The sequence below is a fragment of the Rhinichthys klamathensis genome, unplaced genomic scaffold (genome assembly GCF_029890125.1).
Source record: "Rhinichthys klamathensis goyatoka isolate OS25496 unplaced genomic scaffold, OSU_Roscu_1.1 h1tg000068l_1, whole genome shotgun sequence".
Taxonomy (NCBI): Eukaryota; Metazoa; Chordata; class Actinopteri; order Cypriniformes; family Leuciscidae; genus Rhinichthys; species Rhinichthys klamathensis.
In genome coordinates this window covers 1724539-1796627 of record NW_026606611.1, presented here as the reverse complement: position 1 = coordinate 1796627, position 72089 = coordinate 1724539, and the positions used below count along the sequence as shown (strand labels likewise).

The window sequence follows — 72089 nt, the reverse complement described above, 5'->3', positions numbered from 1 at the left end:
ACAAGCTGATTGGTTCCTGTCGCATCTGAAGCCAATGAGCTTGCTGCTCAACCTTTAAATAGTTGCTTAGTGTTTGCTGTGGCAGTTTGCAGCGTGCTTTCAGAGTTTGTCTGAAACCCTCCACCTTCCCCAGCTCCACCTGTATAGATCTGCTACGGGTAATTTCATATATGCTATTTGTGCAGCGCGTCTGTGTATCTATTAGCAGTAGTGCAACAGCAGTATGTCTTACATATTCACAGCAGTGTATCGGCGTATGTATTGCCAGTTGCAAGTTCCTGTACTTGCTGTGAAGCAGCAATAATATACAACAACAGCAATAATCAGCTGAGGTGGCTCGGGCATCTGTTCCGGATGCCTCCTGGACGCCTTCCCGGGGAGGTGTTCCGGGCACGTCCCACTGGGAGGAGACCCCGGGGAAGACCTAGGACACGCTGGAGAGACTATGTCTCCTGGCTGGCCTGGGAATGCCTCGGTGTCCCCCCGGAAGAGCTGGAGGAAGTGTCCAGGGAGAGGGAAGTCTGGGCATCTCTGCTCAGACTGCTGCCCCCGCGACCCGGCCCCGGATAAGCGGAAGAAGATGGATGGATGGAACAGCAATAATCAACAGCAGCAGCAATTCAGCGGCAGCAGCAGCGAAGCAGATCTGTTCCGCCAAGACCAAATACATTAACATTGTCAACATTACCATGCTAAAAATCTTCAGAGAGTTGTCATGATAGAAATGTAGTTGTTTCAGGTGTAATTGTTTAGTTGATTTGTTTATTATTATTCATACTTAGGGGTGTACTTTTACCCACATGGTACAGTTAAGATGTGGTGTGGGAATTACTGTGTTATGGTTGCAAAACTTTCGGGAATGATTCAAATTGTGTGCAAAACAATCCCACATCCCTTTCAGGCCTTGTTATATACAGTAGTACACACAAACAGTGTCACTGGAAAACAGGGACGTTTGAACTATTGCCTGCATAGCCAACAATCTTTCGCATGCATCATCCTATTTTCAGTGGACCCTCTTGTGTGGCTGATTTGGAATACTCTGCATTAATAAATATTAAGTAAGCCATTAGCACATGTTGCTAAGCTAATATGATACTCTAATAAGAACAGATAAACGATAGAAATTTCCCTTCCTGCTCAAGTGGTCTGCAATCATTCACTCCAGCTCCATTCCAGGTTTTTTTCCCGCTCTCCTTTGAGAGAAACACACTCTTAGCAACCGTGATGCAATAAAACACACACGCTACACTCGGATCGGCATACTAGCATACTATTTCTGCAATAGAAAATATGGTAATCGTAGTACAAATAGTATGTGATCCAAATTCAGCGTGTTTTTTCTCGTATCCTCGTCGCTAAGAGTGGGTTTCTCTTACAAGTGAGTGGGCAGTGGAAAATATACAAAAACCTGGAATGGCGTTCAGTGGAATGATTACAGAACACTTGAGCAGGATGGGAAATTTCTATCGCTCCACTTACATATTCTCTTCCAGACCAGCTATCAGTCTGCACGTTGCAACTATTTGAAACTATTTTTGTTGATGGAGAAAAATATACACACAAACTGGCCAAAATTGATCTGAAACCCGAGTTACTCAAAAAGGAAAAGAGCTGCGGTCTCACAGTTTCAACCACTCTCCAGAAGATCTGTCACTCCTAAGTAATTATCTTTGATCATTTTATATGTATTCTGCTATAGACTGTATATCGCCTGGTTCTGACGTGTACACCGAGGGCAGTCCACATACAAACTGAGCCACGTAAAGTGCTAATGTAATACATCTCATGTGCTTTTAACATGTTATTGTCCATTACAGTGACACTCATGGGTATTCACAACCCTAACCTGTAGCTATTCCAGGTTAAACACAAAATCACTAGAGGAAAAAAAAAGGAAAAAGAAAAACACACTCACTTTCCCTAAAAACCCTGCCGCTCCAACACCCATCCTCATTACAGCGTTAAGCCGTGATTGGATTGCAGACCCGGCCTGTCAAGCAGCCGCAGCGCTATAAATACACAATAACCCCCTCTAACCTCCCCTACTTCTAACCTGCACTATTCTCCGGCTCTAATGTACGTGAAGCCTCAGATAATTGCGTCGGATTACAAAAGAGTACCTCGCAGGTATTTTTTCCCCTCTCCCCCCGCTGGAAATACGGGCTCTGTTAAGTGTTATTCACACCAGCCGGCTGCGGCTCAGCCATGGACCCTGATGCGCCCTAATAGAACTCCATTGTGAATAATGACCCTCCGATCCGTGCTGTTATTCCATCTGGTTCAACAGGGTAAAAGCTCGCATAAGAATGGAAATGAGCGCTAAGCTTTTACCCGTCGGCTTCACTTCGCCAGCCATTCTCCGCTGCTTGATATTGGCCTTTAAAGCAGATGTAACTTATTGCTCGTTCATAACGTCCTCGGGAATTCGTTGAAAGGCCTGATTTGAAAAGAGTCTCAGTGATGTGTCACAGAGTCCAATGCAGTGACAAAATGTATGCAGCTGAGAGGCGTTTGGTTTATAGAAGGTTAGATGTTTGCATGGCACTGAGAAAGAATCTACGCAAGTGTGAAAGATGCTGAATTACAGCGCACACTATTTAAATATCAGATATCAGATCTGAAGCTTGAAATGTGGTTTATATTGTCAGAAGGCAGTTTTCTATGATCAGGCATGGCACTCCTGCACATGAAAATAAAAATTCTGTTTACTTTAATGGGGAAGTGGAGAACTTTCCTCTCAAGCTCTCATCAAAAGCTTACTGACATTAATGGATGTCAGAAAGCAATTATCAGCGTATGTTGAGGTTGAAGAGGTAAGTGATAAATGCATTTTTTAGACACACACACACACACACACACACACACACACACACACACACACACATTTTCACACAGTTTTTTCATTGGACTGTGTAATTTCTGTGCCATTAGCTGCACCAAATGTAATTGCAAGAATAATGACAGTCATTGGTTGGACAAACAGTTAGTCCCAGCTCACTTTACACCATTGGTTGAGCCAATGTCACTATGTCAAGCTCAAGGGTCATAGTGGTTGTTTACACAACACCGTTTTCAACTAAAAACGGAAAACTTTGTATGTGTTTTGGCTGTTAATTTAGACGACAACCGAGTTTGAAGGGCCTGAAAACGCAAACTTTTGAAAACTGGTTTCAAAGTGCAAGTTTTTGAAAACGATACTGTTATCATCTCCATGTAATGTGAATTTGTGAAAAGGTGCCATTATACAAATGCGTATCACGTGTTCAGTGTATAAGCGCGTCCGTTTCTTTACAAAGTGACATCGCTAACTACTGGCCTGGCATGAACAATACAGCGTTTTTAATCGGTTAGGTGGATCCGTGTGAACGGGGATCATAGTGACAATGTTGTCGTCTGTACGTGAAAAATGCAAAGGAAGAACGTGTCCATTTTTAGTACATCATTGTCGTGTAAACGTACCTTTAGTATAGATAACCATGATAAAATAACATTTTTGAAAATATTAATAATATTCAAACCACATTTATACTGCTAACATATTGCTTGCTTATAGTGTAGCAGATGTCTTACCAGTTTCTGACACTAAAAGTGTGAAATTATCTGAAATCAACCTAGATGTTGCTGCATATTGAACTGGAATAAGAGGAAATATTTTAAAACAACAGCTTTGTCAGCTGTACTTTTCTTACTCACTGACATCTGCCAGGTCCAAAAGCACATCTACTAGTGTCTTGTTCTATAGCTGAACTGCCTCTGCACTTCCACCGGGGAAATCTTATGACAAAATGAATGCAGGGAACACACATTCCTCCAGCCAGAGGAACGCTAGCAATGCCACACATGAATCCCACACTGTAAAGGCTCTTGCCATGACCCTGACAATCTCGCTGAGTGAAGTAACCTCCTATGGGATGCCCATTATTTACTGTCTGACACTGAGCCAAGCCATGTTTGTGTGTGCATGTGCTGGAGTTCATCAAGGCACGAGTCAGGAAGCCACACGTGCATGGTGGATGGATAAAATTATTTTAAAAATACCATGAGAAAAAGACATTTCAACTTTAGGGGTCGTTACACGTTTCAAAGTGCAAGTTTTTGACAATTATACCATTATCATCTCCATGTATTGTGTTGTATTGCCAGCAACCACCTAGAAACGCCTAGCAATCACAAACACTCTAACAACAAGCACTCTAGAAACACTCTAGTACAGGGGAGGCCAACTTTGGTCCTGGGGTGCCGCTGTCCTGCAGAGTTTTGCTCCAAACCTAATCAAACACACAAGCTAATCAAGGTCTTCATGGTTACTAGAAAGCATACAGGCAGAGTTTGATCAAGGTTGGAGAAAAACTCTGCAGGACAGTGGCCCTCCAGGACCAAAGTTGTCCATCCTTGCTCTTGTAGCAATCAAGAACACCCTGACAACCTCATAGCAACTAGCTGAAACAACTCGGAACCCTTTAGTAACATTATTGTCAACATTACAGTAACCAACTTAGAAACCATTAAATGCACCAAAACACTTTCATAGCAATGTGCTTGATTGCTGAGTGTTTACCACTCAAAACATCTTAGAAATGACATAGCAACACCCTAGCAAACTGTAAAAACAACCTGACAACTACTCAGAAATGTGTTAACACCAGAGCACCTTAGAAACATAGCAACACCCTAGAAACCATAAAAACACCCTGACAACTACACAGAAATGTGTTAACATATTAGAAACATAGCAACACCCTAGCAACCATAAAAAACACCCGGACAACTACATAGAAATGTTAGCACCCAGAATACCTTAGAAGCATAGCAACACCCTAGCAACCAATTTTTAAAACCACTAACCACTAAGAGCAGCCTACAAATCACATATAGGAGCATAATAAAAAGAACTCAGAACATCCCAGAAATTATACAGGTCCTTCTCAAAAAATTAGCATATTGTGATAAAGTTCATTATTTTCCATAATGTAATGATAAAAATTAAACTTTCATATATTTTAGATTCATTGCACACCAACTGAAATATTTCAGGTCTTTTATTGTTTTAATACTGATGATTTTGGCATACAGCTCATGAAAACCCAAAATCTCAAAGTCTCAAAAAATTAGCATATTTCATCCGACCAATAAAAGAAGTGTTTTTAATACAAAAAAAAAAAGTCAACCTTCAAATAATTATGTTCAGTTATGCACTCAATAGTCAATACTTGGTCGGGAATCCTTTTGCAGAAATGACTGCTTCAATGCGGCGTGGCATGGAGGCAATCAGCCTGTGGCACCGCTGAGGTGTTATGGAGGCCCAGGATGCTTCGATAGCGGCCTTAAGCTCATCCAGAGTGTTGGGTCTTGCGTCTCTCAACTTTCTCTTCACAATATCCCACAGATTCTCTATGGGGTTCAGGTCAGGAGAGCTGGCAGGCCAATTGAGCACAGTAATACCATGGTCAGTAAACCATTTACCAGTGGTTTTGGCACTGTGAGCAGGTGCCAGGTCGTGCTGAAAAATGAAATCTTCATCTCCATAAAGCTTTTCAGCAGATGGAAGCATGAAGTGCTCCAAAATCTCCTGATAGCTAGCTGCATTGACCCTGCCCTTGATAAAACACAGTGCACCAACACCAGCAGCTGACATGGCACCCCAGACCATCACTGACTGTGGGTACTTGACACTGGACTTCAGGCATTTTGGCATTTCCTTCTCCCCAGTCTTCCTCCAGACTCTGGCACCTTGATTTCCGAATGACATGCAAAACTGAGCAACAGTCCAGTGCTGCTTCTCTGTAGCCCAGGTCAGGCGCTTCTGCCGCTGTTTCTGGTTCAAAAGTGGCTTGACCTGGGGAATGCGGCACCTGTAGCCCATTTCCTGCACACGCCTGTGCACGGTGGCTCTGGATGTTTCTACTCCAGACTCAGTCCACTGCTTCCGCAGGTCCCCCAAGGTCTGGAATCGGTCCTTCTCCACAATCTTCCTCAGGGTCCGGTCACCTCTTCTCGTTGTGCAGCGTTTTTTGCCACACTTTTTCCTTCCCACTGAGGTGCCTTGATACAGCACTCTGGGAACAGCCTATTTGTTCAGAAATTTCTTTCTGTCTTACCCTCTTGCTTGAGGGTGTCAATGATGGCCTTCTGGACAGCAGTCAGGTCGGCAGTCTTACCCATGATTGCGGTTTTGAGTAATGAAACAGGCTGGGAGTTTTTAAAAGCCTCAGGAATCTTTTGCAGGTGTTTAGAGTTAATTAGTTGATTCAGATGATTAGGTTAATAGCTCGTTTAGATACCCTTTTCATGATATGCAAATTTTTTGAGACAGGAATTTTGGGTTTTCATGAGCTGTATGTCAAAATCATCAGTATTAAAACAATAAAAGACCTGAAATATTTCAGTTGGTGTGCAATGAATCTAAAATATATGAAAGTTTAATTTTTATCATTACATTATGGAAAATAATGAACTTTATCACAATATGCAATTTTTTTTAGAAGGACCTGTATAGCAACACCCTAGCAACAATCAATCATGCTAAAAACCACTTAAAACATCGTATAGTCCACATAGTAAGACCCTAGTAATCACCAAGCAACAATGTTATAATGTGGAGATGACTTTTGCTCTGCAAGCACATTTTCTTCAGAAAATGTCAAAATTGTGTTGTGCTTACTTTAGATTTTCAATACATTTTCATTTTAGGCAGCTAACAGATTTCCAATAAGATCAAACTGCAAGTGCAAAAATGTCTAATGGGTCAAGACGAACAGTCTCAAAATAATGACAGCACAGGCCACAGCTGAGAGACAGATGGACTCATCACAGATAGCTGTGAAAATACAGCCTCAAAAATTGCAACAGCATTGAATCAGCACGTCAGAGACCAAAACTGTGCATTCCGAACCCTAGAAAGCTGGAATTAATGGGACAAGTGCCACTCAGAAACTGCTTGTTTTAAAGAACAACATACAAATATATATAATCAAATGTGTGATAAATACCAGAACCCAGATAAAGGTAATATGGTCTCATGAAATATCATTCACCTTATTTGATATGGTGAGGTGGCCATCATTTTGCCAAGTTGGAAATGTTCCTTATCCTTATTGGTGTCACATGTGAAGCTTACTCTGCTTTGTTTAGTTTCTGTGTTCCCATTTGCCTTAGTTCCCTAGTTAGTCTCCTTGGTTCTTAATTAGTGAACACCTGTTCCATTTTTTCCTTGATTACTCTCCCTGTGTATTTAAGCCCTTAGTGTCCTCAGTTCTTCGTTTGGTCTCGTTAACGCTTTGTTGAAAGTGGTTGTGTTTTTCCATGCGTGGTCATTATTAAATTGTTAAATAAAGACTTTCTTTTTATTCTCCAACGTCGCAGCCACCTCAACTATCCTCATTGCAGCCACCTCAACTGTGACAATTGGTTGATAGGAATAGGGTTATTATATACAGTATATATGAAGGTTCTTTACTGGGTTCTATAGTCTATATATATGTGTGTCCTTTAACATCCATGGAATCTTTCCATTGCACAAAAGGTTCTTTTTTAGATTATTAACATGTTCTTAAAGGCCCACTGAAGTGCCTTGGAACACGCAGCTTTGAATGATGCGTTGACTTAATTTCCACTGAAACTAAGCTAAGGAAACTAAGGCGGGACATATTGAATGGCTCCTCCCCCTTTTCAAATAGCCAACAGCGTTTAGTTTTCTCCATGACGTGTCAACGGTCACTTTGGCCAGGTGGTATTTATAGCATAGGGGGCGGATCTTTAATTTCTAGAGAGCATTTGATTGGACAGAAGATGTGATGAGAGGCTGAAGTCCGCGGTGATGGCATAAAAATCCGTGATTCATTTTAGTGGAAGTGAGAGACTGTAAGTTTTGAATGCTTATATATCCACACACACCAGCTTATTCATAACCTGAAGGCTAACATATTCATACTAAAAGCTAAAAAAAAAGAAATTTTGATTAACACAACGAAAATTTGCTCTTTTAAGAACTGTGCACTGAAAGGTTCTTTGGGGAATCAAAATAGTTCTCATATGGCATTGCTGCGAAAAACTAGAAGATGAATATTTTTTCTTACAGAGTGGTGCAATATGCAATGATGCACTTTCAGGTCTGGCAGCATTCCTGGAGGGACTGAAGGTGAAAGGTGGCCCTGCTGCTCTCGGGTGCCATTAATGTTCTGTGTTTACATTATACCTGTGTTTTTATGAGTACTGTTCTGTGAATTCACACAATGCGGGTGTGTGAACGAATCTAATGAATTTACAGAATAGGGATGTCTGATTCATTACCCTCATGTCTACAGCCCAGCCCACTCCTACAAACACACACATCCATCCATCCATCATCTTCTCTTTCTATACGCAACTAGATCAGGTGTATGGACTTATACGTGTCACATGCAGGAAAGATTTATGAATAATTCTTTCTTTCTCTGGGTCTGTATTAAAAAGCCCAGTATGCATCTGAGCCTCTGTAAGTGTTAAAAAGCAATATTTCTTTTATCATTCAGAAAACATGCACCTGCAATGTTTACCTACATATTTTATGTAAATTTTCCCAGGAATTATAGTTGCTAAACTTTCTTTGAAATTAAACAACGGCTGTTTTAATATCCACACCAGATTTATATGCTTTTACAAACACACTAACATGAATTTCCTACAAACGTTTATTTTCTCAATCAATGACGATTTGATATGCACCCAGATAAGCAGGTTACAATGAATCCTGATGATAATTGAATGAGTGTGAATCGATTCCCGCTCATCAACATGTCAATCATCTCGTAGGACTCGCCATTGATACATCGACATGGCTTAAATACTCAGATCTCAGTGATTCTGTTTCTTGTCTTCTCTCCCTCTTTTTCAAACTCTCTTTCAAGCGTTCACCGCCACAAAGGCTATAAAATCGACTACTATGTTCTCGGTGCAGTTTAAAAGGTCAGATGCTGCCCTGCACATGAGCTGATAAGGTAAAACAGCCTCGAGTAGAAATCCTGAAAGAGAACCAACAGCCTGCACAGTCTGAGCTTTCAGAGGGCTTGCTCCAAAGCGTTTTATAGCTTAGAAATTTCTTAATATTTATTTTTTAAATACATTTTAAAAAATTGTTATTCATAAAGTATAGGCTATTTTGTCGCTGTGGGGCAGAAACCCAATTTCGTCATTTTTTATTTTTTTTTATAAATCATTACTTAGTCACCCTTAATACGTCTGTCTGTGGGTTTCTCAAATATTTAACCAATGGAAAGTATTAAAAGAAACTTGTAACTTGTAACTACATTGGATCCTCAAACTGTCAATCAAACCTCATAACTCCACCCGGCCTCTATCTTGAATAATGTTTGGACCGTTTCTGCTGGTTTGCAATGCAATGGTAAATAAAGAACTGGTTCTCTGAATAAGTACAGCATTTCTTTACTGGTGCAGATTTTTTTCTTTTTCTTTTTCTTTTTCTTTTAACAAATAAATAGCCAGATTGTGTTTAAATTGTAAAGTGCTCAATTAACTGTCCACTGTGTGTTGATTCATTTGATGTCAGAATTCGGATTGTGTGCTTTTTATTTTATGTCAACTCTGTTGCGGTCCACAATTTGCATTAAAACGCGATCTGTCCTTAATCATGAAAGTAAACTGTTATCTATGGCGTGTAGTTTGTTTGGATCTTGTTACAGTATTATAGTAACACGCATTTCTCATAGCTTCTCGTCTCTGAATAAATGAGAAATTTAAGTAGCTTTTTATAAACTTGCCTTAGAAACAAACATTGCTGGTGTGCATCTTGAGACAAAACAATGACACTGATAATATTCTAAGAAATGTCAGTACAAGTTAAAACAGCTCAAACATGCATTTTAGTCTGGGACTATACAGGTTTAAGCCTTGTCTGTGAAACCAGCGTAGATTTGCTTTAGTATGTTAGTCAACATTTCAAAATAAGCGTTCAAATTAAACGTTTTTTTCTCGAAAGTACAAACTTAAAAGTATAATCTCTTAAGTACACTTAAGTGGCTTTTCATTAACTGCAAGTGCAGTTTTTAAAACTATACTTAAGATAAGAGGTTTTTTTTTTTTTTTTTGAAATGCTGGCCAAAATGCACCTCAGGCATGTCTAGCTTGCAGTTCTCTATGACTGTGGGCTATGCTCTTTATTTTGTTGAACTTTCCTCATTTAATGAAACAAGTTCGAACAGTTTTGTTGTGTCTTTTATGACATAAAGAAGACGACAAGGAATGTTTGGGTTACGCTCTAAGCCTGAGTGGTTGTTTGAGGGTTTTTTTAAGCATACATAACCACAGTCTGAGCTGTGCGGATTAGCTTAGCGCAGTCACCGCGAGCTGCATAACAGAGAGACAGGGCTGGAGTGTAGGAGAGCAGGGAGTGGCTTCAGTGTTGAACACACACATAAACACATGCTGTGGCCCGGGCCCTGAAATCTCTCCTCTCCCGCTGCGTGTCATGTGATCCGGGCTCAGGGAACCAACCAGCTAAAGAAATGTGGTCTCTCGCGGCCAGCCAGGAAACTTTTGTGACCATACAAGGCACTTCCTTCCCCAACTCTCGTCTTCCTGTTGGCTATGTATGGAGTTTCCTGCCCTTTCACTCCCTCCCTTTCACTCTCTTTTTCTCTTTCTCAGTATTGGCTGTCTGCCCTGGTAAACTGGCTGGGTGAAATCTTTTTTTTTTTTTCTCTACGGCAGTTGCCTTTTTTCTGTGTGTGGAAAGCAGGCCAGAGGTTTCTGATTACTGATTGCTGCTGTGTGAAGGAATGGCGGCCGTGTGTGTGTGTGTGTGTGTGTGTGTGTGTGTGTGTGTGTGTGTGTGTGTGTGTGTGTGTGTGTGTGTGTGTGTGTGTGTGTGTTGTATACATGCATGTTATCTTAATGCCTTGTGAGAACAGGGTGTGTGGGTTTAGGCTATCAGTATGTTGATGTACTTTATATGTTAAGAACTGAACCCAGAACAGTCTTAAAAGTTTAAGAAAATGTAAGAGTTGGAAAAATCCAACATACAAAAAAGACTCCCCTCAGATTGTCCTTACCGTAATGCAAAAAAAATAAAAAATATATATATATATATCATTCTCATTACATTAATAAGACAAATATATATTTTATATTTAATTTTTCAATAAGTATTTATAAACCATCCCAGAATTTGTTGTGCTGCTTTTAGCACTGTAAAGCCTGAAATATGAAATAAGCTTTGATAGTTTTTAAATGGAACAGTTTATTGAACCCTTTGACAAAATATTTAAAAAAAAAAAATTGTTTTGATATATTGTGTTTGATGCATATTTGGTACATCTGGATTTTATTGCTCATACAGTATATGATATAGTGAGAGTATGGAGCTCATAATCGAGGAGGGAAAAAAATACTTTAGTTTATTCTTATGCCCAAACAGAGCAAAAATATGCAATTTGGTGCTGATGCCATTTATATGGCCAAAAAGATGAAATTCTATAGCTTGTAATGTAAATCAATGACATATTTATAACATAGCAGACTATTTACATAAAATTCATATAAATATCGATTCTCACTCTATATCTTTCAATAATATGTCGATATTTGAATGCTTAGTTTTATGATCAAAAGTCTAGTTTTTTTGTTTTTTTTGTGGGGGCAAAACATATAATGCAATGCAATACACTGATGATTGAGAGATGAACAAATTAACATTCCTCAAAAGCCCTATGGATCATATTTGATACTCACATTTTAACGTAATTTAAAAAAAGAAGAAGAAGAAGATGTATGGATAATCAAGTAAACCTAAGTCGCTTCTGTCCAGAGTGTTCATCTTGAAACATTACTAACAATATAAAAGTTATATGTTTACTTTATAAAAATCAGTAAAGATTTCACAGCAAAAAGACACCTAAACCACGACCTGAATGGGGGCCGTTTTTACCATTAGGCCTACAATAAAAGGCCTTTTACTTGCCAAAAAAAACAACAACAAAAACGTGTAAACAATAAATCAGATGACAGAAGGCATGTAGTAGAGGTTGTGTGCAACAGGTTTTTCAGCTAAGTTGATAATTAGGAGGCCTTGGAAATGTATCAAATATCATGCATTTTATAGGGCTAAGCTGATTACAGTGTTGTATATGGATTGCATTACAGTCTTTTTAGATTTGTATTTAACTCTGCATAAATGCAGTACAATCAATACTAGTATGATTTATAAACACTTTCAAATAATGCCACGTCACAATTTCCCTCCGACCACAAACCAAATAGGACTATCCTCACATATGGCCTATAAGACACACAATTACATCACATGTCCTAACCTGCACTTTCCTGCACCAATGGCTGTACTAATCCATTACTACCACAACCCCCATCTGAGCTACTGACATCATGGCCTGCTGAGCTCTGGACCAATGGCGTTAGGAGATTTAACACTGACATCACAGACAGGATGAAACTGAATCCTTTGGCCTTGTGTGAAAAGCTTAAGTGCAACAAAATACAATTCTTTAGTCATTTATCCATTTCTTATCATTATTATAATTATTAGATTCATTTAAGTATAATCTTTGTCTCCTATATATTTCCCCCTATAAAGTGCCTAAAAATAACAATAAAATGCAATTGCTGACACAGTAAAAGTGTGGAGCTACTGTTATATTACAAAACTCTCCATATAATCGCATTGCTGTCTAGGAAAAACAACAGAGAAGTTAAAGAGATCCCATTGTGATTTTTTTCTTTCCTATGGGAATACTTTCAACTGCTATGTGACCAATATAAATGCATTTACTGAAACATAATACACATGATATTTAAACTGCAATGACTCCAGATCATGTCCTGAAAAAATAGAAAACTAAAAATGTATTGTTCTATGACACACTATTATCAAAATAAAGACTATTTTTTGCATTATTGAACTTTTTTATGGTTACATGCCGTATGCCTTCCCTTAAAATTCTCTGCTGCGCTCGAAATGTGACAGACGCAGTACGGCTGCATACCTGGCATAACTGCAAATGTGGAGTTTGCCTCAAGGTTGTTGTTTTTGTTTATTCGACTCATATCAAAGCATTATCTGCAGAGTAGCTAAACACATCGAGGCTCTGAAGGAAATCAGCTACCAACTCTAGTTTCTGTGGTTATATTTTCAGATTTCAAATGATAAAAACAAGTTTAAAATTGCTAATAATTCACATTTAAAATACACATTAGGAATAAATAATCATTTTCACACCGTCAGTCCAAATCCTATTATTTGTGTATCCCACTGGAATCTGATCTACACTGAACAAAATTATAAACGCAACACTTTTGTTTTTGCCCCCATTTTCACAAACGCATCCGGATGGATGTACTGCCAAATTCTCTGAAACGCCTTTGGAGACGGCTTATGGTAGAGAAATGAACATTCAATTCACGGGCAACAGCTCTGGAGGACATTCCTGCAGTCAGCATGCCAATTGCACGTTCCCTCAAAATTTGCGACATCTGTGGCATTGTGCTGTGTGATGAAACTGCACATTTTAGAGTGGCCTTTTATTGTGGCCAGCCTAAGGCACACCTGTGCAATAATCATGCTGTCTAATCAGCATCTTGATATGCCACACCTGTGAGGTGGATGGATTATCTCGGCAAAGCATAAGTGCTCACTAACACAGATTTAGACGGATTTGTGAACAATATTTGAGAGAAATAGGCCTTTTGTGTACATAGAAAAAGTCTTAGATCTTTGAGTTCAGCTCCTGAAAAATGGGGTCAAAAACAAAAGTGTTGCGTTTATAATTTTGTTCAGTGTAAATTATTGACTGACTGTCCACGTTGTGTATCGCAACTGTTCAGATCCGATTCGTTGTCCGGAATATCTGCTTTGGTTTCTATTGCAATGGCATTGCATTGGTAGGTATAGGCCTACACGAAAAACAACAACAGCTGCAACATGGAGTGCTTTGCAATACAGATGTTGTTTTTATTTACAACATGACGTCGTCTCCGCTGGTCTCAAAACATGTCTCCTATTGTTATTTTCTTCTCGACCGACTCTTACAACAACACAGCCTTCTTTCAGCAGCTTCTTTCAGCAGCTTCTTTCAGCATGTTTCCTATAACAATGTCTGACGTTGACGTTTTACATGGCGTGAGAAAGTTACATGAACCACGCGAAATCCGATCAGGGCTGCGTTTCCCAAAAGCATCGTAGGCCTAAGAAGTAGATCGTAGAACCATTGCCACCTTTGGTCTCTACAATCAACTTATCTCACAGTGGTTTTGAGAAACGCAGCCCAGAGCAGTCAGACTGAAACGGATTTCCAGAAATGTGATTTGAATAGGATTTCAATCAACATATGAATGTAGCTCAAAATGGATTTTTAAAATAAAATTTATTTCATGTGATTTTATATATTTTTTTCATTCACACATGCTAAATCTGATCGAATTTCAATTGGTATAGGCACAAAATTGATTCGGACTGACATGTAGCCTTAGAGTGATCACAAACCAACTTGTTAAATAACTGTTAACAAGCTCCCACTAGAGGTTAGGAAGTAAAACAGCAACTGAGGGCAGAGGTCAAAGTTAAAGGGATAGTTCACCCAAAAATGAACATTTTGTCATTTATTCAACCTCGTGTTGTTCCAAACCTGTATGAGTTTCTTTCTTCTGTTGAACACAAAAGAAGATATTTTGAAGAATGTTGGTAAGCAGAGAGTTGGTGGTAGCCACTGACTTCCATAGTATTTTTTTTTTTACTATGGAACTCAATGGATATACCGTCTACTGTCTGGTTACCAAATATATCTCACACATCGTTGATCTGCATTCAGAGGTTTTTTTTTTGTTTTTTTTAAACAGGACATTTTCTATGCTATAATGTATTTCTATAATATAAAATAACACATGATGTATCGTACCTTTCAAGCAAAGTGGAAGCAAAATGACTAAACATAAAAAATTAAAACAATAAAAAACGTATACAGCCATGTTATCTTTACACGCACAGACTGTTATTTAATATAATTAGCCTAAAAACAATCAATTCGGTTCTTATTTACAGTGATTAAAGATTATTAAACGATTATTGAAACATGATTGCACAACCACCAAACAGGTGGTGATATGATATGTAAATCGTCATTGAACAAAAGAAGAAGAAAGTAGGGTAACACTTCCTTTTACAGTCCTGTTACCCATGTACTTACTATGTACTTATTATAGTAATTATAATTACTGGGTAATAACTAGGTACTAACCCTGAACCTACCCCTTACCCATTACCTTATATTAGCCAGTACTTTCTAGGTAAGTACACTGTAAGTACACGTAAGTACTGTACTGTAAAAGGAAGCGTTACCGAAAGTAGTATAGAGCGCTTTTCTTAGCGTCTGTTTCCATAGTGACTCGTCGTCTGTCGAGAATGTCTTGTGTGTTAACCGTTCACATACTCTGAGTTGGATGAACTTACTCCCGGACGCAGTTTTTGAACCAGCACACCTCGAGTAAGCAAGGTTTAGTTCAATCAACCGGGAGTTCAGGGTATGTTTGACGGTAAGATAACCTTGCTTTCTGGAATAAAGCTGAACTCTGGCAGGAAGGTAATATATCTCCAAGAACAGGACTGGGCGCCATATACTAAAAAATAAAGATAAGCATTGACACTCACCTTTATTGATCTTGTTTAAAATATGTTTATGTTAAACTAGGTGAACTCTGACTGAGTGTAGTCTTGACTCTATATGAGATTTTTCAGTGTCTGTTTTTGATGGGATGTGCTCGCGGCTCCTGCTGATATGCAGTGTGACCTTCAGGTAAACACCGCGGCTGTCCATGCCAGCACTTCCATAGGAATCTGGCACTCATCCACACCGCTCCTCTGCCTTTCCTCCCCCCCCTCTCTCTCTCTCTCTCTAAAACACACATGCAGATCTACATTCAAGCAAAGAGCAGATGTGGCCATATAAATTATATATTCAGTGTGCAATTTGTCGTGTGAACCTTTCCAGATCTGCTTAAATGCACATCCAGAACATAGTTGTTACACCCAGACCAAAGAGAAGATCCGGATAATTTTTTTAATGCACAACATCAGTTAACCCAACATTATAACGCATTACAAATAATGTAAGATACATAGTCAGATTACTTTTTCAAGTAACTAGTGAAGTAGTGCATTACTTTTAGATTTACGACCAAATATCGGAGTTACTTTTTCAAATAAGTAACGCAAGTTGTTTTCCCATTTATTGACTGACAGCTCTCTTGTCCCCATGTTGAGGGAAATCGTGAGTAAGCACAGAGGTGTTGTGTGTAAACGTGATGATTAGTTCTGGATTTAATGTGAACATGCATTTACTCATCTCACTTGCACTAAAACAGATTCAGTATTCCTCAAGATGAATGTAGGAATGTGAACATATTACGCAAACCTCCAATAATGAAATATGTAAAAGAATAAAAATATACTATCCCCCGGTTTCACAGACAAGGCTTAAGTCTAGTCCAGTCTGTTTTAACTGAAACAAACTTGCACTGAAATATCTTGTCACTGCCATTGTTTTGTTGAACTTTAATCGAACTAAGGCCTAATCCTGGCTTAATCCCCTGTCTGTGAAACCAGGCCTTTATGCATTTAATCTCACTTTATTATCCAGTGTCTTTGCTGCTGACTTTCGATTATTCAGTTCAGCCATATTAATAAGCAAAAATTGTTTTAGATAAACTTCACATTTGTGTTTCAGTTTTTGTTTTTATTGCTGAAATAAGTGTTGAACTTTCTTCTTCTGTGTCCTATTCTTCTGTGAACCAGAACTGCAGCACAGCTGATAGCTTTGTTTGAGCGGCGCCCTCTACTGTACAGATGTCATTTTGCTATTCCTTCTGCCTGAGGCTTATTCATTTCACTTTTGGTGTGTAAAAGCCTTTACATTTGCCAAAAATAGAAACAAACAAGCAAGCTCCGCCCAGGTATGAAAAAAAGTAACTCGAAAGTAACTTAACATTACTTTCCATAAAAAGGAACTAAGTAACACAATTACTTTTTTAGGGAGTAATTCAATATTGTAATGAGTTTCTTTTAAAAGTAACTTTCCGAAAAAATAGTTTTAAATGACAGTATAATATAATATAATGCAGTGTATTGATACATAGATATATATTTTTGAGTAAATTATATCATATATTTTTATTTATTGATAAATTATTCCTTTAAAGACATGAACAGTGTTTTCTTTTGCGATTACTGTCCCGACCAGTGGCGTAGCGTCTGGGCATGCAGGGTATGCACGTCCAAATGGGCCCTGGCCGATGGGGGGCCCGCCCATGGGGAACTTTTAATTAAAACGAGTTAATTCATTTTTAAAGTGTAGCCACAATAAATATATTTTTTGTATGCATGTCATGTGTAATAATTTCTAGTTTCTCCATAATGTCTAATTTCTCCGTCATTTCTTGTGTGCATTTATTATGCGTTTATTATTTTTTGCACCTCGCGGCTGCAGTAGAACTGTACCGTCATTTTTTACGGCATCGCCGCGTCAAATTAAAAAAAGAAAACACAGTGTGAGAGAGGACTAGACGCTAGCTAATTGAACATTAAAGGACGGAAAAATACAAACATAAAAGTGGGGCCTTAAAGAGAAAAAAGAAGGTGGAGAAGTTAGTTGCGACACAAAAACTACTTAAAATAGACCGGTTTAGTTCTCTTTCTTACCATCCCTACTGTTGCTTCAGAGGAGCCCTCATTTTCAAAACTGAAGCTAAACAGACTATCGGCACTGGCAATTATTTCCATCGAGAATGCACAAAGCCATGAATTAAACACTAATGACATCGTGCTCGTGGATGAATTTGCCGAAAGAAAGGCCCGGAGAATGCAACTAAATGAGTAAGTAGTTTTATGTTTTTTACATTTCGGGCCGCGGTGCCAAGATCAGTAGTTTATTATTGACATTGGCTGAGCCTTGGTTGGTTTTAGACTTGTTTTCGTTCCGGTCTGGTTGTGAAAAGTTGTTGGGTAGAGTGTTTTTTATGGTATTGTTTGGTATGGTATTTTCTTATTACACTACAGTGAACGTCTAACATGACATCATGACTTTGCGTAAACATACACGCCACTTTCAAGTCAAGTGGCGTGTTATCTATACGCATTTTGAGCTATCCGTGTGTATGCCCACGCCGAAACTAACGTTAACCGTCATCTTTTGCGTGTATGTCTACGCCGTTAAACGTCCGAGTGATTCCGCATGTATGTACACGCCGTTAAATGTCCGAGCGAAACGAAGCAAAATGTATATTTACATCTGTGGAGCAATATTTTTTCCCTAGGATGGTAGGGGAAGACTCATAAATAGTATTAACCTCAGTGACGGGTAGGTTTAGGGACGGGGTTGGGGTAGGTCATATATTTATATATACAGTAATGTAACGTTAAGTCAAGGCGTTGATAAACACGCTGAAAAGCGATTATGCGTGTTGATAGCACGCCAAAAATGGAAATACGAATTGGCGTGTCATACATACGCCGTACTTCGGGGGCAGGGTTAGGGGGGCCCGTACAATTTTTTTTTGCATATGGGCCCGGGACTGACTTGCTACGCCACTGGTCCCGACCAATTGCTCCAGTGCACACATCATCAGAGAAGAGATGTTATTGTGTAGAGGAGTTCATTTATAACAGATTATTCATTTATAATTAACACTGCAATATTCCATAAAAAAATATGAATAGTCCATTTTGATTTCATAGTGACTTTAATCCTGATCAATATCATCAACTAAGTTGATGAAACTTAAAAACTTAAAACACACGTTGAATGTAAAAGAGATTAATTTTATGTAACCAAAATTAAGCTTTAGTTCAGCCATTTATTATGAAACTATTTACAAATTGCGCATCAAACAAAAGCTCAAACGGCTTCCAATCCCTTTGATTTGATATTTTCTTACACAGATATTGTGAAGTATTACTCCATTAATTCAAGAAAGTGTACACACACACACACACACACATACGCTCGCTCTCTCAGAGAAAGCAGTGAGTTCTCTCATACGGCTGCCTGTCTCACAGCAATTACATGATGTGCGGTAATTGCCGGTCTTTCATGCATCCTCTTCAGACATACTTCAAAGAGATCTGAACACATCCAGAGCCGCAATTAGCGAGCGCAGCGCAAGCCCCAGAGAAGCAGCTCGGTCGCCGCAACCATTGTTCTCCATCTCCCCTCTCAATACACACTCACGGTCTGCAGGGGGACACCTGCGCTCCTGCAGTGCCGGTCACAAGCATCCTGGTCAGGCGAAGCTCAGATCATCTCAACTTAATCTTCTCTCAACTAGCATACGGGGGGGGGGGCATACGTTATGTGTTACACAAATTGTAACATATTTTAGAACATGTAATTCATGTGTGATTGAAATACCCCGTACCTGACTTAAGCTAAATGAGGCGTCTCCACTTCGGACATCTTGCCCCTTATGAACACTATCGATTGGGAATAATGTCTCTAGTGCTCCACTAACCTGCTGCGCAGCCGACAGACAGACTCCAGACAATGCCTTTCAATATGCTTTAATCACGGCCGGGAGGATCTTGGATGCAAAAATATTTTGCATCCAAAAGTGGAAGCACTTCAAATTTCTTCCCCCATTTACAACAGCACCATAAAGAGTGTTACAGCCAGTGTCAGCAGTATTGACAGACATTTTTATTCAGAGACAGAGCCATTGATTGTTAATTAAGCTACTTTTTTAGTCAAGTCAAGTCAAGTCAAATATATTTATATAGCGCTTTTCACAATACAGATTGTATCAAAGCTGCTTCACAGTATCAATCAAAACAACTTAACAGTGTTTGTTTATTACTGGAAAAGACATCCAAGTTTGGTAGAGCTGATCAGTGGTATGATGGGTCATTTAATTTGAATATCCCCAACTGAGCAAGCCAAAGGCAACAGTGGCAAGGAACCGAAAAACTCCATCAAGTGACCCGATGGTGTCCTAAAACTCCATCAGATGACCCAATGGAGAAAAAAAAACCTTGGGAGAACCCAGGCTCAGTCGGGGCCAGTTCTCCTCTGGCGTTTATGAAGTAGAGGCCGAATTTTCAGTAACTGTAAGATAAAAAATGTATATGAATGCCTGGCTAAATAGATGCGTCTTTAGTCTAGTTTTAAACTGGGAGAACGAGTCTGAGCAACGAACAATATCAGGAAGGCTATTCCAGAGCTTCGGAGCTAAATGTGAAAATGCTCTCCCTCCTTTGGTGGATCTGGATATCCTTGGAATAATCAGAAGCCTCGAATTTAGTGATCTTAAAGAGCGCGATGGATTATAGGGCGATAGAAGATCCGTTAAATAGACTGGAGCTAAACCATTTAGAGCTTTATAAGTCAAAAGCAAAACCTTGTAATTAATACGGAACTTTATAGGTAACCAATGAAGTGATGATAGAATCGGTGTTATATGATCATATTTTCTTGATCTAGTAAGAACTCTAGCGGCTGCATTTTGCACTAACTGTAGCTTGTTTATTGAAGATGTAGGACAACCAGCTAATAAAGCATTACAGTAATCTAGTCTCGAGGTCATGAATGCATGAACTAACTTTTCTGCATCAGAGACTGATAGCATATTACGTAGCTTAGCAATGTTTCTAAGGTGGAAAAAGGCTGTTTTTGTAACATATGAAATATGCTTTTCAAAAGACAGGTTGCAGTCTAATGTAACACCCAGGTCTTTTACTGTAGCGGATAAAGTAACAGGGCATCCTAATATGTTAAAGTCGTGCTGTAAAAGGTTTTGTGGACGGTTTTTAGAACCGATAAGTATTACCTCTGTCTTGTCTGGATTTAATAAAAGAAAATTACGCGTCATCCAATCTTTTATATCTTTAACACAATCTGTCAATTTGGATAATTTAGCGTATTCATCTGGCCGTGATGAAATATATATTTGAGTGTCATCGGCATAACAATGAAAACTAATTCCATGTTTCCTTAGAATATTACCAAGTGGCAGCATATATATTGAGAATAATAAAGGGCCTAACACAGATCCCTGCGGCACTCCATAGTTTGCCGAAGTTATGATAGATTTTTCTCCATTTAAGTAGACGAAATGGTAGCGGTCAGACAAGTATGACCTGAACCAGCTTAATGCTTGTCCTTGAACACCAATGTAATTTTGTAGTCGATCTAAGAGTATTGTGTGATCTATAGTATCGAACGTAGCACTAAGATCGAGTAAAACTAGTACTGAGATACAGCCTTGGTCCGAAGCTAAAAGTAAATCATTTGTGATTCTAACAAGCGCAGTTTCAGTGCTATGATGTGGCCTTTTTTAATTAAAAAAGAAACTTGGTTTTGTTTTTCCCTCTGCTGTACCGAAAACACACCGAACCATTACTTCAAAACCGAGTTACGTACCGATTCCGAACCATCATTTTGTGTATCATTACACCCCTAGTAACAAGTAAAGTCACGTTACATGTTAAATTCACACAAAATTTTATTTTGTTACTTCAAATATGCAATTCGTGTAACTTTTCTATTTAGTTGATTTATTTACTGACAAAACCAACTGAAAGCCTCTCGCTTTACCCTGATGCCAGAAATAGTATCCGTTGACAGCAAGAAAAAGTACTTAAAAATTTGTCTGTATCACATTCCCTAAACATAAAAAAGTAACATAATTAAATAAATTTATTGTGCATAAGGCGCTTTCCTATTAGAAGTAATGTTGTGGAACATTCCTGGAGTGGAGTTTGCGTGCTGGTTTTAGAGGTTTTGTATACTTTCATGTCTAGGTTGTCCAATTCACAGTTTAGCTTTATTCAAGGAGTGCAATAGTCAACACTATGAGAAGAACGCTTTAAAATAACTTCAAGGTTCTTTATAAAAGCTGAAACATTCAAGAAAACCTTCCTGCCTTTCTCCCATTTGTACAGGTTCAAAATGGCACAGCTGAAGGTTAAACAAAGATGATGTTTGTTGAGCAGTGTTTGTGTATTGCCACAAACACAATGAATCATCACAGACGGAAGCACAAAAGTCTCCACAGCAACTCATATGAAGCTTTCAGCAGCTATGACTGATAGTTCTGCGTAATAGTTGCACAACATATCATCTCTGCCCTGATATTCTACACCAAACAAACATACACAGTACATCCACAGATGTCCAAATGACTGACAGCTGATGATGGCCCCAGAAAACGACCCGCCTGTCATGACCACATCTGGCTCAAAGCATCGCAGCACCATCCAGACAGACCACATGGTAACACACGGCTCTGCTGACACCTACAGTAAATGTTAGGGTGAACCTTCAATTCTTCATTCACTGAGATGCTGCAGTCCTGGGACTGGGATATAACTGAGCTGGATAATGAGATTCATTTGGTCTTCAAAAAAAGAATAATTATTAGTGACGTTTGCGAAGGAAATAATTAATATCACGGTTGTTCAAACTGAAAATTAGTGATCTGAACAAACCCCTGAGCATTAAACTTTGACACATAACAAAATCAGGTCCGGAGTTTGTACCGAACCGTCAATTTCGTATAGCATTACACCTCCGAGTAACAAGCAAGGGCATATGTTACATGTTAAATTTACGCTATATTTTATTTTGTTACTTTTTCGTTAAACTTTGACGCATAACAAAATCAGGTCCGGCTCCACCTGAGTTCCTACCGAACCTTCAATTTCGTGTACCGTTACACCCCTAGAAAACTAGCAAACGTCTCGGTTATGTATGTAACCCTCGTTCCCTGAGGAGGGAACGGAGATGTTACGTCAGTTACTGACGAATGGGGTTTCGCTTAGAAAGCCTATCACCTTTCAAACGAGCCAATGGCAAGGAAATGCCATGGGTCTGCTGAATTTGCATAGCGTAACTCCGCCCCACCTTGTGGGTATATAAGTAAGGAGGCTGGCAACATGCAGATATGTTTTCCTGCTGAGGAGCCGAGACTGAACTCAGGCGGTTCCAGCGGTACAGCGGAAGTGGCAGGGAGACGTAACGTCTCAGTTCCCTCCTCAGAGAACAAGGGTTACATACGTAATCGAGACGTTGCCTTTCGTGTAGTCACTCCGAGTTATGTCAGTGACTGACGAATGGGGTTCCCAGTCCAATCACGCCACCTCGGCTGTCTTCTAGTGCCCTGCGTAAGTCCCTGTCGTGAGACTAGCAAGGACGAAGGACTCCTACTTAACACAGGAATACCAAGGTACACTGGGAAGCATATCTCAGTGGAAATATGCAACACAATGCCTGCCCGAAGAAAGGACTTACAGAATACAAGTATGACCCGCGAGCGGGCTGCATATGGAGAACACTGGGGTATCCAGCCCGCAGGGTGGAATCTTTCAACCCCAGGGGGGCAAGGTGGCTTGCCGAGGGAAAGACACACGTTCAGAGAGGCTTACAGTGGAATACACAATATACAGTGGAGGTCACCCAAGGGGGGAAACCATGCACACAGAGGCACCTAGCCAACACGAAAGCTGCCGCAGGCATAACTCTAGCGTTGACGTCAACAGTGCTGGAGGAACTCAGGGCTTCTCGAAGAAACTCATCTGAGGAGAATATCACACATATCCAGTCCGAGGAGTGGAATGGCGAGCAAGCGATAACACCGAGCAGATCCTAGTTACCGGCTACTTGAAGCGAGTACACGAGAGGACACTGGCTCCACTCTGAGATAGTAGAATCTCGCAAATGTGTTGGGTGTCGCCCAGCCTGCAGCTCTGCAGATGTCTGTTAGTGAGGCGCCATGCGCTAAAGCCCAAGAGGAGGCCACACTCCGAGTGGAGTGTGCCCGGATCCCAAGGGGACATGGTCGACCTTGCTGCTAGTAAGCCAAAGCAAGGGCGTCCACTATCCAGGGAGACAACCTTTGTTTAGAGAGAGCCTTTCCCTTCAGCTTCCCACCAAAACAGACAAAGAGCTGAGGTCCTGAAACACGACGTTCTGTCTACGTAGGCACGGAGGTCGCGTACTGGAGAGAGCAGTGCCAAGGCTGGGTCTGCCTCCTCCAGGGGCAGCGCTTGCAGGTTCACCACCTGATCTCGAAAGGGAGTTGTGGGAACCTTGGGCACGTATCCAGGCCGGTGTCTCAGGGTCATGTGAGAATTAGCCGGCCCGAATTCCAGGCACGCTTCGTCAACCAAAAAAATCCTGCTTGTCCCCAATCCTCTTGATGGAGGCCAATGCAACCAGGAGCATAGTGGTCATAGACCACTATGAGGTCCCAAGAGGGTATGAGAGGAGAGCGAGGATTGACTCCTCGCCCCCCTCAGGAACCTGATGTCCAGGTCATGCTTCCCCAAAGACTTACCTTCAACTGCATTGTGATGTGCGGCGATAGCTGCAACATACACTTTGAATAGGGTTGGGTACCGAAACGTGGTGCCAATAGGGAAACGGTTCTGACGTAAACGGTAGTAACCAGACCGAATAAGAACGAAGATTTCGCTGCCTGATTTCGGTGCCTGAGTCTCTGTGGCATAAGGGGCACACACGCAAAGTCTCTCGCTCTCTCCCTCTCTCCGCCGTGCACGCACTATACGGTTTATTGGAGCACTGTCTGTTCTGTCTCACATGCGCGCTTTTTCTCGCTCGCTCAAGCGTTCCGGGAGATTTTAACTAATTTGCGGGCATCAGGGAGCCGTTATCAATATGCGGGAGACTCCCGGAACGTCTGCCGACAGCGAGGGGATTGTTGAAGATGCCGAAGACAAACCCTATTCATCAGTTACCTTACAGAGCGGCCACAATATGTCAGATTGGGGAACATGGTGTCAGACACTGTGGAAACAAGCATTGGGGCCCCCCAGGGTACTGTGCTATCCCCTTTCCTCTTCACCCTATATACATCAGACTTTTCATACAGAACATCATCATGCCATATACAGAAATATTCTGATGACACTGTGGTGGCGGCTTGTGTAAGGGGAGGAGACGAGGAGGAATACAGGAGGGTCATCTCGGAGTTTGTGACCTGGAGCAGATGCAACGGTCTCATCCTCAACACATCAAAAACCAAGGAGATGATAGTGGACTTTGGGAGGCGTAAGTCAAATCATCTACCTGTGGTAATTGAGGGGGAGGACATTGAGGTGGTCCAGACTTACAAATATCTGGGAGTCCACCTGGATCATAAACTGGACTGGTCAGTACATGTTAATGCAGCATACAGAAAGGGTCAGAGCAGACTCTTTTTTCTCAGGAAGCTAAAATCCTTCAAAGTTTGTAATGAGATGCTGTACCTTTTTTATCAGTCTGTTGTGGCCAGTGCTGTGTTTTTTGCTGTGGTGTGCTGGGGCAGCTGTATGACAGTCAGGGAGGGGAACCGACTTGACAAATTTGTTAGGAAGTGTGTGTCAGTGCTGGGGAGGAGGGTGGACTCTGTAGGAGATTTGGTGGAGGGAAGAATGAGGAGCATGATGAAATCTATCCTTAGTAACAGGAGCCACCCACTGTATGACACTGTGGTTGCCCAACAAAGCAGCCGCAGTGACCGATTCCTCTCCATGAGCTGTAGGACTGAGAGATATAGGCAGAGCCGGATTATCCATAAGGGCACTTGGGCCAGTGCCCAGGGGCACCAACCATTCACAACCACTAGGGGGGCACCACATGAGTCAAGCTTTAAAAATATTTTTCGTAAATTGTTATATTATTAACTTGAAATTCTTGACAGACCATAAATAAATCGTTTATGAACACTAATTTAACAATAATAATAACAATAATGATTTAATAATAAATTATAAATAAATAAAGATTACATGACCACTATCACTCCCCCCTCCCCAATCTGTCAGAGTTGCGTTGGTCCACAACAAATACGTGCAAATGTGTCATTTTTTTAACAGCTACAAAAAAATGAATTAAAATCAAAACTGGACAGACGTCAATTGAGTGGTTTTGCAAAAAGAAAGTTAAAGAAAGACAAGGACGCTAGACGTAGCTACAATTCACAATGTTCCAGGTATCGAAAGATTTTTTGTGAGAACATCACGGGAATTGCTATCACTAGCAGCGCTGAGTCTGACGAAGCCGGAGCTAACTGTGGAGACGGTAACAAAGAAATGGACTTTGGGGATGTAGTTGACACCTTTGCTTGCGCAAAATCAAGGAAGGAGCAGTTCTGCTAAACTTAATACATGAAAACGTTTTACCAGATTTAGTGCTACACTTATTGTCTCTTATTTGTTCCTCACTAAATAAGGTTTTTTTTTCACTAAATGTTCGATTTTATACAATTATTGTGCACTTGTGATTTTTCTAGACTAAATTTTACTGCTGAGTTACCCACTAATCTAGTTTATATAATAGAATTTTTGTCATAGGTTATGATCATATATTTTTTTATTTGTTGTTTTTCTTTATAATGAAGTTGTCTGTATTAAGTAGATTATGTTTAACAGAAAATAGTGATTATCAGTTCAACACACAGAGTTATAGAAATTCTACTTGATTTTTTATTTTTTTTTAACTGCGCTGGTATCGGATCGGTATAATTCAATACTAAGAATTTTTGGTATCGGATTGGATCGGTTCAGAAGAAATGGTATCGGGACATCCCTAATATTTTCTGGTAGGCTATATCTAAGTTACCCAGGAGCTCTGTTGACATAGGCTTAGCTAACGTTAGCTACAGCTTGATGAATTGAGTTGAACACAGCAGGAGAGAACGCAACATTAGCCAGCTAGCTAAAGCTCTGGTGGGAAATTATTAGCTAACGCTACGGAGGCCATAATATTTTTGACTCATGGCTGAAGTTAAGTTTCTCCAACTCTCCCCAGGTTGGCAAAAAAAAATGCATCTCAAAATGCATCAGATTGATGCTATAAAATATGGAATATTTAAAAAATTTCTTCCGGGGGGGCATGCCCCCGGACCCCCCTAGAGGGGTAATATCCTTCTCACCTTTTTCACCCCTGACCCCTTTTCATGCCTGTAGAGGTAAGAAACCTGATAGATTTATTATTATTTTTGGGCAAACGTGAATTGACGCTGTCAATTAATTTATGTACATTTTTTATTGACACATTTGAATATAGGGGGCCTTTTGAGGTATAGTGCCCAGGGGCACCACACTGTCTTAATACGGCCCTGGAGGTCTTTTGTTCCGGCCGCCATAAGACTGTATAATGGATCTGTGTGAAGTACATTATTTACTACTAATGATAGTAGTTTGTTTTTGTGATTTTTAATTTTTTTAATTCTTAACTGTTATCATTTGTGTGTTTATGAGTGTATTGCGGTGAGAATGCTTAGTCTACACACATTATATGCTGTGGGACATCTGAATTTCCCCTGTGGGGATGAATAAAGGTTTTAACTAACTAACTAACTAACTAAAACGCTCCAAGGTTTGGCTGCATTTCACGTGTAAAATTACGCGTCAGAACGATTGTCTGAAGCCCATATAGAATCACGATTCACTCCAATCCATTGGCTGATGGCGCGGCCGCCGCCTTGACGCTCACGTCATCGTATTATATTAGCGCGCGCATCATCTGCTCCTCAGATTTCTCTGCCGAAAAAGGAAGCTTCAAGCTTGTCGGCAGCGCGAGGAGTTTGGCAGTGAACGCAGCGTCTCGTTCCCTATTCAGAGAACATGGGTTACTTACACCAGTAACCAGAGACGTTCTCTTTTATAAGTTTACTCAAAGCTCCGTAGCTAAGACGCAGTGGGAACGAAATTCCAAACTTGCTAAGCACTGCGTAACTAGTACAATGATCAGATAACTTACATGACTGGTTCAAGCAGAAAAAACATGGGAACCTGTAGCCATGTCGATATTAGATTACCAAGGTAGTAATCTCTGTTAATCTCCAGTATTATTACATTGTTTGATACAATATTGTTTTATTTGACATTATGTAATGTGAATTTTTATTTTATATTGGTTTATTTATTATTACCATATGCTACTTGTATTTATATTGTTTAAAGATAAAACAACTGACATGTCCAACACTGAACTCACGAGACCTCTGAATCGGTGTATAAAAAATCGGTAACACTTAATTAGATTAGTTAACATTTAGCCTAGGCCTACTATTAATTAACTGCACTTCAGCATTGCTAATGTTAATTGTTTCAATATTTAGAGAGTCAGGCCCACTATATGTGTGTTGTAGCCATTAAATAAGCGCATTTAATTTCATTTTTGTTAAAATATTATAAAGTTTTTTTGTTTTTTTTTACATCTATGCTGATTATGAAAATTGAACAGCATGAGTAAGATGCGCGATATATCGGAAGATATGATGGGTCAGACATGATTTTGACCACTAAATTTACATTTACACATTTACATTTAGTCGTTTATTTTAGCAGACGCTTTTATCCAAAGTGACTCAACTGAGGACTAAACCAAGCGAGTTATCGTGAAAAGGCAAAAACAACGCAAGTGCTAAAATACCAAGTTCGGACATTGCTCGGAGTAGCATAAGCCAGACATATGGATTTAAAGGAAAAGGATTTTTATTTTTATTTTTTTATGTTAAGTATAAATTAAGTTTTGTTTTGTAGAAATCCTTTTTTAAAGTGAATTTTGTTTTGTATAAATTGTATCTTAATTTTAATCAATTTTTCATCAACCAATTGAATGGGTATAGCCTAAATAAGAAGCAAATATAGCAGACAATATGATAAAGATAAGGAGGCGCAGGCGCGATTGCATTGCACGTGAACTGGAGCACATCTCATCATAAATGTTGCTCATTTAAATAATAGTGTGTGTGTATATATATATATATCAGCCCGTTCTCATCCCAAAGCGTAATATATTGACTCTTTTGACAAAGCGTCTATATCCAACGCACATGGCACCCTTTAGCGTCATATGAGACGCAGATATATGGCGCCTCCTAGTGGTCTAACCCTAACACTACCCCAGACCTAAACCTACCCAAAACCGAAGCGTGTTATATTGACGCTAAAGGGTGCCATGTGCGTTGGATATAGACGCTTTGTCAAAAGAGTCAATATATTACGCTTTGGGATGAGAATGCGTTGAATATATGCTAATTGCGCAGCTCCCCCTGTCAATGATCTAGCACCCCCTCAGCACCTGCGTTAAAAATTATCTGGCGCCGCCCCTGGATATAAGTTAATATTGTGTCCAGTTTGGCCCTGTAAATAAAGGGGTATTATTTTTTGATAAAGTGTGTGCGGTTTCGTTTTCTTAAAGGGGTCATATAATGGCACATGCACTTTTACAAGTTGATTGTACTGAAATGTGTGTTGGCAGTGCCTGTACACAAACATCATATAATGATAAAAATCCATCCAGTGTTTTTGTTTTAATCTCCTTATATGTTTTCCCCTGCCTCAAATTGAGCCGTTCGTTTTTGTGACGTCAATAAAACGGACGCCCCTCCCACCATTGTTGATTGACAGCCGGGTTTCAACACAGACCCGCCCTCGCTCGTGAGGGAGCGAGCTGTCAATCATAGTCTGCGCGGCGCGGAACGGACCGGCGCGGTCATTGTTGATATGCTGGAGCACTGTCTATGAGCAGAATGGCGTCTAAGCGATTGTGGTGTTCTGTTCTTGGGTGTAATAACGAACACAGCAGTCATTTTAATGTTCCTAAATCTGAACCGCTGAAGACGCAGTGGCTGAGTTTGTTTTCGAAGGGAATATTCCCCACGAGCAACGTCAATGCTTTCATATTTGCGCGAATCATTTCACACACCAGACTGCTTATAAACGAGGAGGGTCAGTATAAAGCTGGTTTTGCTAAGAAGTACCAACTATTCGTGTTCCTGCTGAACCTCCAAAATAACTGAAGTGAGTGTATCGTTTTATTAATCTTTAATATTTATATTAATCTTTGCAAATCGCTAGATGCACGCTTCACAATGAATGCGTCTAAGGTTTACACTCAGGGTACATTACGGCATGTTTTCTATGTACGACGTTCTCAATATAATTCATAATCCCACATCTATAATGAACAACGCGTTATGGTATTGTGTTACACACGGTGTACACAGAACAGAGAGGCGGGGTGAGCAAAGCTCATGATCATTTAAAGTCATATGCACTGAAACGGCGTGCTGAAAACAGAGCTGTTTTTGACCAGGTAAAATAAGTGTTTTCTTACAATACTAATGAGAATTTTTAATTAAAGTATATTACAAAGTTTTAATTTAGACTCTAAAGAATCATATTAGCTTGTACAAAAATGGCATTATATGACCCCTTTAAGTACCGTTTCAAGAACCGTTTAAGCACCGGAACAGTTTAAAAAATACCGAGTAGGTACTGGTATCGGATAAAACCCAACCGATACCCAACCCTAACTTTGAAGGTGGAGGGAGACAGCCTTTGCTCCAACCCATCTTGCAGGAAGGAAAGCACGACACTGATCGGGCATTTTCTGTCTTCTCGGCGAGAAGAGCACCAGGTGACGAAGAGGTTCCACTTCAACGCATAAGCGTGTCGAGTAGACAGGGCCCTAGCGGAAGTGATGGTAGCCACCACCTGAGGGGTGGCTTTCAAACCTCAAAGGGTGCCAGAGGGTGCCCCGTCTCTGAGAAAGGAGGTCCTTCCTCAGAGGAATTGGCCAGGGAGGGGCTGTTGCGAGGAGCACCAGTTCAGAGAACCAAGTCCAGGTGGGCCAGTGAGGCGCAACCAAAATGACCTGCTCCTCATCCTCCCTGATCTTGCAAAAACGCTCACTGGGGAAAACGCATACTTGCGGAGGCCCCGCGGCCAGCTGTGCGCCAGTGCATCCGTGCATCCGTGCCGAGCAGGTCAGGGAATAAAACAGGCTGCAATGGGAAGAGTCGCGGGAGGCAAACAGATCTACCTGTGCGTCGCCAAAATGTTCCCAAATAAGCTGAACCGACTGGAGATGGCGTCTCCATTCCCCCGGAAGTGGCTGAAACTGTGAGAGCTCGTCGGCTGCACTGTTCAGTTCTCCCGGGAATATGAACGGCACGAAGTGACCTCAGACGCTTCTGACTCCGTCTGAGGAGATGGCGGCCGAGTTGCGACATACCGCGTAACAAAATCAGGTTCGGCTCTACTTGAGTTCGTACCAAACCGTCAATCCCGTGTACCGTTACACCGCTAGTAACTAGCAAAGTCACATGTTACATGTTAAATTTATATTATATTTTCTTTTGTTACTTTTTCATTAAACTTTGATGCATAGCTAAATCAGGTCCAGCTCCACTTGGGTTTGGCACAACCCAAGGAAAGGGAAAATGCAAATCCACTTCATGGGAATAATTAAATGAATACATTTGAAATTGGCAGAAATAATATATAAAGTATTATAAATAATAATATTCAGTATTATTATTTAAAATATTTTAACAACCACATATCAACACACTATGATGAGGAAAGTAGCACTTACATAAAAAATGTACTTCTGTAATAACATAGATTTGCATAGAACAAAGTGAAATGTTGCCTGAAATGACTTTTGATTAACAGAAAAATGAAAACTGAACAGACTGTGAACAGGACATAAAAAAATGTGAGCAATTTCAAATGTTTTCACCCTTCATACCCACTAAAAACTCCTGCACTCTAATAATAACACATCCAAAGTGTCAAACGTCTCACTGCAATTTAAAAGAACAACTCTGAACAGAACGCATATCCTTATTGAGACAGAATCTTGATTTTGTCAGAAAACATCATGAACTACATCATGAATGCAGAGCAGTCAGTGGGCTTGCACTTTAATACGAAAATCACTATACAGATGGACAGTTGGAGAAATGGACTTTGAGAAGCGCTGCTGTACTCACACCCGATGCAGCCTCTTAACACACACTCAGTACAAAGTACATGCTCAAACGACCACAATCATGAAAGCAAATGTTATGAGCGCTGTGGACGGTTTTAAAACACAGGCTGAGTACAGCAGGTAACAGCGCTTAAAAAACAGCACCGGGCGAGTGTGTTGTGTGCTATTATAAACCTGTCAATGAGAGTGTTATATAAGCGGTTAGGCAGCCATGCAGGCACAGCAACAGTAGCCTTCTAAGAACATCAGAAATGGAGTGTGTAGAGAAACAGACAGAAACGTCTGGCCCCTGTCTATCTGACCACAGTCTAAGCCCAGCCTAAACCAGCGGGCTCCAGGGAGAAGTGAGACAGGAAGTGTAAAATAACAAGAGGCTCTTGTAAAGACCCCGGTCCAAAGGGCTGCACCACAGTTTTGGAATATATATAGATGTATTATTTAAATTAAGCCGGTTAGTAGTAAAGTGGTATTATTCTCTTGTAGAAGAGGCAGCTTGGAAACACTTCACTTTAAACTTGCCAGAACAGTATGAATTGGTTACATATTTTAGAGGAGAGTCCCTTGTGAAAAAGAAGTGTACAAATTGAATGTGCACTTGTAGTGTAATACAAATCTTAAAAGGTTTGGTAACAGTTTATTTTACACTGTCTTTGTTACACGTTACATGTATATAGTTACTGTAGTAAGAACTATACATTCGTATAATTACATGAAACTAATCCTAAACCAAACACCAATCAATCTTAATCCTATAGTACATGTAGTTTTTTAGCATTACTCAGTATTTAAATGTATAATTACATTGTACCAAGGATACCTTAAAAAGATACCACTTTTTTTTTTTGAACGATACTTACAGATAATATCATATTAATGAAATAAACTCAAGTGTACTTAAAGAGACACTTCGTCTTTGTTACAGTGTAATTTTATAAATGTTCTAAGTAATATTAATTAACTACATGTACTTGTATGGGTTAGTTGCATGCAATGCATAAATTATATTACAACAGTAATAGTACAATAGTTCTTTAAAGTACATTTTAAATAATTGTTTTGACAATCTTTAGTTGTGCTTAGAAGTACACTTATTTTGATGTGTTGACTAACATACTGAAGCACACGTACTTGATTATAATTTTAACTGTAGTGTGTTATTCAATATTACATTTAGTTAATATGGTATTTTAAATGTACTAAATTGCAACTTCATCATTACAAATGTGTAATTACAAATATTTTATGCTTGTCAGTACATTCGGCAGTACACTTTAACCAAATTACATGTACCTACTTAAGTGGGTCAAAAAGAACTCTTAAGTTCAACTAATTTAGTTGCAACTAAATTGCATTTAATATAAGTTTAAACCATAAAAATTTTATTTATTTGTAAATAACATTCAATTAAGTGTCTGAAAACATGCCATTCAGTTCACACTTAAGTATATTCTTTAAAAGTATACTATTTCATAATAAGTAGGCTACTCTTTTTAAAAAAAATTGGAAGTGTACTTTTTTCACATGTCAGTGGGGCAAGTTGTCACATAGAAAGTTGCGAGTTTGAGCCAGACATCAACTTACACAAAGTTTATGGCATTGATTTTGAATGATGTTTTCCGACACGTTGAATTCTGTCCTTCAAATGTATAGAATATTGTGATGTTTTTGTAAAAATCTGTTGGGTAAACAAATAAACAATAAAATCACTGAAATATTTTGAATAATGGGTCAATTATATTATATTAGTAGAATTGTTGGGCTTACTCTCACAAAAGGTCAACATGTGTTCAATAATCTGTTGCTGGTAGAAATGTTTTAAAAAATGTCAAGAATTTAAATAACATTCCTATACATAATTAGATTTTTTTTACTTACCCTCAAATTTAAAAAAAAAAAAATGGAGATGGAGTTTGTCTAAACTGTGACTAAAGGCTAATTATATGTTTTGTTTATGAGATGATGATACAGACATTTCTAAGAAACCAAATTCCAAATGATTATAATATAAACAGGCATGTTGTACCAAATATTTTCCAAGAATTCCATGAATTCCCTTCAAAAATAAGGCTTATGTTTCCAGACGGATTCCGCAATGCCAGTATTATGATTATATGATATTCGAATGAGAGTTACTGGTGTTTATTTGTCTTCTACCTTCTGTCTCTCTCTCTCTCTCTCTCTCTCTCTGTCTCTCTCTCTCTCTCTCTCTCTCTCTCTCTCTCTCTCTCTCTCTCTCTCTCTCTCTCTCTTTACAATCACACACAATTCATCGCCAAAGTAGGGCAGAAGTTTATATGTAACATTTAAATAGATAGATGTACTGTAAAACACAACACGTCTGCTGTCCAAAAGCAATAAATGAGCGCTAGAGTCACAGAAGTCACTCAGAGCACCATAAATATACTGAGATAATCAGCTTGCAGAAAACCAAAATCAATGGTTCCAATTCTGGAAATCTTGGTTCTGCGAATCTGACGTTATTAAGTCTGTCTGTCTGTCTGGGGGGAAAAAACATGATTTGCAAAAAAGGTTATAGTCTGTAAACTTGTTCAACCGAAAAACAAGTTGTTTTCAAAAGAGATGGCGTTATGTAACAATTTTAACACGTCTTATATTGTTCTAGACAAGTGTTGTGAAAATGGAGTGTTTACATCCTCGATGGCGTGTGTTCGTGTGTGTGCGGGGCAGCAGGCAGATAGTTTAGCTCAGCCAGAGTTTAAGAGGCTGGTAATTATGGTTAACCACACACACCCCTCACACTCATATTTATAGAGCGCCATCAGCACGGCCCTGTTTTTTACCGCAAGGGGAATTTTCACCAGATTCCTTCATTTTTCTCCTCAAAGTGAAACAAAAGTTATTTCAAAAGCTGTGTTTGGTGGATTCCATCTGTATGTAGGGCAGCGCAGTCAAAGAAACGTACATTGGTATGGCTTTGTGTGTGATCCATGATAGCACACATTCAAGATTTGATGCGCTTGTTTACAAATGAAAGATGTCATTTTCAAAAGTCAGATGTTAGAACGACAGATCATTCCATGACATTCTATTATGTGAACTGCCTTGTTGGGCTCCGGCATATTTCGCAGCCATGCTTCCATTGACTTTAGTTAGAGACCTGATTTAAGGTTCTCTCTTTTTTTTTTTTCTTTTTTTTTTTGGAGTCAAGATTTTTTTTTAAAGAAATGAATACCTAATGCCAGTCACAATGTTACAAAAGATTAGTTCGTTTTTAAATGAATCCTGTCCTTTTGAACTTTCTATTCATCAAAGAATCCTGAAAAAAATGCATCACAGTTTCCATAAAAATATGAAGCGGCACAACTGTTTTCAACATTGATAACAATTAGAAATGCTTCTTGAGCATCAAATCATCATATTAGAATGATTTCTGAAGGATCATGTGACACTGAAGGCTGGAGTAATGAGGATGAAATTTCAGCTTTGACATCACAGGAATAAATTACTTTTTAGAATATAAATTCTATAAATATTTAACTAATATTTAACAAACACAGCCTTGGTAAGCGCTTCTTTTAAAATATATGTAGAAAAAAATCTTACACACGCGATTTTCGCTACTTCTGAAAGTTTTTTTGAGTGAACAAATCACAAAACGTTTAGGACACTGTTCCCCAGGGCCGTCGCTAGTGGGGTGAAAGGTGGTGACAATTATAGGGGCCCCCGCTGCCCAGGGGGCCCCACAAAATCCAGCAGTTATACTATTTAGGCCCCTGTAGTATGAATAATTCTAATATTTATATTAGTTGTATGCCTGAGATTTAAATGAATACCACAAAAACGTGCAATTTGGGTAAATATTTTTCCAAATATCTGCTTCTCTTACCTCCATAAAAATGGTTTAGTCCGACCTAAAGTATTTAATAATTATTCAGTCAGAGTCAGTGACAAACATCAGATGGACCCAATAAAATTGTAAGTCCCGCCCCAGCTCGTGAACAGAACCAATCAGAGTTGAGGCGGCAGCCTGAAGTTAACGATGAACTTGGTGGAAGAGCAGGAGACTGACTGACTGAAAAATGTCGGGGAAAAGAAAACATAAATCAGGGAACCAGAAATGCCAGGAAAAGATGGAGAGGGAGGCAAGGAGAGTTGTTGTATCCCAGTCGATCAAGACGTTCTTAAAGACCGGTTATATATTGTTATTTCGCTGGGAATTAGAAAACTTCCATCTACAGTCTGCCGTGTACAGTCATTTTTTATTATCGGTGCGCGCCGCAATCGACCGAATGATTACGTGGTCTAAATTCCTGTCTTTTTACACTATTGTAACTAGAGTTTTAAAAAAATTACACGAGTCACGACGCATTGCATTATGCATCTGACCTGCCGGCTGATGATATTTAAAACATCGAGAAAACACGAATACAACACACTGCACTTGGATGAATAAATGTATTCGCTTTATTTAATGATATTACCAGTTCCATATTATCTTTATTAAAAAATAAGACAATGAATGCTTTTATTTTTTTAATTAGACTGCATTCTTGTCAATTTCTAAATGTTTACTTTTTTATTTATGAATTATAACAGACTGATGGGGAAAAAATATTACTTTTTAAAAATTGGTTTTATTATTATTTAACAATTTCTTGCTTTTTTGTTAGTTTTTATTAGTTGTAATTTTTATATAAACATTTAACTTTTAAAATAAAGCTTTTACAACAACATCACCATCTTCTGTTATGTGGGCCTCCATGTTCATCTACAGTATATGATATTGGTGGAGGGTGGTAGGGGCCCACATCAATATTTTTTCAGGGGGCCCCGAATCCTCTAGCTACGGCCCTGCTGTTCCCCTTTCTTTCTTTTTTTTGCACTGACCACTTGCATTCATCTGTGGAAGTGGGACCTTTAAGATGTTTATCAGATGTTTGTAGACAAATATGACACTTAAAATAGAACATGATGCTTTCCAGATGACGCATTCTTTCACAGATGCCTTGGCAACGAATGTCTGCTTACTGGGAAAGACAAATTAAAGTCAAAGAACAGCAATGAGTGGGTCCATCCAAGTCAAAACTTCACCAAGTGACTCAGGTCATCTTCTACCCCTGTTAAAGATTGCGGTTCACATCCTCATTCCTGCCCCCAGACCGAGAAACCAAGTCAGTTCACAGCGTAAACAGCTGGGTGACTGAAAGCACGTTGAGGACCAGGGACGTGCCCTGAGGACAGGATCAATTGTCAAGAAGAGTTGGCTTGAGCTAAACCGTACCGACAGGCCTCATCAAAGAAACATGGCCGTCAGAGTGGCTCTAAATCAAAGTGTGGGCCAAACTGAAAAGTGCCAAGACTGTCCACCCGATCCCCAACCTGCCCTCAACACATTCAGCGGAGTGAAAAACCTTTAAATACCCTTTTTTTTACTTCTTTCTAATCCGCCATTTCCAGAAAACAGGTGGAACTGTACAGGAAGTGGACCAACATTTGCTTTTTAATGAGGCACTAGAGCTTGTAAAGGCTTCTTAATGGAAGAAAGCTGAATATCAGAAACTCTCAACATGTGCAGCACAAATGAGGGAAGTGTAAAACATAACGGCAGGATATCCGGATTTAATTCTCATGAGGGGGTGTGGTGGAAGGGGTCCACCTTTAGATGTGGTCCTTCACTGAGCCATTCAAGTGACATATGCTGCGACTATTGGCAGCAGATATTATTATCACATATGGCATTAGATATAGTACGGGTCTTTTGTTGGCGAAGTGCCCATACCACCACAGTAAATCTGGTGGTCTTGGTACTGAGACCACTAAAAGCCACATAAACGTGGCCTTGGCTTGGATCTGCAAACTTAAAAGGTCTCATCCACTAAAGATTTCATACAAATGTTCTTACTTATGTGCACAGAAAATAATTCACATTAGCAGTGTATGTACATTTGTTATTAATCTCCTTCTAATGTTGATGAATTCAGATTCTAAATGACAGTGTTCGCACAGTTTGTAATTATCATAACACACACCCAAACATGTCCATTTAAGGGTTTTCCTTTTCCTCTCTTGAACAGTCATCAGTCTTGAACTCTGTTCAAATGTATGCATTATACCAGGGGTATTCAATTAAAGTTCCAAGAGTTCCGGTCTCTATTTTTCCTTCCCAGTGGTTTTTGGAACAGTTATACATTTCCATCGGGGCAGTATGGAAGTTTTTGTCCACGAGATGTAAACTCGCAATTGTGTGAGAAAAAAAGTCAGAATTGTGAGATAAAAAGTCGCAATTACCTTTTTATTTTTTATGCTCTGGCAGAAACAAGCTTCCATAGGGCAGCCATAGTACTACTTAGTAAAAAATCCTGAACACTCAAAATAGTCAAGTCAAGTCAAATATATTTATATAGCGCTTTTCACAATACAGATTGTATCAAAGCTGCTTCACAGTATCAATCAAAACAACTTAACAGTGTTTGTTTATTACTGGAAAAGACATCCAGGTTTGGTAGAGCTGATCAGTGGTATGATGGGTCATTTAATTTGAATATCCCCAACTGAGCAAGCCAAAGGCAACAGTGGCAAGGAACCGAAAAACTCCATCAAGTGACCCGATGGTGTCCTAAAACTCCATCAGATGACCCAATGGAGAAAAAAAAAACTTGGGAGAACCCAGGCTTAGTCGGGGGCCAGTTCTCCTCTGGCGTTTATGAAGTAGAGGCCGAATAGTCATCAAAGAATAGTATATTGGGCTCCGAGAGCCAAAGCAGTGATGTCTAAGAATTTTTACCAATATTTCTCCCAACTGTATATGGATATATAGGGTTAGATCAGATGTTTTATCAGGGTTTTTTTTGTTTTTTGTTTTTTTTACATTTAGACACCTACGGGTAACTTGTCACAAACCTGGTTTAGTTAAACGCTTATGGTGTGTACCGCTCCATTGTTTTGATGCGCTGCTCACTTTAAACTGTAGAAACTGTCAAATGGAGCAGTTATACGTCCCGCGGTCCGGATGGAACCAAGCCGGGGTCCGGAACCGGAACGAGGTTGTGAACGCAAGTATCTACTGACCTCGTATCCAGTTTTGGGTAACACTTTATAATAACTGCATGCTATTAATCATTTGTTAAGCATGAGTAAACACTTTTTTTCTTGATTTATAAGCATATCTATAATGCGTTTAATAATTGTATTTTTATACTTTGTTAATGATCAATTAATAATTTCTAAATGAAGTATAGCATTATTTATAAACCAGTTATTTAAGAGTTGTCAGTTATTCATAAGATCACTTAGAAAGTGTAAGTAAATGTAGTAAATACAGGTCGTTATAAAGCATTTAGGTGAGCTAATCTAAAGTGAGGACTATTCATGCCTTGTAAAGCATTTATAAAGGAGATTTAATGGTGCATCAATCTTCTAAACAGTAAAATGTAACAAACACAACACAGTGATACAGAACATAGAAATATTTAACAGCCTTTAAATCTCCTTTATAAATGCTTTACAAGGCATGAATAGTCCTCACTTTAGATGAGCTCACAAACATAGTTAACTGACCACCACTAAATGCTTTATAACTACCCGAATTAATCCTGAATTACAGCTTAAATACATGTTAATAAAGCATTTATTAACACACTAAGTAACCATCACTATATGTCTGAATAATAAGATGTATGAATGTACATTTAAATAGTTTATTAATCATTTACTTACACGTTCTAAGTAATCTTGTGAACCACTGAAAACTCGTAAATAACTGGTTTATAAAAAATGCAATTAATCATTTAGAAATAATAAATTGATCATTAATAAAGGATGAAAATACAATTATTAAATAAATTATAGATATGCTTGTAAATCAAGAAGAAAGCATTTATAGCTGTATTTATAAACTGCTTATTAATGTCTATTAATGCTTTATGGATGATGAATTAACTGTTTACTCATGCTTAACTAATGATTATTAGCGTGTAGTTATTATAAAGTGTTACCCAGTTTTGTAATTTCCACCTTGGTCTTCTATTGTCTACACTGAAATTTTACATCTTTTTCTTAGTTCTTAAAATCAGTAACCCAACTGTGCAGTCAATTTCAGGCATATGCACGTGTAATGTAGGCCAGGTAACCTTAACTCCCCCTGCTACAACACTGTAACAAAAAATACATGGTCAATAAGTTATCATATAACATATATTTTTACATTCCGTTAAGCAATTTTCAACTTTATACAAGATTCAACTGATTTAAGTCAGTTTAATGTAATTGGAGTTTTAATGACTTAAACATCCAAGTTGATTGTACTTAAATAAATAGTCTAGTTCACTTAAAGATAAAAACAACATGTTCAAACAACAGGTTTGAAACAACTTGAGGGTAAATAAAAGATGACAATTTTCTTTTTTCAAGTGAACTTCCTTTAAAAATTTAAGGCAGTAGACTTTTTTTTTGTACAGTGAAGAGACACTAGCGAATGACACTATAGAGCCTGTGTGCTCCCATGCTGATTGACACTGGTTTAAATCAAAAGCAGTGACCCAACTGTGAGTGTTGCCACTTAGTGGACCAAACAATAAGTGCAGTCAGTTTCAGGCACATGCACGTATAACGGACGGCAGGTAAATTCCCCCTGCCCCTGCAAGTACAGCCAGTTACATTGGTGCCGTGACCCGGGTGAAATGAGGGTTAGGGGGTAAGTGTCAGCTGGTAGGAGCAGTGAAGGTAAACCTCACCCCTGGCATCAAGAGACACACTAGTGACTGGCGTTAGAGGTTGCATCCTTGTTATGGTCCTCAACTCCCTTACTGGTTGACCTGGTCAACTTCAGAGCGTTGTGACTTGGACCAGTCAGGAGTGAAGTTTAGAGGGCGAGTGTATTAGGCCAGCTTGTAAGAGTAGCTCAACTTCACAAGAGGCACATTAGAGCAGTGTTTCTCAACTCAAGCCAGTTGATGCTGGTTTGAATCCCAATCACAGTTGGCTTGGTATTTATCTGGATATTGGAAATCTGGAAAACTAGTACTAGTGGCTTTCTTATGTAATAATGCAGAGAACCTACTTTTGAAAAGTGACACTCTTTGATATACACTAGTGCCATGACCTCTTCCTCACCTGCAACTGCCATTAAGTATACCATATATATGTAAGATGGACTTTACCCTCTCTAACCATCAGCACAACCACAAAACCAATTTACAAAAAGCTACTTGCCACTGATGGAAAATTTCCAGCGACAAGCTTGAAAATGTCAACCAGATGTAGTTTCCCTGTCCTGGTACACCTCTGGAACTCCCAGAAGATTGATTTCGGGGACTGACCGCCACATGACCACACGACCACCCGTCTCTCATCGACTACACCAGTGCCCACAGAAAGAGAAAAGTCTCTCGCTCTTCCTGATACGACTGCAGCTGAGAGAGGTTTATAGCACTGTCCAATGAAATACTTGAGGTTAGAAGAGTAAGCACAGATACCACTAACAACAAACAGACAAGAGGCAGTCTGTCTGCGTCAATACAGTGGACTCCACACTTCTGAAAGTAAAGGAGAGAGAGTTCAAACCATGAAAACTATGGTTAGATGGGACGAAAGGAAAAACAGAGGGAAAATAGTCCTGAGAAGCACTGATGGAGCGAATTATAAAAATCTGCTGAATCTGCGTATATTTTTGTTGTTGTTGTATTATATTCATTTATTTTAATTGGCAAAAAGATAGAAAAGACTCAAATATACAATGATTTATTTAATTATAATATATAAAAAATAATGTTTAATTTAATTTACACTAATTTAATTACCTTTTCGGCATATCCATTCACAGAGATAGAAAAAAAACAGGAAAGAAAGTAAAGTTTGACTTTGATTGGTCAGTGATGATGTGAGCAAAACTTGAACGTTACTTAAATGAGCAGCATGTTGCAAGCAATAACCAGTACGCCACAGGTCCAACAGTGGCGTCAGTCATTTAAGGTGTTTTATTTACATTTTATATTTAGTTATTTGTTTAAGTGGTAAAATATTTCATAGTATCATCTCTAGGGTGACAAAAATGTCTGGCTTTTCATCAGATCAAACCATCCCAAGTTTGTCCTTCTTGTGTCCATTTCACAACTGGGGCAAATATTGACTGAGCTGTCCTCTTGGCTTGCCATAAGCGACGGTGGGTTTTCAATTCTCCTCTTGTTGTTTATTGCAGAAAGCGTGAGGTGAAATGGAGCCTGCGGCCGGGCCATGGCTCACGTCCATACGGAGGTCCATACGTGTGATGACGGGCCCCGTGGATACAGTCTGTGTGGGGGCCAGAGAGGAGGTTCAGCCTGGGTCCCTTGTGTTTGTTGTTCAGGTCTTGGCTCCACGAAGGCTGGCGGTCAGACAGAACTTTGGGTCATACCTGGGCTGTTCTCTGCCAATGACCGGAGCTGTCTGCCCCGGCATAGAAGCCCCAGAGGGGCTCTTCTTAAGACAGACCTGAAACCACACACATGACTAATAGCTTTGAGCTTTAGGAGGCTCTGTGGAACTTTGGTGTGAAGAGCAGTTGACCTCAGGGAGATGGTGAGAGCTGTAGACGCTTTCTCAATCATTTATTTTCCAAAAAAATCAGACTGTCCCCAAGCAAGGCTCCAAAATGGGCCTCATACACTCTCATTTATCTGACAAACCTGACGCTGAAATCCTTATAAAACGCAGTGGATACCACAAGGACGCGCACGAGACTACGGCTTCTGTTTTGTTCAACTCTGTTGGTTTAAAGGGCCTCTGTGTTTGAAAAAAAAAAAGCAAAACATGGAAACAAGACAGTTGAAAAGGTCTGTGTTCCTCTTTTGATCCTCCTGCACGGCGAGAAAGAAAAAGAAAGCGACCACCAGTCAGCCTCGTTTCCAATCCTCACAGATTAGAGTTCCCTGTTTTAAACGTCTTATTATTCCAGTCTCTTTGTCCCAGTCCCCCTTCCCTAATTAGCGCCTGTTCTCTTTCATTCCCAGTCGTGTCTTGTTTCCACCTGTGACATAAAGAGAAAGTGTAAAAAAAAAAAAAAAGAGGAAAGAATGGTGGAATGGTGCAATGAAGATGAGAAAGGCAAAGCGCTTGGCCCCACAACGCTAGAGCGGAGGGGAGGATGAAGGAGCTTGTCATGTCTCATCTGCTCTTGGATCATCTGCTCCAGAGACACGCAGCATGGAAACACACACAGACTTGCGCTTCTGTGCAACGCGGATGCCTTTGAAAGAAGAAAGCGATGCGGAGAAATGAAACGGGGAGGGAGAGAGAAGCACAGGTTTCAGTGCAGTGTTGGGTATTTCACTGTGACCCATATTTGTCCCTGCGTATAATTCAAACACAGAAGTGTCCTAATGAGTCTCAACTTTCTGGTAGGGCATCTGAAATATTTAAAGCACTGCATGCTTTAAAGTCAACATAAAATCAAAACAATTTACTCTGTTTACTTCCTTAATATATGTTTCTTTTGTTATTGTGCACAATTCATTCTCGCATTTTATTCCAAAGATTTTTTTTTTTTTTTTTTTATCTGGAATGCCTTTCATTAACTAACCCTTGTATTTTTCAACAGCTTCCCTCCAAACACCTGTTTTTTAGAGAGCACTTTTCACAGTACAATCATTTAATATTTTTTTCTTCTAGAAAGTCCTGTTTCAGACAAAAATATACCATATTACAAAACCTTGGTCTGCCATATTGATACATTTTCACTTATATCCATTAAATAACTGTGTAAAGTCATTTTGTGTTCGTACGATTTGCAACACCCCACTGAGGGTTAAACTAAAAAATTAGATGATCAATAAGTTATGACAACATATATTTTTACATAACTAATCAAAATATGTTAAGCAATTTTCAACTTTTTTTTGTACGTTAAACAAGATTCAACTCATTTTTGAAAGTCAGTTTAATGTAATTAGGTTCAAATGACTTAAACATCCAAGTTAAAGGGATTGTTCACTTTGAAATGAATTTTTGGTATGTTTTAGCTTACCTCAAGAGCATCCAAGATGTAGGTGTTTGTTTCCGCAGTAGTTTCAATTTTGATATTTTTAGGTCAAACCGTTCTTGTCTGTCAGTCATATAATGCAGGTCTACGGTCACCACCTCAAAGAGCATGCACAGAGAAGTCCAAATTAAACATGATTTAATGACTCGTAAATGTAAGTACACATTGATGGCCTAAGACACGAAACGAGCGGTTTGTGAGAGAAAACGAACAGTATTTATATCGTTTTTACCTCTTGTAACCACAGCCACGTCCAAGTGATCTGAGGGCGCGGGCGTTTTGGTCTCCGCAAGTGATCTCTCGCAAGGTTGCGGAAAAAAATTCAACGTTGTTTGTTGATATATCAAAATCGTCTTCCATTGCGATTTCCTGTATATCTAAATATGTTTAGATCTTCACAGTGAAAGGTAACACTTCCGAAATCTCTGTGTAAACAATGAGTGCGTACACGCGCGAGAGATCACTTCCGGCGCTTGCGCAGACCGAAGCGCCCACGCCCTCAGATCACTTGGACGTCATCTGATTAATGAAAAATCCCGATTAATTCATAAACTTAACAGCTGACAGTATTTATGAGTGAGTCATTGAATAATTCATCCAATCGATTTGTTCAAAACCATTGCTTCATTCAGGAACGCCACTACTGTGTATAGCGATTATGCTCTGGGTTCATGTGGAACTATTTTCATTGGCTGAGCAAAACTATAGAAAGTATCTGTCAATATTCTGTCTAAAACGTACATTTTCAATGTGAACTTTTAGTTTATTGAACTGTTGTATAAAAGCAATCTTACAGTTACGTTTACAGTTTTGTACTGATAAGGTATCCGATTAAATTGTGCAATATAAATTTAGATTTGACTGTCATGAACTGCTATTACACGGTTGAGGATCCAAATGCAGCTTTACTGGGGCAATCCAGAATCATAATCCATAAAACAGTCAATAGATCAAAACACATGGCAGATAAACCAAAGAGACCACAGGGCTGAAAAACACAGGGGAATCTGGGAAACTGGGCAGAAAGTCAAAACCAAATCTCAGGCCACCAGAGGGAGAGCACTCAGAAATGCAGTGCGACACTTACAAGACTTCGCAACGAATGAGTGAAAACACAGGGCTTAAATAGGCAGGCATTAACAAGTAGGGCTAAGCAAACATAATAAGTCCAGGCAATGGGTTATGGGAAATGCAGTTCATGATAAGATACCCGAGAAGTCGGGAGGATGTGACATTGACATAACATATGACCTCCAAGTGGCTGTCCGTAGCTTTTTGAACTTTACAAAAAAGCAGACGGGACAGCCACATTAAATAATAATCTCACCGTCTGCACCAAGTTACAGGCCTGAAAGCTGCATAATGCATTCACTGAGGTTTCATAAACTGTTATTTCAACTCAAATGTTGCTGACTCACAGCATTTATAAATGTTTGTACTATTCATAAGCATGTTGTATAAGCAGATCACAACCTCCTTGAGTCATGCCTTTAAATAAAGTGATTCTGTTTAACACTGACCGGTTTGTGGGGCCTTGTGGCAGTGGGCCAGTGTAACTGGGTGTAAAAACCCAGAAAGAGGGAGTCGGGCCGTGGCACTGACATTCCTGGCTGTTTTTGCCAGCCGCTGGCCTGGGGCCAGTGTGTGCGGTCAGGCCATGTTTACATCTGTCTGGGCTTCAAGCAGCCACAGGTCTCAGAACAGCGCAGTGGATCGAGACAGGGCAGGGAACGACAGCCAGACAGTAAACATCAACCATACACTGATGAACGTGTTGAAATCCAGCGGCCATGGACGTTGCTCCTCAACCCTTCTGGTTTATTTTTCCTCTGGTTTATTGATTATTTTTTCTGGTTTGAGCTTGCAAACGGATGCAGAACGAATGTGTAAGATTTGTGTTGATGCATGTCATGCGTTAATACCTGGAATTCAGTTCTCTGTGTGTTCGTTAAACAATGGAAGGGGTGGGACCGGGGGGGGGGGGGGGACCGGGGGGGGGGAGGAAAGAGAGAGACATGGAAGGATAATGTGTTATTTGAGTGTTAAAGCAACAGTTCACCAAAAAAAAAAAAAGACCTATACAATTACTTACTCACCGTCATGTTGTTGCAAAACCAAGAGGAATTTGAAGAATCTTCCCACAGCTCTTTTATATGTTTTTATGTCTGTCAAGATGTTAAAAAGCACCAGAAAATAGTCCATATGACTATTATTCACATGGAATATGGTGCCTTTTGACGTCAATGACACCAATAATCACCACTGGTTCTTGCATGTTTTGTAACCTATTTGATTTTGGGGAAAGACTTTCAGATTTTCATTTTGTTTCTTCACAGATTTCAGAAGACTTGGAATATAGCACATGAGTCATATGTTACGATTCTTTTTGGAGCTCGACGGATATGGAAAAAAGCTGCGTGAAGATTCTTCGCAAATTCTCTTTTTTGTTTTACAACAGCATACGGTTTGCTATGAGACTCTCGGGGTTTAGGATAAAAGGGAAAGATATAAAATAAAATTAGAATTATTGGAGGTTTAAAAATTATTTTAAAAAGAGTTTGTTCATCTTATTTCCATAGAGACCTGAGGGAAAGCGCAAGAGGAAGCGGAGGGAGGGTGGGAGGGGGGGCAGATGACTAAGATGAGGCGAGGCATCATTTCTTTAGCTTTCTGTGATTCATCTGGGGAAATGATACCACAGTGGATCAGAAGCCAGAGAATGATAGAAGAGCGGCATGAAGGGAAAAAAAAATAAACGATTAGAACAAAGCCGCAAAAACAAAAGCGAGACTGTCCAAGATTGTGATTCTCTCTCACACCTTTTAACTTTTATTTATCACTCCATGTTTTTCATTTCTCACTTCTGTATCACTTGGACTTATTTCTTGCACTTTGTTCACTCAGTGTTTTTTTGAAACAAGAAAAAAAAACTATATTTTAACACTTTTTAAAGAAAATTTGAATGGTACTTATCCATACAAGAGTTGCCAACATAATGCTTTGGTGTGTGTCGCAGTATTTTATATATGTTGCTAAGGTGTTCTGGGTGGCTCTGTGTCTATTCTGCTCTTAACAGCAAGTGTGTTAAATCTAAAGAACCTTTTCCCGCTGTAGACCGGCAGAGTATCAAGCGCACGGCCATCTTTCGAATTTTGTCTTTGAACTTCCGTTTTTGCAGTAGCTCTGTATATTTCTATGGCATCGCTGTCGAAAAGTAGAGTTAAAGGTGAACTATGCAGGTTTTTTACCTCAACCGAACAGCTTCAGAGTCATTGGAATGGTTATATTACTCTTTTCGGGTTGAATGGTGGTCGTTTCGCACCCCCCTATCGCATGTGAGTGGAAAAAACACACTTGCAACTTTGAGCCGGCGCATCGCCGGCCGCAGCATCAGGAAGTGTCGAGTTATATCAGGTCTCGCTATGTAACGAATTGCTTTACGGGAAAAAAGATCTGATAAAATTCTGATAAAATAGGCATCAAACAGAAATAACCCGGCGCCGTATACATGTGGTGTTCGAGACGCACATACAATACAGACTGCTGACAGTTAAACAGGGCGCACGCAGCTCTTAAAGGGGCCATACCTTATTTCCACTCGTTACAGCGTCCATCCTACTGAACAGGTACCGGTGTACAGGGGGAGGGGATCCGGCCGTGAGTGCAGAGCCATCTCTGCGTGAGTGCTATTCACGACAGTACAAGTACTCCACAGCGACTCTAGGGGTCGCTGTTTGACAAAAACGGAATTCCTGCATAGTGCACCTTTAACAAAAGTAATCACAAGCATTCTAATGTTTGAAGAGGATGTCATAAATGTTAGTAGACCGGGAAGATTTTTAAACGAGTGGTTCATTCATAAATCCGTAAGATCTTACCTTCATGCCGTGGAAATAAACACCGGAACACAACGAGTGCAGCGCTGAAAAGGGGTGGAGCTAAGTTCTAGAAACAATGGAAAGGTTTCAGAGAAGTAAAAGGTTCTTCATGGAACCATAGGTGCAAATACAGTAAGTGAAGTTCACAACGTAATTTCAGTAGGAGTCTAAGCTCGATATCTAGTTAGATATCTAAGCTCGAGTTGAAGCTGCTTCCTCGAGCCCCTCCATTGCAGACAGCAAACCAAATACGCTTAACCTTATTAGCTTAAAGATTATATGGCCAAAGGAACTCGTGAAAGAACCTTTTTTTAAAGAGTATTTAGAAAAGAAGTAAATCACTTTTTACTTCAAGAATTTGCACAATTTGATGCATAGTATAATTTAAACAAGTTTATGTTTAATAAACACTTGTTTAATACTTAGTATTAAGGGTTTGTTGAACTTGTAGGGAAGTATGCGAAAGAGGTGTTTCCTTTGAGGAGGCAATGCCTCCTCCTCAAAAAAAAAATAGGATGAGAAAATAATCCATGTTACAAAAATAAAACAACGCAACTATTTTAAATTGTGACATTAAAAAGTGTGTAAATCACTTGTTTTTCTGTCAGTAACACTGTCCAGCAGCGACACCTGCAGGTAAAGTTACAGCGGGATGCCGCGTCTCTCTTGCCTCCCCTGAGCCCATTGACTTTTAACTGACACCCTAATTGAGATTGGGGAATTGAGAATGAATGTGGGAAAGTCACATGAGAGGAGGCAACGCCTCCATCGCGCTATGATTGGAAGTGTTCGGTAATGAATGATGATTGGATATATGATTCAATAAATCCTGCCTTTTGTTTTCGTGCGAATTCTGCATTCGTGAATCAGTCTGAATTAACAAAAATAAATGCGTTAAGGGGAAGACTAATTAAAAAGGAAGTAAACTCAGCCACTAAGATATCACCGCTTTATATCACGTCAAAGTCAATCTTGAAATGGCCTGAAAACATGATGACTGTGGGGGTTTTTTAGGCAGTAATCAGCTTGGGGAAATTAAAGCTACATCTCCGTGTATGTGACCAGTGTTTACTGAGCTTGATGACTGATGATCTGAAAATAAGTTGACTATTAAAAAGAACAGATGAACATCAGTTCACAAATAAATAGTTTAAATTGTCACTGCCTTTAGTTATTATTTTGGAATAAAAAATTTAAACACTAACTTGAAGAGTTTTATACTCGTTTTTAATAAATAGAACATTAATAACACTGTTAATGTAAAAACACAAAATAGAATTGTATTTGGTTTCTTTTAAATTTTTTAAATAAATAAAGAACAGAGGACTATTCCTCCTCTTTACAGAACACCACTGAATTTACATGAAATTAACTAATTTACATTTGTTTAATGTTAAAATCTTTATTTTTGGCAGGTTATTCTTTATACAGCCTTGCAGATCAGCCCAAAACAACTGACATGCATGTAAACTAGCACTAGAGGGCAATATAATACAGTACTGGAGAAAAAAAAGGTACCCTAGCATGCACAACAAAATCAGTGTACAGTATTTTCAACAGCTTTACTTGGTCAACATTAAATAGCATTTTGTAACAATGATTTTGAGGTGAGTTAAAATGTTGATCTTAATGTTTGGATGCGGATCACAAACAGTGATCAACATTACGGCACAGAGATGATGTTTGTCAAACATGTGAAACGTTGAGATGTTGGCCTATATACACGCAATTTCACTTCCAACAGCAGAGGGCAGTCTGTGTCATAGTCCACCAATGCCCCTGTAAGAAAATCACAAGTTCTTTAACTAACTGTCACTTCTTCTGAATGTTTGAGAGGTAATGAAGAAAAAGAAAGGCTCTTCAAATAAAAAATAACATTCAACAATCCCCTTCTCTCTGTGACTCGTTCTGCATTTCTGCACCATATGCGGGTGAAGAGCGCCTCCTCTGGTGACTTCACTCCATTGACAGCTGCACACTGTCCGACTGCGACTGCTGCTGCTGATCATATTTACGAGCTGGGAAAACAACATACAACAGGGATTTGAAAATACCCCGATTATAACCTTGCAAACCTACGACGATACCCTATTCTCTTCAAGACTGAGTTCATCCTTACATAAGAATGCTGAAGACTAATCTATTAAAAACCTGGATTTTTCAACAGTTTAGGAAATGTTTTGCAGATCGACTTTCTGGCACAGTTCTCATAATATTCACACAAGTATGACCAAAAAACGTATGCAGCATGTAGATCATTTTAGCACGATCACATTTGTACATCAGAACAATCAACACATCACAGGCTTTCCATTAAAACACATGTACATTGACTGATAAGATATTATACAAATGTCAAAATGGTAAAGATAGCTTTTTAGGAATAAATATAAGGTTGTTGATGGAGATTGAGGACCTTTTAAATTGCTCTTAAAACATGGTGGAGTCGGAGATGTCCTCACAGAAGACTAAGAAAAGAGATGATGCTGAATAGTAATTTAATGAGACGTGTTTGTGTTGTTACATGGAAATCTAAATGTACATGTGTGCAGTTAAAGGCACAATATGTAAGATTTTTGGATTCAAATATCCCAAAAACACTAAAACAATATTTTGTTTACTTCTGTAGGCTACTTACATTAACAATGTTTAAATCCAGAGAAATCAGCTATTCTAACCTGTGTAACGGCCTGTGTCATTGCGTCGCCTGTCAATGACGCGGGTTACCCTCGATTTACGTAGAACCATTGAAACACCAAAGACGCTGTAATATATTATGCATTTTATTAAACAAGTGAGCAACTGTTAGGAAACTTTTATCGACCGAAAACTACTATTATTATTATTATATAGCTAGTTCAACACGGAAGTCTTATTGTATGAATCTCTTGTTTTACCGCGAGTAGCATGATTGTACCATGCCTCAGAGACAATGCTACTCTGTCAAGCGGCTAACATAACATAATCAGAAAGAGCTTTATTTGTAGTAAAAATAATACAGCATTTTCTCCACCATTCAATATATATTAAAATGAATTGCATTCCATTTAGAAATACAAGTCATCCAGCTTTTATTAATATTATATTTTAATATCAATCTAGTTTATTGCAGTTTGCAACAAGTGTCTCCTACCAGCCACCGAGCAAACGCACAGAGTAACATTATAACATAACTTTCACACACTCAAATGTATTTTAGGAGGTGGATGTTAAACTTTAACTTTAATAGTAATTTTAATTATAAAATATGCGTAAACAACAAAGCGAAAGGAGTGGCAGCGGCCGACTGCGGCATATAAGCATAATAAAAACAGCAATGTTAATGGCTCTCGACTCCGCCTTGCTTCATAGCACAGTAATGTTAATAAAACTTTAATACATTAGCTCACCAATGAACACGATTTCTGCCTGAGTCCCATCGGACTGCTTTCCATCGGCTGTGGAGGTGAAGACGACAACTCCCATGATTCCACCCTTATTCACGGCATCATCAAACTACGCCTTTGTTATTATTTTGAAAAAGCGACCTCTATAGCGACAAAACTTACATACTGTGCCTTTAAAATGTAATACAAAAAATAATAATGGGGAGAAAACATGTAGCCTACATGAGGTTAAACAAATGAAAAATGTAGTGAGAACACAGATCGGTAGGGCAGCAATTTAATGCAGCATTAGCTGAACTGTGAAGGGTGCTAGACTTGTTGTATAGTCTTGCTAAAGTGGTGAATAATGCATAATATCCAAATATGTATTTTAAGATAAATAACTAGAGTACCTGCATGTTGCCAGAAACTATAGATATTACCAACCATGTCAACTTTTCGAAAGGACAAGATACATATTTATACGGAGAAAATGAGTCCAACCCACCCAGTGAATACATTTCCAGTTGTTGTCTCAGCCGAACTTTCTGCAGACTGTCGTAGAAGTTTGGCTCTGGTGAAATGCCGACTGCTGGTGGAAGCGTAAATATACGCATTATCTTCCTCTTATTTCTTTAAAAAAAAAAGAAAAGATAAAGAGAGAGAGCGCTTTGTGTAAAAGATTTAATCGAGACAGCTTTTACGTGTCATTGTGATCATGTTTACAGGTCAATATATTTGGATGATCGTGCGATAATGAATATGAAATTAAATGGAGACTTACTTTCTGGCGTACATAAGCAGGGCGAAACTGACCAAAATAACCAGCAGGTAAACATTAGTGGCCTCATTCCAGGCTTCATGTACTGAATAATCCAGAGATTCCTCATCTGCCATCACCCCGTACCCAGCCATAATCACGCGTTTATTAAAATGCAAAAAAATGTATACATATGATGTAAAAATGGATTGTATCTTATCAGAAAACAGCGACTCCAACAATAACATTTATTTCCGGATAAGCAGAGAGTAGTGCAGAGTAAAGTTCAAAATAAAAGTCCCCGTAGCGTGCAACTGTTTGACAGGATTTCGACTTGTATCACTAGCTAATCAAACACTGGTCATCATCTTTATGAATGATCACAGAACATGTCATCAGGACTTCAGTGGTAGTTGGAGAAACAGATCACAATATTATTCTAGTTAAAATAATAATAATTTAATAGTAATTACTATTTTGCTCTTCACGCGCACACAAATACACTTTTACTTTGACACTGTTTTATGGACTCATATCATGCTTTGCTTCATTTCCATACGTGAAGCAGAAAGTAAAATTCCATTGGTCGATCGGCAATGAGGCGTGTCAGAACAAGACTCGCTGATTGGCTGCCCATTAGAACACGTGACTGTATTTCCCCTAAATAAACACAGAGAGCACCATTGCATGATAAAGTTTAACAATGTCGTTACGTGGTGCTTTTAAGCTTATTCACCGCTCTAATTTTGGAATAATGGTAAGGTTTTTTATAAATTAATTCGTTTTCTGAACTGTGACGTAACAATATATTGTTTTAAAGCGTCAGTAATTGCACGCAATACCTGCACACAGTATGTCTTTCTGTAATTGCTTGTAATCATAAACACTTTTATCACTCTGTAATTGCTGAACTTGGATTATGACTTCTTCAAGTTGTTTGTTAGTATGAATTGTGCTACGATATCAACCAAGCCCTGTCCTTTGCAGTGTTCAGTTTCCCCAGCAAGCCGAGTTTGTGTGAAAATAGCAGCTCCTCACACACGACACAGCAGTTCAGAGGACATCAGTCGCTATCCAGTGCCAAACAAGAAGAACCTGCCATTTGATATTGTGGAACTGATGGAGGAGGTTGAACAGAAGGTTTGACATCACATAAACATTTAAAGACGAGGCTGAATCCAGCTTCTTATTCGCAGCTTCTTATTGACGCTATCCGTTCCACCTTAAATGACGCGAACATCCGCGTTTGCTGGCTTCTTATTGACGCTCAACTTAGGGACCGTGCGGTTTTCTCTTTTTCGCGTGTTTAAAGGGATTGTGTTACTTTTGGGTCTATATTCCGAATAAAATGATAATAAAAAATGTTTAAAAGCAAATAACACTGATATATCAGCGAAAATGGACTGTACAAATATTAAAGCACATAAATATAATTAGGCTACATTATTCTTTAATTATTGTATGTCATCAGATCAATTTAGGGACCGTGTGGTTTTTCACTTATTCACACTTATTAGAGACCCTGTTTGTATTGTTTATATTTTTCAGAAAAGAATAATAAAGTATTTTGAAAGGTAAATAAATAATAATAACACATAAATGTCTGTAAAAATATAATTAGGCCTACATTATTCTTTAATTATTGCAAATAACATCATTTGAATGTATTCAATACATTTTTTTTTTAATTATTATTATTACAAATTAGAATTTCACAAGGTACTGAGATTATGCTCCAGCTTGGATCCAGCCTCTTATGAAGACTTCAGATGACCCAGCACATTTGAATAGATGAAACCTACCCTTGCAAGGACTCCAGAACATCAAACATGAATGATTATACAAAATGATCTATTTATAATTGCTTTAACATACACATCAATTTTGCTTAGATGCATATATGATATTTGTAAATACTATAATTTGTGGTATCTTATAACTGTACTTTCTGATATCATCTCATTAAATCCTATTGTGGTTTTGTAACATAGAAACCTGCATTTTCTGTAAAGCTGCCTTGAAATAATATGTATTGTGAAAAGGGTTATACAAATGACTGTATGAATTAAATTCAATTGCATTGACTTGAAAGTGCCATTGCATGGTTACTGTACATTAGAAAGATATGGACCCAATGAATCTGACAAAATACAGAAGAGTTATCACATTGTTGGCCTATTTGGTTTTACTGATGTTTTACCCTGTATCTGCTTGAATATAGCCTAATCATGCACAATTTCACGTTTTACTGTATAAAAAGCCATTGCATTGTTGGCTCAATTGGGGGCTCTACATCTTAGCTGTATTTGATGGAATTTTTTAATTTTGCACTTTAGACAGTGCACAATAAGCCGCCTAATGCATTTTCTGCCCAATTCGTGGCGCTGTTTCTCGGCCGCCTCAGAGGGTGCGTTAAATTTGACAAAGTCCCATTAGACTAGAGCTCCTACTCTGACGAAATCCACATTTTGAGCAGTTTTTACTGTAGAATTTTTTTTTTATGAATTTTTGAATTTTGCACTTTAGACAGTGCACAATAAGCTGCCTAATGCATTTTCTGCCCATTTCGTGGCGCTGTTTCTCGGCCGCCTCAGAGGGTGCGTTAAATTTGACAAAGTCCCATTAGACTAGAGCTCCTACTCTGACGAAATCCAAATTTTGAGCAGTTTTTACTGTAGAATATTTTTTTAATGAAATTTTGAATTTTGCACTTTAGACAGTGCACAATATGCTGCCTAATGCATTTTCTGCCCAATTCGTGGCGCTGTTTCTCGGCCGCCTCAGAGGGTGCGTTAAATTTGACAAAGTCCCATTAGACTAGAGCTCCTACTCTGACGAAATCCACATTTTGAGCAGTTTTTACTGTAGAATATTTTTTTAATGAATTTTTGAATTTTGCACTTTAGACAGTGCACAATAAGCTGCCTAATGCATTTTCTGCCCATTTCGTGGCGCTGTGTCTCGGCCGCCTCAGAGGGTGCGTTAAATTTGACAAAGTCCCATTAGACTAGAGCTCCTACTCTGACGAAATCCAAATTTTGAGCAGTTTTTACTGTAGAATATTTTTTTAATGAAATTTTGAATTTTGCACTTTAGACAGTGCACAATATGCTGCCTAATGCATTTTCTGCCCAATTCGTGGCGCTGTTTCTCGGCCGCCTCAGAGGGTGCGTTAAATTTGACAAAGTCCCATTAGACTAGAGGTCCTACTCTGACGAAATCCACATTTTGAGCAGTTTTTACTGTAGATTTTTTTTTTAATGAATTTTTGAATTTTGCACTTTAGACAGTGCACAATAAGCTGCCTAATTTATTTTCTGCCCATTTCGTGGCGCTGTTTCTCGGCCGCCTCAGAGGGTGCGTTAAATTTGACAAAGTCCCATTAGAGTAGAGCTACTACTCTAACGAAATCCAAATTTTGAGCAGTTTTTACTGTAGATTTTTTTTAATGAATTTTTGAATTTTGCACTTTAGACAGTGCACAATAAGCTGCCTAATGCATTTTCTGCCCATTTCGTGGCGCTGTTTCTCGGCCGCCTCAGAGGGTGCGTTAAATTTGACAAAGTCCCATTACACTAGAGCTCCTACTCTGACGAAATCCACATTTTGAGCAGTTTTTACTGTAGAATTTATTTTTAATGAATTTTTGAATTTTGCACTTTAGACAGTGCACAATAAGCTGCCTAATGCATTTTCTGCCCATTTCGTGGCGCTGTTTCTCGGCCGCCTCAGAGGGTGCGTTAAATTTGACCAAGGCCCATTAGACTAGAGCTCCTACTCTAACGATATCCAAATTTTGAGCAGTTTTTACTGTAGAATTTTATTTTAATGAATTTTTGAATTTTGCTTTTTACAGTGCACAATAAGCCGCCTAATGCATTTTCTGCCCAATCTGCGGCGCTGTTTCTCGGCTGCCTCAGAGGGTGCGTTAAATTTGACATTGTCCCATTATAATAGAGCTCCTACTCTGACAAAATCCACATTTTGAGCAGTTTTTACTGTATAATTTTTTTTTAATGAATTTTTGAATTTTGCACTTTAGACAGTGCACAATAAGCTGCCTAATGCATTTTCTGCCCATTTCGTGGCGCTGTTTCTCGGCCGCCTCAGAGGGTGCGTTATATTTGACAAAGTCCCATTAGAGTAGAGCTACTACTCTAACGAAAAACAAATTTTGAGCAGTTTTTACTGTAGAATTTTATTTTAATGAATTTTTGAATTTTGCTTTTTACAGTGCACAATAAGCCGCCTAATGCATTTTCTGCCCAATCTGCGGCGCTGTTTCTCGGCTGCCTCAGAGGGTGCGTTAAATTTGACATTGTCCCATTAGACTAGAGCTCCTACTCTAACGAAATCCACAATTTGAGCAGTTTTTACTGTATATTTTTTTTTAATGAATTTTTTAATTTAGCTTTTTACAGTGCACAATAAGCCGCCTAATGCATTTCTGCCCATTCTGCGGCACTATTTCTCGGCCGCCTCAGAGGGTGCGTTAAATTAGACATTGTCCCATTATAATAGAGCTACTCCTCTAACGAAATCCAAATTTTGAACAGTTTTTACTGTAGAATATTATTTTTATGAGTCTTTGAACTTGGCACTTTACACAATGCACAATGAGCCACCTAATACATTTTCTGCCCATCTCGCGGCGCTGTTTCTCGGCCGCCTCAGAGGGTGCGTTAAATTGGACATTGTCCTATAATAGGACAGCTGTTCCTTTAACGAAATCCAAATTTTGAGCAGTTTCTACTGTATACATTTTTTAAAATGATTTCTTTAATTTAGCATTTTTCAGTGCACAATAAGCCGCCTAACACATTTTCTGCCCATTTCGCGGCGCTGTTTCTCGGCCGCCTCAGAGGTTGCGTTAAATTGGACATTATCCTATTATAGGACAGCTGTTCCTCTGATGAAATCCACAGTTTAAACAGTTTTTACTGTAGAATTTTTTTTCTATGAATCTTTTAATTTTGCATTTTACAGTGCACAAAGAGCCGCCAAATACATTTTCTGCCCAGTTCGGGGCGCTGTTTCACGGCCGCCTCAGAGGGTGCGTTAAATTGGACATTGTCCCATTATAACAGAGCTACTCCTTTAACGAAATCCAAATTTTGAGCAGTTTTTACTGTAGAATATTATTTTTATGAGTCTTTGAACTTGGCACTTTACACAATGCACAATGAGCCGCCTAATACATTTTCTGCCCATTTCACGGCGCTGTTTCTCGGCCGCATCAGAGGGTGCGTTAAATTTGACATTATCCTATTATAGTAGAGCTACTCCTCTAACGAAATCCACATTTTAAACAGGTTTTACTTTAGATTTTTTTTTACTGTGGAATTATTGTTTTATGAAGCTTTGGACTTGACTTTTCACAATGCACAGAGCGTATTGCGCCTTAGGCCCAATTGGTGGCGCTGTTTCTCGGCCGCCTCCGAGGGTGCGTTAAAGTGGACATTGTCCCGTTATAGGACAGCTGTTCTTAATGAAATCCAAATCTTGAGCAGTTTTACTGTGGAATTATTGTTTTATGAAGCTTTGGACTTGACTTTTCACAATGCACAGAGCGTATTGCGCCTTCGGCCCAATTGGTGGCGCTGTTTCTTGGCCGCCTCAGAGGGTGCGTTAAAGTGGACATTGTCCCGTTATAGGACAGCTGTTCTTAATGAATTCCAAATCTGGAGCAGTTTTTACTGTGGAATTATTGTTTTGTGAAGCTTTGAACTCATAACACACTGCAGAAAGGCGTATTTGTGCATTGTGTAATGTGTCATGTTAATTGATTGATTGGTTAATGAGTGTGCTCCCAATTATTGTGGATTCCTCTCAGGTGTGTTTGTCATGTGTCCATGCCATGTGATGTTCTATTTAAGCTGCACCTGTAGCAATAATTGATTGTGTATTCTCACTGCAACCTGTGTAATGGTGTGTTCACACCTAACGCGAATAGAGCGTCAAATACGCGTCTATCGCGTTTAGTTAGACGCTTGAACATTCGCTCGAGTTCAAAATTTTCAACTTGCGCGGAGGACATTCGCGGCAAACGCGTCGCCCAATTCGCGTCATTCGCAACGCCCGGCGCGAATGATGCGTCTTTGCATTGACTTTGTATGTAATCTACTCGCCCAAATAATTAAATTCGCGTTCGGTGTGAACACACCATAAAGCATGATTATTCTCTGTCTTTAACAGGTATCTAGTCAAGCTATGTTTAACATGTCAAGGTAAAAAATTCATGCAAAAAAGAATTCTACAGTAAAAACTGCTTAAAATTTGTTTTTCGTTAGAGTAGTAGTTTCTACTATAATGGGATAATTTCCAATTTAACGCACCCTCTGAGGCAGGCGAGAAACAGCGCCGCGAATTGGGCAGAAAATGTATTAGGCAGCTCATTGTGCATTGTGTAAAGTGCCAAGTTCAAAGATTCATAAAAATAATATTCTACAGTAAAAACTACTCAACATCTGGATTCCATTAGAGGAAGAGCACTACTATAATGGCATAATGTCAAATTTAACGCACCCTCTGAGGCAGCCGAGAAACAGCGCCACGAAATGGGCAGAAAACGCATTAGGCAGCTTATTGTGCACTGTAAAAAGCAAAATTCAAAAATTCATTAAAAAAAAAATCTACAGTAAAAACTGCTCAAAATTTGGATTTCGTCAGAGTAGGAGCTCTAGTCTAATGGGACAATGTCAAATTTAACGCACCCTCTGAGGCAGCCGAGAAACAGCGCCGCAGATTGGGCAGAAAATGCATTAGGCGGCTTATTGTGCACTGTAAAAAGCAAAATTCAAAAATTCATAAAAAAAAAAATCTACAGTAAAAACTGCTCAAAATTTGGATTTCGTTAGAGTAGGAGCTCTAGTCTAATGGGACTTTGTCAAATTTAACGCACCCTCTGAGGCGGCCGAGAAACAGCGTCACGAATTGGGCAGAAAATGCATTAGGCAGCTTATTGTGCACTGTCTAAAGTGCAAAATTCAAAAATTCATTAAAAAAAAAATCTACAGTAAAAACTGCTCAAAATGTGGATTTCGTCAGAGTAGGAGCTCTAGTCTAATGGGACTTTGTCAAATTTAACGCACCCTCTGAGGCGGCCGAGAAACAGCGCCACGAATTGGGCAGAAAATGCATTAGGCGGCTTATTATGCTCTGTCTAAAGTGGAAAATTCAAAACTTCATAAAAATAAAATTCTACAGTAAAAACTGCTCAAAATTTGGATTTCGTTAGAGTAGGAGCTCTAGTCTAATGGGACTTGGTCAAATTTAACGCACCCTCTGAGGCGGCCGAGAAACAGCGCCACGAAATGGGCAGAAAATGCATTAGGCAGCTTATTGTGCACTGTCTAAAGTGCAAAATTCAAAAATTAATTAAAAAAATATTCTACAGTAAAAACTGCTCAAAATGTGGATTTTGTCAGAGTAGGAGCTCTAGTCTAATGGGACAATGTCAAATTTAACGCACCCTCTGAGGCAGCCGAGAAACAGCGCCGCAGATTGGGCAGAAAATGCATTAGGCGGCTTATTGTGCACTGTAAAAAGCAAAATTCAAAAATTAATTAAAATAAAAATCTACAGTAAAAACTGCTCAAAATTTGGATTTCGTTAGAGTAGGAGCTCTAGTCTAATGGGCCTTGGTCAAATTTAACGCACCCTCTGAGGCGGCCGAGAAACAGCGCCACGAAATGGGCAGAAAATGCATTAGGCAGCTTATTGTGCACTGTCTAAAGTGCAAAATTCAAAAATTCATTAAAAAAAAATCTACAGTAAATACTGCTCAAAATGTGGATTTCGTCAGAGTAGGAGCTCTAGTCTAATGGGACTTTGTCAATTTTAACGCACCCTCTGAGGCGGCCGAGAAACAGCGCCACGAAATGGGCAGAAAACGCATTAGGCAGCTTATTGTGCACTGTAAAAAGCAAAATTCAAAAATTCATTAAAAGAAAATCTACAGTAAAAACTGCTCAAAATTTGGATTTCGTCAGAGTAGGAGCTCTAGTCTAATGGGACTTTGTCAAATTTAACGCACCCTCTGAGGCGGCCGAGACACAGCGCCACGAAATGGGCAGAAAATGCATTAGGCAGCCTATTGTGCACTGTCTAAAGTGCAAAATTCAAAAATTCATTAAAAAAAAAATCTACAGTAAACACTGCTCAAAATTTGGATTTCGTTAGAGTAGTAGCTCTACTCTAATGGGACTTTGTCAAATTTAACGCACCCTCTGAGGCGGCCGAGAAACAGCGCCACGAAATGGGCAGAAAATGCATTAGGCAGCTTATTGTGCACTGTCTAAAGTGCAAAATTCAAAAATTCATTAAAAAAAAATTCTACAGTAAAAACTGCTCAAAATGTGGATTTCGTCAGAGTAGGAGCTGTAGTCTAATGGGACTTTGTCAAATTTAACGCACCCTCTGAGGCGGCCGAGAAACAGCGCCACGAATTGGGCAGAAAATGCATTAGGCAGCATATTGTGCACTGTCTAAAGTGCAAAATTCAAAATTTCATTAAAAAAATATTCTACAGTAAAAACTGCTCAAAATGTGGATTTTGTCAGAGTAGGAGCTCTAGTCTAATGGGACAATGTCAAATTTAACGCACCCTCTGAGGCGGCCGAGAAACAGCGCCACGAATTGGGCAGAAAATGCATTAGGCAGCATATTGTGCACTGTCTAAAGTGCAAAATTCAAAATTTCATTAAAAAAATATTCTACAGTAAAAACTGCTCAAAATGTGGATTTTGTCAGAGTAGGAGCTCTAGTCTAATGGGCCTTGGTCAAATTTAACGCACCCTCTGAGGCGGCCGAGAAACAGCGCCACGAAATGGGCAGAAAATGCATTAGGCAGCTTATTGTGCACTGTCTAAAGTGCAAAATTCAAAAATTCATTAAAAAAAAATTCTACAGTAAAAACTGCTCAAAATGTGGATTTCGTCAGAGTAGGAGCTCTAGTCTAATGGGACTTTGTCAATTTTAATGCACCCTCTGAGGCGGCCGAGAAACAGCGCCACGAAATGGGCAGAAAACGCAGTAGGCAGCTTATTGTGCACTGTAAAAAGCAAAATTCAAAAATTCATTAAAAAAATATTCTACAGTAAAAACTGCTCAAAATTTGGATTTCGTCAGAGTAGGAGCTCTAGTCTAATGGGACTTTGTCAAATTTAACGCACCCTCTGAGGCGGCCGAGACACAGCGCCACGAAATGGGCAGAAAATGCATTAGGCAGCTTATTGTGCACTGTCTAAAGTGCAAAATTCAAAAATTCATTAAAAAAAAATTCTACAGTAAAAACTGCTCAAAATGTGGATTTCGTCAGAGTAGGAGCTCTAGTCTAATGGGACTTTGTCAAATTTAACGCACCCTCTGAGGCGGCCGAGAAACAGCGCCACGAAATGGGCAGAAAATGCATTAGGCAGCTTATTGTGCACTGTCTAAAGTGCAAAATTCAAAAATTCATTAAAAAAAAAATCTACAGTAAAAACTGCTCAAAATTTGGATTTCGTCAGAGTAGGAGCTCTAGTCTAATGGGACTTTGTCAATTTTAACGCACCCTCTGAGGCGGCCGAGACACAGCGCCACGAAATGGGCAGAAAATGCATTAGGCAGCTTATTGTGCACTGTCTAAAGTGCAAAATTCAAAAATTCATTAAAAAAAAATTCTACAGTAAAAACTGCTCAAAATGTGGATTTCGTCAGAGTAGGAGCTCTAGTCTAATGGGACTTTGTCAAATTTAACGCACCCTCTGAGGCGGCCGAGAAACAGCGCCACGAAATGGGCAGAAAATGCATTAGGCAGCTTATTGTGCACTGTCTAAAGTGCAAAATTCAAAAATGCATTAAAAAAAAAATCTACAGTAAAAACTGCTCAAAATTTGGATTTCGTTAGAGTAGTAGCTCTACTCTAATGGGACTTTGTCAAATTTAACGCACCCTCTGAGGCGGCCGAGAAACAGCGCCACGAATTGGGCAGAAAATGCATTAGGCAGCATATTGTGCACTGTCTAAAGTGCAAAATTCAAAATTTCATAAAAAAAATATTCTACAGTAAAAACTGCTCAAAATGTGGATTTTGTCAGAGTAGGAGCTCTAGTCTAATGGGACAATGTCAAATTTAACGCACCCTCTGAGGCGGCCGAGAAACAGCGCCACGAAATGGGCAGAAAATGCATTAGGCAGCTTATTGTGCACTGTCTAAAGTGCAAAATTCAAAAATTCATTAAAAAAAATTCTACAGTAAAAACTGCTCAAAATGTGGATTTCGTCAGAGTAGGAGCTCTAGTCTAATGGGACTTTGTCAATTTTAACGCACCCTCTGAGGCGGCCGAGAAACAGCGCCACGAAATGGGCAGAAAACGCATTAGGCAGCTTATTGTGCACTGTAAAAAGCAAAATTCAAAAATTCATTAAAAAAATATTCTACAGTAAAAAGTGCTCAAAATTTGGATTTCGTCAGAGTAGGAGCTCTAGTCTAATGGGACTTTGTCAAATTTAACGCACCCTCTGAGGCGGCCGAGACACAGCGCCACGAAATGGGCAGAAAATGCATTAGGCAGCTTATTGTGCACTGTCTAAAGTGCAAAATTCAAAAATTCATTAAAAAAAAAATCTACAGTAAAAACTGCTCAAAATTTGGATTTCGTTAGAATAGTAGCTCTACTCTAATGGGACTTTGTCAAATTTAACGCACCCTCTGAGGCGGCCGAGAAACAGCGCCACGAAATGGGCAGAAAATGCATTAGGCAGCTTATTGTGCACTGTCTAAAGTGCAAAATTCAAAAATTCATTAAAAAAAAAAATCTACAGTAAAAACTGCTCAAAATGTGGATTTCGTCAGAGTAGGAGCTCTAGTCTAATGGGACTTTGTCAAATTTAACGCACCCTCTGAGGCGGCCGAGAAACAGCGCCACGAATTGGGCAGAAAATGCATTAGGCAGCATATTGTGCACTGTCTAAAGTGCAAAATTCAAAATTTCATTAAAAAAATATTCTACAGTAAAAACTGCTCAAAATGTGGATTTTGTCAGAGTAGGAGCTCTAGTCTAATGGGACAATGTCAAATTTAACGCACCCTCTGAGGCGGCCGAGAAACAGCGCCACGAAATGGGCAGAAAATGCATTAGGCAGCTTATTGTGCACTGTCTAAAGTGCAAAATTCAAAAATTCATTAAAAAAAAATTCTACAGTAAAAACTGCTCAAAATTTGGATTTCGTTAGAGTAGGAGCTCTAGTCTAATGGGACTTGGTCAAATTTAACGCACCCTCTGAGGCGGCCGAGAAACAGCGCCACGAAATGGGCAGAAAATGCATTAGGCAGCTTATTGTGCACTGTCTAAAGTGCAAAATTCAAAAATTAATTAAAAAAATATTCTACAGTAAAAACTGCTCAAAATGTGGATTTTGTCAGAGTAGGAGCTCTAGTCTAATGGGACAATGTCAAATTTAACGCACCCTCTGAGGCAGCCGAGAAACAGCGCCGCAGATTGGGCAGAAAATGCATTAGGCGGCTTATTGTGCACTGTAAAAAGCAAAATTCAAAAATTAATTAAAATAAAAATCTACAGTAAAAACTGCTCAAAATTTGGATTTCGTTAGAGTAGGAGCTCTAGTCTAATGGGACAATGTCAAATTTAACGCACCCTCTGAGGCGGCCGAGAAACAGCGCCACGAAATGGGCAGAAAACGCAGTAGGCAGCTTATTGTGCACTGTAAAAAGCAAAATTCAAAAATTCATTAAAAAAAATTCTACAGTAAAAACTGCTCAAAATTTGGATTTCGTCAGAGTAGGAGCTCTAGTCTAATGGGACTTTGTCAAATTTAACGCACCCTCTGAGGCGGCCGAGAAACAGCGCCACGAAATGGGCAGAAAATGCATTAGGCAGCTTATTGTGCACTGTCTAAAGTGCAAAATTCAAAAATTCATTAAAAAAAAAATCTACAGTAAAAACTGCTCAAAATTTGGATTTCGTCAGAGTAGGAGCTCTAGTCTAATGGGACTTTGTCAATTTTAACGCACCCTCTGAGGCGGCCGAGACACAGCGCCACGAAATGGGCAGAAAATGCATTAGGCAGCTTATTGTGCACTGTCTAAAGTGCAAAATTCAAAAATTCATTAAAAAAAAATTCTACAGTAAAAACTGCTCAAAATGTGGATTTCGTCAGAGTAGGAGCTCTAGTCTAATGGGACTTTGTCAAATTTAACGCACCCTCTGAGGCGGCCGAGAAACAGCGCCACGAAATGGGCAGAAAATGCATTAGGCAGCTTATTGTGCACTGTCTAAAGTGCAAAATTCAAAAATTCATTAAAAAAAAAATCTACAGTAAAAACTGCTCAAAATTTGGATTTCGTTAGAGTAGTAGCTCTACTCTAATGGGACTTTGTCAAATTTAACGCACCCTCTGAGGCGGCCGAGAAACAGCGCCACGAATTGGGCAGAAAATGCATTAGGCAGCATATTGTGCACTGTCTAAAGTGCAAAATTCAAAATTTCATAAAAAAAATATTCTACAGTAAAAACTGCTCAAAATGTGGATTTTGTCAGAGTAGGAGCTCTAGTCTAATGGGACAATGTCAAATTTAACGCACCCTCTGAGGCGGGCGAGAAACAGCGCCACGAAATGGGCAGAAAATGCATTAGGCAGCTTATTGTGCACTGTCTAAAGTGCAAAATTCAAAAATTCATTAAAAAAAAATTCTACAGTAAAAACTGCTCAAAATGTGGATTTCGTCAGAGTAGGAGCTCTAGTCTAATGGGACTTTGTCAATTTTAACGCACCCTCTGAGGCGGCCGAGAAACAGCGCCACGAAATGGGCAGAAAACGCAGTAGGCAGCTTATTGTGCACTGTAAAAAGCAAAATTCAAAAATTCATTAAAAAAAATTCTACAGTAAAAACTGCTCAAAATTTGGATTTCGTCAGAGTAGGAGCTCTAGTCTAATGGGACTTTGTCAATTTTAACGCACCCTCTGAGGCGGCCGAGACACAGCGCCACGAAATGGGCAGAAAATGCATTAGGCAGCTTATTGTGCACTGTCTAAAGTGCAAAATTCAAAAATTCATTAAAAAAAAATTCTACAGTAAAAACTGCTCAAAATGTGGATTTCGTCAGAGTAGGAGCTCTAGTCTAATGGGACTTTGTCAAATTTAACGCACCCTCTGAGGCGGCCGAGAAACAGCGCCACGAAATGGGCAGAAAATGCATTAGGCAGCTTATTGTGCACTGTCTAAAGTGCAAAATTCAAAAATTCATTAAAAAAAAAATCTACAGTAAAAACTGCTCAAAATTTGGATTTCGTTAGAGTAGTAGCTCTACTCTAATGGGACTTTGTCAAATTTAACGCACCCTCTGAGGCGGCCGAGAAACAGCGCCACGAATTGGGCAGAAAATGCATTAGGCAGCATATTGTGCACTGTCTAAAGTGCAAAATTCAAAATTTCATAAAAAAAATATTCTACAGTAAAAACTGCTCAAAATGTGGATTTTGTCAGAGTAGGAGCTCTAGTCTAATGGGACAATGTCAAATTTAACGCACCCTCTGAGGCGGGCGAGAAACAGCGCCACGAAATGGGCAGAAAATGCATTAGGCAGCTTATTGTGCACTGTCTAAAGTGCAAAATTCAAAAATTCATTAAAAAAAATTCTACAGTAAAAACTGCTCAAAATGTGGATTTCGTCAGAGTAGGAGCTCTAGTCTAATGGGACTTTGTCAATTTTAACGCACCCTCTGAGGCGGCCGAGAAACAGCGCCACGAAATGGGCAGAAAACGCATTAGGCAGCTTATTGTGCACTGTAAAAAGCAAAATTCAAAAATTCATTAAAAAAATATTCTACAGTAAAAACTGCTCAAAATGTGGATTTTGTCAGAGTAGGAGCTCTAGTCTAATGGGACAATGTCAAATTTAACGCACCCTCTGAGGCGGCCGAGAAACAGCGCCACGAAATGGGCAGAAAATGCATTAGGCAGCTTATTGTGCACTGTCTAAAGTGCAAAATTCAAAAATTCATTAAAAAAAAATTCTACAGTAAAAACTGCTCAAAATTTGGATTTCGTTAGAGTAGGAGCTCTAGTCTAATGGGACTTGGTCAAATTTAACGCACCCTCTGAGGCGGCCGAGAAACAGCGCCACGAAATGGGCAGAAAATGCATTAGGCAGCTTATTGTGCACTGTCTAAAGTGCAAAATTCAAAAATTAATTAAAAAAATATTCTACAGTAAAAACTGCTCAAAATGTGGATTTTGTCAGAGTAGGAGCTCTAGTCTAATGGGACAATGTCAAATTTAACGCACCCTCTGAGGCAGCCGAGAAACAGCGCCGCAGATTGGGCAGAAAATGCATTAGGCGGCTTATTGTGCACTGTAAAAAGCAAAATTCAAAAATTAATTAAAATAAAAATCTACAGTAAAAACTGCTCAAAATTTGGATTTCGTTAGAGTAGGAGCTCTAGTCTAATGGGCCTTGGTCAAATTTAACGCACCCTCTGAGGCGGCCGAGAAACAGCGCCACGAAATGGGCAGAAAATGCATTAGGCAGCTTATTGTGCACTGTCTAAAGTGCAAAATTCAAAAATTCATTAAAAAAAAATCTACAGTAAATACTGCTCAAAATGTGGATTTCGTCAGAGTAGGAGCTCTAGTCTAATGGGACTTTGTCAATTTTAACGCACCCTCTGAGGCGGCCGAGAAACAGCGCCACGAAATGGGCAGAAAACGCATTAGGCAGCTTATTGTGCACTGTAAAAAGCAAAATTCAAAAATTCATTAAAAGAAAATCTACAGTAAAAACTGCTCAAAATTTGGATTTCGTCAGAGTAGGAGCTCTAGTCTAATGGGACTTTGTCAAATTTAACGCACCCTCTGAGGCGGCCGAGACACAGCGCCACGAAATGGGCAGAAAATGCATTAGGCAGCCTATTGTGCACTGTCTAAAGTGCAAAATTCAAAAATTCATTAAAAAAAAAATCTACAGTAAACACTGCTCAAAATTTGGATTTCGTTAGAGTAGTAGCTCTACTCTAATGGGACTTTGTCAAATGTAACGCACCCTCTGAGGCGGCCGAGAAACAGCGCCACGAAATGGGCAGAAAATGCATTAGGCAGCTTATTGTGCACTGTCTAAAGTGCAAAATTCAAAAATTCATTAAAAAAAAATTCTACAGTAAAAACTGCTCAAAATGTGGATTTCGTCAGAGTAGGAGCTGTAGTCTAATGGGACTTTGTCAAATTTAACGCACCCTCTGAGGCGGCCGAGAAACAGCGCCACGAATTGGGCAGAAAATGCATTAGGCAGCATATTGTGCACTGTCTAAAGTGCAAAATTCAAAATTTCATTAAAAAAATATTCTACAGTAAAAACTGCTCAAAATGTGGATTTTGTCAGAGTAGGAGCTCTAGTCTAATGGGACAATGTCAAATTTAACGCACCCTCTGAGGCGGCCGAGAAACAGCGCCACGAATTGGGCAGAAAATGCATTAGGCAGCATATTGTGCACTGTCTAAAGTGCAAAATTCAAAATTTCATTAAAAAAATATTCTACAGTAAAAACTGCTCAAAATGTGGATTTTGTCAGAGTAGGAGCTCTAGTCTAATGGGCCTTGGTCAAACTTAACGCACCCTCTGAGGCGGCCGAGAAACAGCGCCACGAAATGGGCAGAAAATGCATTAGGCAGCTTATTGTGCACTGTCTAAAGTGCAAAATTCAAAAATTCATTAAAAAAAAATTCTACAGTAAAAACTGCTCAAAATGTGGATTTCGTCAGAGTAGGAGCTCTAGTCTAATGGGACTTTGTCAATTTTAACGCACCCTCTGAGGCGGCCGAGAAACAGCGCCACGAAATGGGCAGAAAACGCAGTAGGCAGCTTATTGTGCACTGTAAAAAGCAAAATTCAAAAATTCATTAAAAAAATATTCTACAGTAAAAACTGCTCAAAATTTGGATTTCGTCAGAGTAGGAGCTCTAGTCTAATGGGACTTTGTCAAATTTAACGCACCCTCTGAGGCGGCCGAGACACAGCGCCACGAAATGGGCAGAAAATGCATTAGGCAGCTTATTGTGCACTGTCTAAAGTGCAAAATTCAAAAATTCATTAAAAAAAAAATCTACAGTAAAAACTGCTCAAAATTTGGATTTCGTTAGAATAGTAGCTCTACTCTAATGGGACTTTGTCAAATTTAACGCACCCTCTGAGGCGGCCGAGAAACAGCGCCACGAAATGGGCAGAAAATGCATTAGGCAGCTTATTGTGCACTGTCTAAAGTGCAAAATTCAAAAATTCATTAAAAAAAAAAATCTACAGTAAAAACTGCTCAAAATGTGGATTTCGTCAGAGTAGGAGCTCTAGTCTAATGGGACTTTGTCAAATTTAACGCACCCTCTGAGGCGGCCGAGAAACAGCGCCACGAATTGGGCAGAAAATGCATTAGGCAGCATATTGTGCACTGTCTAAAGTGCAAAATTCAAAATTTCATTAAAAAAATATTCTACAGTAAAAACTGCTCAAAATGTGGATTTTGTCAGAGTAGGAGCTCTAGTCTAATGGGACAATGTCAAATTTAACGCACCCTCTGAGGCGGCCGAGAAACAGCGCCACGAAATGGGCAGAAAATGCATTAGGCAGCTTATTGTGCACTGTCTAAAGTGCAAAATTCAAAAATTCATTAAAAAAAAATTCTACAGTAAAAACTGCTCAAAATGTGGATTTCGTCAGAGTAGGAGCTCTAGTCTAATGGGACTTTGTCAATTTTAACGCACCCTCTGAGGCGGCCGAGAAACAGCGCCACGAAATGGGCAGAAAACGCATTAGGCAGCTTATTGTGCACTGTAAAAAGCAAAATTCAAAAATTCATTAAAAAAATATTCTACAGTAAAAAGTGCTCAAAATTTGGATTTCGTCAGAGTAGGAGCTCTAGTCTAATGGGACTTTGTCAAATTTAACGCACCCTCTGAGGCGGCCGAGACACAGCGCCACGAAATGGGCAGAAAATGCATTAGGCAGCTTATTGTGCACTGTCTAAAGTGCAAAATTCAAAAATTCATTAAAAAAAAAATCTACAGTAAAAACTGCTCAAAATTTGGATTTCGTTAGAATAGTAGCTCTACTCTAATGGGACTTTGTCAAATTTAACGCACCCTCTGAGGCGGCCGAGAAACAGCGCCACGAAATGGGCAGAAAATGCATTAGGCAGCTTATTGTGCACTGTCTAAAGTGCAAAATTCAAAAATTCATTAAAAAAAAAAATCTACAGTAAAAACTGCTCAAAATGTGGATTTCGTCAGAGTAGGAGCTCTAGTCTAATGGGACTTTGTCAAATTTAACGCACCCTCTGAGGCGGCCGAGAAACAGCGCCACGAATTGGGCAGAAAATGCATTAGGCAGCATATTGTGCACTGTCTAAAGTGCAAAATTCAAAATTTCATTAAAAAAATATTCTACAGTAAAAACTGCTCAAAATGTGGATTTTGTCAGAGTAGGAGCTCTAGTCTAATGGGACTTTGTCAAATTTAACGCACCCTCTGAGGCGGCCGAGAAACAGCGCCACGAAATGGGCAGAAAACGCATTAGGCAGCTTATTCTGCACGGTAAAAAGCAAAATTCAAAAATTGAGATAAGATGTAGAGCCCCCAATTGAGCCAACAATGCAATGGCTTTTTATACAGTAAAACGTGAAATTGTGCATGATTAGGCTATATTCAAGGAGATACAGGGTAAAACATCAGTAAATAGGCCAACAATGTTATAACTCTTCTGTATTTTGTCAGATTCATTGGGTCCATATCTTTCTAATGTACAGTAACCATGCAATGGCACTTTCAAGTCAATGCAATTGAATTTAATTCATACAGTCATTTGTATAACCCTTTTCACAATACATATAATTTCTAGGCAGCTTTACAGAAAATGCAGGTTTCTATGTTACAAAACCACAATAGGATTTAATGAGATGATATCAGAAAGTACAGTTATAAGATACCACAAATTATAGTATTTACAAATATCATATATGCATCTAAGCAAAATTAATGTGTATGTTAAAGCAATTATAAATAGATCATTTTGTATAATCATTCATGTTTGATGTTCTGGAGTCCTTGCAAGGGTAGGTTTCATCTATTCAAATGTGCTGGGTCATCTGAAGTCTTCATAAGAGGCTGGATCCAAGCTGGAGCATAATCTCAGTAGGCTACCTTGTGAAATTCTAATTTGTAATAATAATAATTAAAAAAAAAAAAAACATGTATTGAATACATTCAAATGATGTTATTTGCAATAATTAAAGAATAATGTAGGCCTAATTATATTTTTACAGACATTTATGTGTTATTATTATTTATTTACCTTTCAAAATACTTTATTATTCTTTTCTGAAAAATATAAACAATACAAACAGGGTCTCTAATAAGTGTGAATAAGTGAAAAACCACACGGTCCCTAAATTGAGCTGATGACATACAATAATTAAAGAATAATGTAGCCTAATTATATTTATGTATATTTGTACAGTCCATTTTCGCTGATATATCAGTGTTATTTGCTTTTAAACATTTTTTATTATAATTTTATTCGGAATATAGACCCAAAAGTAACACAATCCCTTTAAAAACGCGAAAAAGAGAAAACCGCACGGTCCCTAAGTTGAGCGTCAATAAGAAGCCAGCAAACGCGGAAGTTCGCGTCATTTAAGGTGGAACGGATAGCGTCAATAAGAAGCTGCGAATAAGAAGCTGGATTCAGCCTCGTCATTTAAAGAGAGAGTTCAATATTATTTACTCGCCCTTATGTCATTTCACACCCATATGTCTCTCCATTAAACACAAAATATGATGAATTTTGTGTTTCTTGTGTGTCATCTTCTACAGGGAGGGTTTTTGCCCAATGTCTTCAAGGTTCTTGCCCATCGTCCTGATGAATTTCGGGCTTTCTTCTCTTATTATAATGCCCTCATGAACAAGGAAAGTGGTACGACCTTTTATTCATGCTTCATATTAGGAAGTAGTTCCTTTTTTATATTTAATTAATCTACATCTATACAACATTTTTTTTTTTTAAGTAGGTTTCAACCGGCGCAAGATTGAGTACCGGTAATTAGTGTTCGATATAGGAAATAATTCTGGAAAGTTGTCATGTCCTGAAGAATAGGGAAGTTTTTAAAAGATTTTGGTAGTTCTTTCATCGATATAACTGGAAACCACATGGAATAATTGTACGTGAAAACAAACATTTGTCACATCACAAGACTATTTAAAATGAATAAATAAAGGCACAGTAAAAAATCAGGATGACATAGGTTTTATTGTACTTTTTGTAACAGGGGGTCTGTCGAAAGCGGATCGGGAACTGATCGTTGTTGCGACCAGTGCTCACAATCATTGCTTGTATTGTGTGGTATCCCACAGTGCATTGCACCGCATCTATTCCAAAAAACCCTTGCTGGCTGATCAGGTACCTAAAATTTTATAACAAAACCATGTAAAACTGTCTATTGTCCAATAATCCTATAAATAATATGAAATGATGTTGAAAACTGAAAAGTGAGAATTATTATTATTATTAGGCATATAATTGATTTTACTGGTACTGTCCTGGCCCACAGGTTGCAGTTAATTACGGGGTTGCCGATCTGACCGCCCGTGAGAAAGCCATGCTGGACTTTGCTCTGACCGTCTGCAGGAGTGAAACAATAACTGAAGAACATTTCAGCACCCTGGAGGCTCATGGTTTTGACCGAGAGGACATTTGGGACATTTCTGCCATTGCTGCCTTCTTCGCCCTGTCCAACCGCATGGCCCATCTGACTGACATGAGACCTAACACAGAGTTTTACAACATGGGTAGAGTGCCGAGAGACCAAGCAAAAGCCTCTGATGGGCAGGTCAAGGGCGAATAGACTCATATCAGACTTTGGATCAAAGGTATAATATAACACCAAAAAAACCTGTCAAATAATCATTAAGCTGGATGTTAAAATCAGGAAAGAAAACAAGTTTTGCTAAATCTCACCCTAAGTGGCTTCTCTAACACTTTCACTGCTGTATGCACATGTAGATTTTGAGTTTTAATAGTTACATTTGTGTGTCAGTGTTAGTCCTCAAAATTATATCGAAACTCTTTTCCGACATTTTTTTTCTCTCGCAATTGTGAGTTTATATCTCACAATGCAGCCTTTATTTCTCACAATTGATATAAACTCACAGTTTTGAGGAAAATAGTCTGAACTGCGAGATATAAAAAATTAAAATGCTAATTGTGACTTCGGTGGCGGAGACAAGCTTCTATACTGTACAATAAAGAAGTCCTTGTTTATTTAAATTGTTTAGGCCTTGGTTGATTATTT

The 72089-nt window shown here is 39.0% G+C and overlaps 2 protein-coding genes across 2 annotated transcripts; one reads left to right on the top strand and one right to left on the bottom strand.

Moving 5' to 3' along the window:
- Window positions 1–49012: 49012 nt before the first annotated feature.
- smim19 (small integral membrane protein 19) lies at window positions 49013–52010 on the bottom strand. The gene is made up of 3 exons (XM_056250246.1): window positions 51780–52010; window positions 51504–51628; window positions 49013–49648 (listed from the first exon to the last, which is right to left on the bottom strand). Exons 1-3 carry the CDS (start codon window positions 52001–52003, stop codon window positions 49587–49589), a joined length of 411 nt encoding a protein of 136 aa, XP_056106221.1. The 5' UTR covers window positions 52004–52010; the 3' UTR covers window positions 49013–49586.
- A 368-nt stretch (window positions 52011–52378) lies between these two features.
- On the top strand, window positions 52379–71856 carry si:ch211-175m2.5 (uncharacterized protein LOC568697 homolog). Its single transcript, XM_056250133.1, has 5 exons — window positions 52379–52512; window positions 52743–52895; window positions 70615–70714; window positions 71067–71197; window positions 71349–71856. The coding sequence occupies exons 1-5, from the start codon at window positions 52459–52461 to the stop codon at window positions 71640–71642; spliced, it is 732 nt and encodes a 243-aa protein (XP_056106108.1). The 5' UTR covers window positions 52379–52458; the 3' UTR covers window positions 71643–71856.
- The last annotated feature ends 233 nt before the right edge of the window (window positions 71857–72089 follow it).

What these genes read in the sequence shown, in the direction of transcription:
- smim19 (XM_056250246.1), bottom strand. Translation starts at nt 52,003, where the DNA reads ATGTTATTGTTGGAGTCGCTGTTTTCTGATAAGATACAATCCATTTTT. An exon ending in CTGCTTATGTACGCCAGAAA is followed by an intron (nt 51,629 to 51,779) that starts GTAAGTCTCCAT and finishes TTTTTTTTAAAG; the next exon opens with AAATAAGAGGAAGATAATGC. An exon ending in ACTGGAAATGTATTCACTGG is followed by an intron (nt 49,649 to 51,503) that starts GTGGGTTGGACT and finishes TTGTTTTCCCAG; the next exon opens with CTCGTAAATATGATCAGCAG.
- si:ch211-175m2.5 (XM_056250133.1), top strand. Translation starts at nt 52,459, where the DNA reads ATGTCGTTACGTGGTGCTTTTAAGCTTATTCACCGCTCTAATTTTGGA. An exon ending in GCTCTAATTTTGGAATAATG is followed by an intron (nt 52,513 to 52,742) that starts GTAAGGTTTTTT and finishes TGTCCTTTGCAG; the next exon opens with TGTTCAGTTTCCCCAGCAAG. An exon ending in TGGAGGAGGTTGAACAGAAG is followed by an intron (nt 52,896 to 70,614) that starts GTTTGACATCAC and finishes CATCTTCTACAG; the next exon opens with GGAGGGTTTTTGCCCAATGT.